Raw genomic sequence first — 69531 nt, 5'->3', positions numbered from 1 at the left:
TGGGGGGCAGGGCGCCCGCGTTCCTGGCTGAGCTGAATGTTGACTGGCTGCCTTCCTGGGCCTCAGCCTCCCGTCTGTCAAGTGGGGATCATCGGGGAGCCCGGCTGCCTACAGCGCCCCCTGCTGGTCTGCCCTGGGGAGGCCCAGGGTCAGATTCCGTGTCCAAGCCCATGTTTCTCCTCCGAGGCGCAGAAAGAGTCGTTTTTTATGCTCCGCCTGCCAGGCGGCTTCTGCTGGACTCACCCTCCCGCCTGGGTGTGCAGTCGGCCGGGGTCGCCAGCGTCATCACAGTCCCTGGGCCTGGCCTCGGCCCCCTGGTTTGGTCCGACGCCCTCAGAATCAGAGCTCAGCAGGTAAAGCATTGAAATGCTTAACTCTTCGTTTGTTTGGTTGGTTTTTAAATAAACTTTTTAGCCCGGCCGGTGTGGCTCGGTGGTTGAGCGACGACCCCCTGCACCAAGAGGTCGCCCTTTTGATTCCAGGTCAGGGCACATGCCCAGGTTGTGGGGCCCCATCCCCAGTGGGGGGCGTGCAGGAGGCGGCCAGTGCATGTTCTCTTTCATCGATGTTTCTCTCTCTAAAATTAATCAATCAATAAATGTTTTATTTTACAATCATTTTTATTTTTTAAATTTCTTTATTGTTGAATGACATGCTTAATTTTTAAATTTCTTGTAAGAGATTTGTGTTGAGAATTTCTTTAGAATTCAGTTGGTTTTACAATTATTAGTATAGAAAATAACAGACATTATATAAATCTTTGAGAAAAAGGGCTCACTTGCTCTGTCTAGGTAGCTCAGTGGGTTATAGCGTTGTCCTGATATGCCAAGGTTGTGGGTTCGATCCCCAGTCAGGCACATAGAAGAATCAACCAATGAATGCATAAGTAAGTAGAACAACAAACAGATGTTTCCCTTTCTCTCTCTCTAAAAATCAATAAAAAGAAAAATTTTTAAAGAAAAAAAGTTCACACTTTTATTGGAAAGCCACTTCTTGTTAGGGCTCAGAATTATTTCATCTGTTTATATATCCATGGAAGACTGTTTCTTTTTTGCTAAGCTTCAGCATCATTTGTCTTTTTACTTTTTAAATGTCTATAAGCATCGAGATACATTTTTCTTAGTAAACACTTACATAGGAGTGGAAGATTTGTAAGTCATTCAGTTAATAATCTGCCCCCCACCCCAGTCACATAGTGATCTAGCATCCAAACAGGCTTAAAGAATTTCTCGGCTGACTACTTGATGAGCTCCGTATCAATCCTGTGAGTGGGCCATTGGCTGGCCCCCAGAGGTTCATTACCCCTGGGAAAAGCACCACAGTGGGAGACCGGGGATTGTGGAGCAGAAAGGGGAGAAGGAACCCACCAGTACGATCCTTCCACCACCAGCAGCTCATGTTCAGGAAGAGTCCCCGAGGCTCTGGGCCTGCTGCCCTCTGGATAGTGTTCAGGTGCCCCACCTGCCTGCTTGTATTCCTTCTTGGCTTTGTACAGAGGGTCCAGTTCTGCCAGCTCACGGACCACGTAGGGGTGTCCCTGGGGCACAGCCCCATCGTTTCCTAGGCCAGACTGTCCCTTCCCCTGGGTGATTTCAGATTCTTTCTTCAGAGCTGTAAACTAATGCTTCCCAAACCTTCGACCCCACCCTCCAGCTGAAATACCCTCCAAAGCTCCAGACCCACTAGACTGCCTCCCCTGAGTGTTCTGTCTGTATCTGACACTCAGCCTGTCCTGGGCAAGTCTCATCCTCGCCACCAAACATGGGTCCTTACCTCAGTGAGTTGGTCCCTTGTTACTGAACTGCAGTTTCCTCATTCCCTGGTCACTAGTCCCTGTGGCTCTGCTTCCTTAATGCCTCTCATCCTTCTCTCCATCCTCATGGTCTCGACCTTTATTCGGGTCCCGAGCATGTCTCCCTGGTTACAGAACATCCTAACCAGCCTCCATCATGTTCGTCCCCTCCCGTGAGGACACGCCTGTTCCTGGAAGGCCCTTTCTCAGATGCGGGTGTGGCTGAGTCAAAGCCTTGTTTCAACCCCACCGTCCTCAGAATAAGGTCTACTCGTTAGCATGGCTGAAGACCCTTGGTGACCTGGCCCCTGCCCACTGCCAGCCAGCTTTCCTCTGGTCGTTGGGCTCTGGTTAATATTGAACATGCAGTCCCCCAGCTTCTGTTGTCTCCCCTGCCCCATCCCTCCATCAGTGCTTCCTCCTCAGCCTGGCAAAGCCCTACACACGCTACAACGTCTGCCCCACTGTAATCTCATCCCGGAGGCTCTCCAACCCACCCTGTGTTCCCGTCCGCCAGAGCACTTGCCACGCGGGATTGTGAGCGTCATGCACGGGGCTGTCTCCACTAAACTGTGAGCAAGTCAGAGGCACCTTCCCTCCCAATCTCCAGTGCCCAGGAAAGGGTGTTGCACACAAGGAATTCCTCAGAACAGGAAGGGATTTACTGCAAACACAACAGATGCAGCCTCTCTGACTTGCAGGTGTTTCCCCGACAGGAGTTGCAGGGGCCCCTGGCTTTCTCAATCCAGGCCAAACTTGGTGATGGTGCCTGTAGCCATTTCCACCCAGACATGAAGCCCTGGGAGAAAGGGGCTCCTGATTGCAAGGGTGGGGACCTTGCTGCACTTCCGCTTGTGAACACGAGGTGGCGCCCTGTGGACGCCTATGAAGTGGGCGCTGGGCGCTCAGCGTGCGCACGCAGCCCCGCAGCAGGAGCCTGGCTAATCCAGGCAATTCATTGCTACGGGATTTCTGATGGTGAACAGAGCTCACGGATGCTTGCATTTATTCATGCGTGTCCATAGGTGAATGTAGGGAACATTTATAACTTGCATTTTATGTATTTTGGGGTCAAATACTCCCAGCTTTCCTTCCTGGCTCTGCTACGTCTAGCGGTGGGACGTCAGGTTCTGGGTGTCGGATTCCTCCTGTGTGGAACAGAGTTCATCCTTCGGGGAGTTTAAATGAGATGAGGTTTTCCAGAGTTGCCAGCATCCTAGATGTCCAATAGATACTCACTTTTCCCTCTAAAATCCTTGTCTCAGCTTCTGTGTGTCCTTGACATCCCTTGCTCTCTATTCTGTTTTACAACAGCTTCTCATCTGTCTGGTTGCTCCTGACTCCAGGCTGGGGACTCGTCCGGTTTTCTCTGTATTCAGCACACAGCCTAGAGCTGGGTACACGCGGTGGCACTCGGTCAACTCCACTAGAGGATGATGACTGAGGACACCTCTACCCTCACCTCCACCCCAGACAGAAACCCAAGTTATTCAGATCAAAGTTCTCAGCTGTTTTGGTGTAAAACCCACTTGGAGAAATCTGGTCAAACCTGAACTGGTCTTGTGCCGTCAGGGACCCGAGGCTGGTCTGCCTGTGGGCCATCTGGAGGGGCTGGAAGGAGCCGGCCTGGCCGCAGTCCTGCCCTTAGAAAGGTGGCCTCCTGGGGCTGTGATGAGGGGGAGGGGGATCCTCAGGTCCACACAGGATCACCTGTGTCACAGGCAGGGTGGGACCTGCCACCCGGCTGGCAGGCAGGGAGGACGCAGAGACAGAAAAGGGCGGGTGCACTGGGATCACTCTGCCTCTATTTGGGGTTCTGTCTGCATCCCTGTCACCCTGCCAGCCCCTCTCTTCCTAGGGGAGGGGCAGGCATCTCCCCTGAGCGGCTCTCCCTAGGCCTGGGGAGTGCACACTCCTTCAGGCTTCCCAGGCCTTCCAGGCAGGAAAAGGGGAGTGACCCCAAGTCCCCTCTGGTTGAGGGGAGACCTGAGCCGGACCAGGCAGTACGACCAAGCTCATCAGTGGGGAACACCGGCGTTGAGGTCTTCACACGAGGTCTTCATCCTGCCCAGAGCGCCCCAGACACAATCCCCATAGTGACGCCGGCAGGGTCACCTCTGACCTTCCGCCCTGGGGGACCTTCTACCAGGTCCCCAGTGGAGACTCAGCTCCAGAGGGAGGGGCTCAGTGCCCACTGGGTCTCCCTAAAGCCCCCACTGGGCCAAGAGTGTGCATTTTTCCTGTCTGTGACTTTTTTCTTTACACATGTGATAGTTCAATTCAACGGGAAGTGGGAATAGAAGATTCTGGAAACCCCCCAGGTTTGCAACACGGGAGCAGAGAGGCTGCTGAAGCTCGGTCAGGAGAAAGGGCGACAGGAAGGGGGTTTCCTTTGGAAGGTACCTCAGTGGGAGGGCGATTTCCCAGGAAACACAGGGCACAATGATACTCAGTCAGTGGAGTTTCTGAAGAATCGTTTTATCGTGGAAATGTAACCGTCCACAGCAGTGAGCGGTGTGAAGAACCCACGTGCCCCGCCCCCACCTCCACACATTTCCAATGTTCCAACTGTCATTTTCCATCTCCCAAATTTCTTTGTTCTTTTTGTTAGAGTGGAAGCAGCTTGTTTTATTTTAGGAAGCTAACAAGCCCCCTAAAGGCCTGAGATGAGGATCGGAGAATGTACGGAGCTGGGAAGCTGGGAGGAATTCGGACAGGTTTTGGTCTCTCTCTTAGGTGATAGGTGGAGAAACTGAGGCCCAGCGAGGGAACAGGCCCAGGAAGCATGAGTTTGCACCTGGGCTCGAAGTCCCACGTCCACCCCGCCCAGCCCCAGGCAATGAGGAGCCCTGGGCTGGGGCAGAACCCGCTGAGAAGGAGGGGAAGTCCCTCAGAAGACCCCAACATCCTTGAGTGTGACGAGGCCGTGCACGCAGACACGGGCCCCCCAGTGTGTGGGACACCCTGGGCTAAGAGTGGCTTTGGTCCCACAGCGCTGTCCTCAGAAACCCGCAGGGGGTTCCAGGAGGCCGGCGTGCACGTGGGTGGCAGAGCAGCCCAGGCCGTCCTCTGCCGGTGGCCTCAGGCCCACCTGCAGCTGCTGCAGTGCACACAGGTACGGAGGGAGACACGGGGGCCCACGTCACGGAGCTGGAGAGGGCCGTGCTGGGCGTGGGGCTCAGTCCGGGTGGCTCTCCCCCTCCTGCCAGCTGACCCCAGAGTGCCGGCCGCAGTGCTGCCCCCAGGCTCAGGGCTGCCGTCTATCTGACCATCTCTCCGTCTGCTCTGACGACGCTGCCCTAGCCCCGCGGGCCTGCTCTGTGACTTTAGCCTGCAGCGTCGTGTGCGTTTCCATTGGGCAAGACTGGAGACTCCAGAGCCGGAAATGCTCTCAGGATGAGATCAGTGGGGGCTGCTGCCAGTTCTGCGGGGGCTCCCGGCAGCAGGGCGTCCGCAGACGTGCCATGAGCAGAGGTCTTAGCCGCGCTTCGTGCTTGTGTGTTTTTATACAATTTTATTTATTTATTCATTCATTCATTCACTCATTCATTTATTCATTCATTCATTTATTTATTATTTTAGAGTGAGGAAGGTTTGGGGGGGCGTCAGTCTGTTGTTCCACTTACTCATGCGTTCCCTGGTTGATTCTCGTGTGTGCCCTGATGGGGATCCAAGACGTAACCTTGGGGTATCAGGATGATGTTCCAACCAACTGACCTACCTGGCCAGGGCCTGCTTTGCACTTTCCTGGGGCCCCTTGTGCTTCTGCTATCAGCCAGGAGATTTCGCCCTGGGCGGCTGCTGGTCCGGGAACAAGGGCCTGTGGAGCTGACTGGAATCCGCTCACGGCCTGAAGCAACGCCACCCAACAAGCTAAGGAATGTTTCTGTGAGGCGCCGAGGTTCGGGAAGGGTTACTCAGCATCGCTCCACAGTGGCTGACTCAAGATGGACGCGGACAGCAAACAGAACTTTCTGGGCCGACGTAGCGGAAAAGTCGGATGCAGGCATGGCTGGATCCAGGGGCTCCGATGTTGTCGCCAAGATCTGGTTCTGTCACTCCCTATACTCAAACAGGCTCTTCCCACTCGTTCATGTGTTCACTCAACAAACACGGGTGGGGTGGCCACTGTGCTCCAGGTGCTGAGGTTACAGGATGAACAGAGAGGCCTCCGCCCGCGGGGAGCTTACATTCCACTGGGAGAGACAGATGATGGAAACAAGTAAGAAACGTAGTGCCAGGCAGTGCTGAGTGCCAAGGACAGACGGTGAGGAAAGCCGAGCGGGTATTCCGGGGGGCAGCAGGGACAGCGAGGTGACGGGTGGGGGTGAGCATCAGCAGGGAGGCAGGAGGGAGGCCCCTGCAGGCGAGGTAGAGACTTTGGAATCTCGTTCCCGCGTCGAAGGAAGCCTTGCCAAACAGGGGTGTCATAAAATATAATATACATACTTCTAAACCCTGACAGTACATGAAATGTGTGTAAAAATGCACCGTTTTTTAATACAAACTATGAAATAAGTTGACTTCAGGGTCTGTGCGGAAGGGAAGAGTTGGACCTCTTCCAGTTCAGGGTGGTTCCCTCTGCCTAATGGTCATCCAGCGTTTGACCTTTAGCTCGAGGGTCGAGTGAACTAGCTTAGGGGTCTCCCCACTCACAGCCGAGGTCGCTGGCAGCCCAGTGGCAGAGATGTCATCGGAAGTGAGGGGACCGTGAGGACACAGAGCTCAGGGAATGGGTCCGAGGGAGCACTGGCGTAGGAGGGAATGGGGACAGGACACAGCGAATGTTCTCGAGTGGAAACTGTAGCCGTGGGCGCTGGGCATCAAGATGAACGGACGTCCACGTGTTCGTGTTGCTGATGGGCAGACCCGGGGTGGGGGTGCTGTTCTAGGAGGTCGTGAAGATAATTGCGGGACGGGAGCCCGGGCCAGAAGGGGGAGGACTCAGTGCCTTCTCTGTCTGTCGGGAGCAGAGCAGAGGGAACAACAGGGGTCTGCCAGGGACAGTGCCCCAGACCAAGTGGCCCTGCTCCCCCAGGACCGCACAGGTCTGTTGACCAGAGGAACAGAGGTCACCTGCCTGCCGGGCAGGGAGGAGCCGAAACTCCGGTGGCGTTCTCAGGGCACTTGACCCAGCCCTCAGGAATCCGCTCTGCGGAGCCTGTTCCCGGCCGAGCACCCTGTGGGCAAGTGCATGCTTGGGCCCTGCGGGCCGAGGGCTGTGACAGCCCCAGCTCGAGAAAGAACTTACTGGAAGGTCCTTAGGGTGCGTCAGCCACCCAAATGCGGGCAGAGTAATTAATTTTGTTGTTGCTGTTGTTGTTGATCCTCACCTGAGGATATTTTTCCATTGATTTCTAGATAGAGTGGAAGGGGGGTGGGGTGGAGAGAGAGAAATGATGTGAGGGAGACACATCCACATTGATCGGTTGCCTCCCACATGACCCCAACCAGGGTCAGGGATCAAACCTGCAATCCAGGTACATGCCCCTGACCGGAATCAAACCCTCGACTCCTTGGTCTGAGGACTGCTGTTCTAACTGCTGAGCCACACCGGCCAGGGCGGGGCAGAGCCATTACAGCCAAGGACTCCATGGCCACCAGGACCCTGTCCCCATCCGCCACCCCCTCTCCTCTCTGCACCTGGGCTTGATTTACTTTCACCAACTTCCTTTGCAAAGTGAAAAACAGCCCCTGGAGCCCGTGGGCCCCGACTGTGTGTTCAGAGCGGGAGGGAGGCCTGGCCCTGGCTCAGGAGTTAGAGCGTCGTCCTGGTACCCCAGGTGTGGCTTCCATCCCTGGTCGGGGCACCTACGAGAAGCGACCAGGGAGGCGGAGGGACTCCGGCTCTTCCTTCCTCTCTCTCTCTCTCTCTCAAACAATCAGTAGGATGTGAAACCCGAGGGAGGCTCCGACTGCCGGGCCACACGCCTTCTCCTGGCCCGGCGAGGGCGGGGGGCTTGTAGCAAAGGCAGCAGCTCCAGGGGAGACGTCATGAGAGAGAGACATCAACATGGATCCGCGCCTCCTGCACGCCCCCCACTGGGCATCGGGCCCACAGCCCGGCCTGTGTCCTGACCGGGACTCGAACCAGGACCTCTGGGGCATGGGTCGATGCTCAGCCACTGAGCCGCACCAGCTGGACCAGTTCAAGTTTTTGTTTTGATCGGTACTCTTTTTATTCTGCACGGCTGCTGTACAAAATATCCCCACTTCCCTTGAAAACCAGTATCACACCTAAAACACACTTTGATGAACGCTGAGTAGTAAAATAGTACAGGACACCATATAAATGGGTTGAATAGACATGAACAGAAATACAGCCTTCAACCTCTCAATATTCTAAGAACATACCGCAGCATTGATAGTGTGAAGGAAAATGTGTGGAACCGTTTTTAACTCAAGTTCTTCTGGGGGTTCGGCGCTGAGGGGCCTTAGGGGTGAAAAGGTGGCCGGGTCACCACCAGAGAAACGTGTCCGGCGTGTTCGTGGTGCCTCCTGTCCACGGAGGGACGGGGTCACAGCGGCTCGGGCTTGTTGACGCAGGAAGAGGGCATTCAGACTTTTATTATCAAATAATACTGACTGGAGAGTTTAGGTCTCTTCCTGCGAGATGTTCTGTTGTGCTGGCATACTTTTTTCGGGTTGCTCATCAAAACGGCCTGAGTTGTACGTGAAGAAGTGAGTTCCATCCCCTCCGCAGCATCTGCCGTGTCTTCCTTTTCGTCAGCGTCACTCCGTGGGCAGGCGGAGGCAGACTCATTCCCGGTTCCTTCACGGGGTCAGCGATCCGTCTCCAAGGTCATCTTACATCCTGGTTGACGTCAACCAAACCCTGTGGTCCAGCACACCGAGCACCGTCTGCGCTGCTCCTGGTGTCAGAAATACTGGACGGCGAGGTCTCGGCGTCCCGTCGGGGCTCTGAGGTCAGGATCCCTGGCGCCCACAGACCTGGGTGTCCCGAGTCTTCGAGTTAGACGTTCGGAGAGAGAGAAAGTCCTGAGAGTGATGTAACGGGACTTGCAACTCTCAAAAAACCCAGCATCGAACACAATGCTATCGATTTCCTTTGGCCGCACGAGGCTGCTGCCCCGGCTCTTCTGCTGCCGTCTCTCCCGGGCATCTCCCAGGCAGCCGGGCGACCTCAGCCGCCATTCTGCCATCGCCTGTTTTGGTTACCCTGCCAAGCCTGAGTCAACTGCTCTCCGGAAGACTTTTTGCTTATCTCATTATTATTGCTTTGCCACCCAGATTCCTCAGTTTGGGTCAGACTGTTGAACTGCTTACATCCTCTCTGAAAACCAGCCGTACCCCAGAATCCATCCAGAGGTGCACAGGTGTCTCCTTCCACCTCGTTTATAGTCACGGTCACCCGCGGGTGCTCCAGACCGCGGGAACCTTCCCGTCTAAGGGGTCCGGTGTGACCACCTGCTGCGCGTGAGGCCGTCGGCACCGTCCGCAGTGTCCAGGTCGAGCTCCCGCCCCACTCGAGCGAGGCAGGGAGGGGTTGGTTCCTGTTTCTGCCGGGAGGCGTCTCTGAGATGCGAGGCATCGCGCTGTGGCCCAGACAGGCGACCTTCATTGATCTCAAGCGAAGGGGCTTCTTTCACCGGAAGGCCATTTGAGGTCCTAGCAGTAGTTGCCTTTTTACCTAAGGCGTTTTCTTTACTGCAAACTGTCAGGGAATCCAGGGAGTATCGTGATTTACTTGAATCCCGGTGTACTCTCTTGGCAGCGTCCATTTTACATTTTTGTGCCAAAATGTATCAACTTCTGTTTTAAAAGGGGTCCAGGCGTAACTGGGTGTCGAGAAAGCTTCGGCGCCCCTGGGAGCCAGAGGTGTAACTCCAGGTCTTCCTCACTGTCCGCTTGAAAAGAAATGACCTTGTCAGGTTTGGCCTCCCCCTTCCTGGCAGGTCTCCCTCGCCCTGCCGCCTTTCTCCTGCTCCGGCATCGTGAGCAGCTCGTCGCTGGCGTCCGTGCGGCGGACGAGGCTGCTTGGCCGCCAGTGCCCACCGAGGCCTCCTCGCCGGTTGGGCATTTCGGGCCGTTCGGCTTCTCCCCTCTGCTCAGCGCTTTCTTTTCAGAAGCTGGTCTCGGACCAGGTCGGGCCTCTTGAACGTCATCCCCATGAGCGATCTTCGCTCCATTGGGTCTTTGGCCTTGACCTTGTCACCCGTACGAGAGATGGGACAGCCTTTATTGGCTCGGCTTTCGTAGTGTTCTGGTCTGAAGACACAGATGAAGGCAGCTCAGGCCGATGAAGACCCACTCCGGATACCCGCTTGGCTGTCTCTCTCTGCTCCTTCAACTTCTGAGGTTGCTTTTCTCTGTCCCTGGAGCATTTGTCCCCGTTGCTCGTGTGGAAGAGCAGGCTGGGGCTCGACGCTGGCCTCGTCCGAGCACACTCCTGAGACGTCTCGTCGAATTCGAGACGGCTCTTGGCTTCCGAGGTTGGAATGCTGACTCTTTCAAGCCACATTGTCTGTTTCATTCATGTTCCTTACGTCTGTGGTCTTTCTGAGACAGTGACTTCCCGTGAGCAGTTTTAGGTCTAATCATATCGGTACAAATCCTTTCTGCGTCGACGGGCAAAGTGTGATGGAACCTCCTGAGGGAGCTTCCACCATGCAGCTCAACCCAACTGAGAATGCCGGAGCCCTCGGGCTGGGACCCCACTGCCTCTAAGCAGCACCGCCCTCAACCGAGCCTCTCGTGTTACTTTGAAAAAGTGTTCGTAGCAGCACTATTTACGATAGCTATGATCTGGAAACAGCCTAAGTGTCCATCAGTAGACGAATGGATTCAAAAGCTGTGGTAACCCTGGCTGGTTTGGCTCAGAGGATAGAGCACGGGCCCACAGACCAAAGAGTTGTGGATTCGATTCCAGTCAGGGGCAGGTACCTCGGTTGCCAATCATCCCCGGCCCTGGTTGGGCTTATGCAGGAGGCAACCAGTCAATGTCTCTCTCTCACATCAATGTTTCTCTCTCTCCCTCTCTCCCACTCTGTCTGAAGATAAATGGAAAAAATATCCTCAGGTGAGGATTAAAAAAAAAGTTGTGGTCTATTTACACAATGGAATACTACGAAGCTATAAAAAAGGAAGATCGTGTACCCTTTGAGATGGCATGAAGGGACCTGGAGAGTGTGATGCTGAGCAATGTGAGCCAGCGAGAGAAACAAGTAGCACGTGACGTCACTGAGATGTGGAGTCTAATGAACAGAATAAACTGGTGAATAAAATAGAACCAGAGGCATGGAAACATGGAACAGACCGACCGATCTCAGAGGGAAGCAGGGATGGGGTGGGATCAGATTAATCGAAGAACTTATAAGCACATATGCATTGCCCACGGGCACGGACAGGACGGTGGCAGAGGAGTGGGCAGGAGAGGGGAGGAGGGTGTCAGCCGGGTGGGGGAAGGAGGACATCTGTAATACAACAAGAAGATAATTTTTTTACTTGAACAAGACTTTAAGACATTTCACGAAAAGAAGACACACTGATGGCCGGGAAGCACACGGAAAAATGCTCGGCGTGTCGCCATGACCCCTGCTGAAACCAGGGCGCCCGGTCGCTGCTCCCGCCAGCAGGGCTCCGTCCAGCAGCTGACCGCACCAGGCATGTGGCGCTCAGGCCTCGTGTGTGTTGCCGAAAGCACAAAAGGGCAACAACATTTCTTTGAAACGCAGTCAGGCAGTTTCTGATGAAGCTGAGCTTATCTTTACAAAAACAAAAAACAAGCCACTTATCATCGGAGCCGAGATTGCAGCCCTAGGTATTTACCCGAGATAATGGAACATGTCCACACAGAGACTGGGCAGCTTTGCGGCTTCTTACAAACACACACTTGTGGGTGAGCCCGCGGCCCCACTCCCGGGTGAGCCCCCCGAGAATACCGGTGTGCATTTAAAAAGTCGACATGCAAATGTTTAAAGCAGCTTTGGTCATAATGGCCCCACACTGTCCGCATCACCGATGTCCACTGTCAGGAGAGCAGATGACGCAGTGCAGTGCCGTCAGCACAGACTTTCTCAGTGACAGAACAGACCACGGCTGCACTCAGCCACAGGGGAATCTCAGAACCCCCATTCCAGGTAAAGGAAGCCAGACGGAACCGAAGACATACTGCTCAACTTCATTTTTCTGCAGTTTCAGGAGGGAGAATAACCGATTGTGCTGTCTGGCAGACGGGGGTCGCCCTGGCCGGGAGCAGGACGAGGCGTGCTGGGGCAGTGGGGTGCCCTGTGCTGTGCTGGGATGTCTCTGTCCGTCAGCACTCACCAACGCGTCCACCTCGAGTGGACGGAGTTTATCTGCTGGACCCCAGTCCTGGGCCCTCTCCCCGCACACGCACAGGCCCCTACGCTGCACTTGTCTCTGGGACGCGCACAGTCTCCCCGCTGGGGAATTTACCCCATAGAGGCAGTGGGGAGCGTCCTCCCAGAAGCCCTCTCGAGTCGTTTCATACGGAGAGGGGCGGGAGAGAACAGTCGTAGCCATAGTTATGAGCAATGTTGAACATCCTTGCTCTGTTGACCGTGATTGCTTTGTTTTGAGTAAAGAAAGCCCCTTCTGACCTGGCTGGGAGCTGTGTGCCCTGGGCGCTCCCTGGGGCGTGCTGTCCATTCTCCTGACCGGGAGCTGCCCCATCATGGAAAGACTAACGCCCTGGCATCTCGCAGGGCACAGTGGACACAGCCCACACCCCCGGCTTCCAGGGCTTCCCCGCCCCCGTGACCGATGACCGGTTTGCCTCCTCCCCCACGTAGTGCCCGGTATAAGCCACCAGCCATCAAGGGAGGGGAGAGCAGATTTTTGCAGGGCGACCCATTGCTCCCCCACACTGCCGGCAACATTGGAACACGTGCTCATACACCATTCAACCTGGTCTCCGCTTAACTGGCTCAAGCATGACAGGCAGCCTGGACCCACCGTTGTCCGCTGTCAGTACTGGGGCACTGCAATGGGGCAGGTGGACTTCCTGGCGCCCTGTGTGGGATCCCATCCCAGCGCCGGTACTGTACCCTGCCCCCGGCCTGGAGCGAGGCAGGTGCTGCAGGACGGCGGCCGAGTGGGCGGCTGGGCCTCGCTCCCTGCCCTGTGGGGCCTGAGTTCCTGGCTCTCTGCGGAGGTGCCCTCGAGGGGCTGGGTTTCGTCTGCCATCAGTAAGGGCACACTTCTGCTTCCTCGCGGCGGCATCTGCTGCCGTGTGGTTCTAGCGCAGTGGAAAGTCCAGGGCCCTCTGCCCACATCACTTGAAGGTCCTATTCAAATAGGCTCTTCTTCTGCCCTTCTCCCAAGAGGGCATGTAAGAACACGCAAGAGGCTTTGCTCTCGCTTTGCGGAGTGGAACAGAAACACGCATCGGTGTGGCTGTGAGGCAGAGCACTGTGAAGCGTGTGACATCACTGGCAGTGGTCATCACAGAATCCCAGCCACGTCCGTCTCGGGCCAGCCCTGCGCTGGGCCTCGGAAGGGTCAGAGATGCGGGAAGCAGCCCTCCTCCTGGGAGCGGGGCCGGTCTGGACCCAGCGAGGCAGCGCCAGCACGCCCCCCTGAAATGTGCTGTCTGTATTGTTCTTGCAGGGACGCTTGCAGCGGGAGGCCCCGGCTGGGGGGAGTGGGCCTTGAAGGTGGGCATTTGGAGACAGCAGGAAGGGCCATTTCCTGGAGCCGGGAGAGCACCCAGGGTCAGGGCAGGGGCCTGGCGTGCTGAGGGGAGGTTGGCTAGGGGGTTGGGCCAGAGCAGGACATCCTTCAGGGAGTCTGGCCCCTCTGCACAGGCCACAGGGAGCCCCTGCAGGGTCCTGAGCGGGTGAGTGGATGAGCAGTGGGTGTTGAGTCAGTCAGAGGGGGAGGGACCCGGGTGTGGGCACAGGACGGGGTTGGAGACAGGTCAGCACCTCACTGCACGGTGCGCCCAGCTCTTCTGTCTTATGAGGGATGTTGGTGGTTTGTATCTCCCCCTGGCGTTTCCCCTCTGCTCTTTGCCCCCACCCCCTGTGGCCTCTCCAGCCTTAGTCTGAAAGCCCTGCCCTGTGCCTCGCCCCACACCTCGCTCCTCTCCCTGCCCACGTGAGCCGTGCTCCCGTCAGAACCGGAGAACGGGGGATGCCACGTGCTCCTTGGCTCCTGGGATGTCCTGGAGATGGTCTCCTCGGGTAGAAACCAAGCTCCCAGCGGGAGCCTCACCACCCTCGGTTTTCTTGGTGGGGAGCAAACTCGCCCCCACTGTGTGTCCTCACCGTCCGGGCTTGATGCCACTGGACTGAGGGAGACGAGGGGCACGCAGGTAGCTTCCTGTGCACTGGGTGGTGCTACTGTGGAAGGCCTCGGTTCTCTGCAGAAAACTGGCCCTGGCCGGGGCCTTGGACATGGGACGTTCTCGTGATAAGCTCAGAGGAGCTGAGGAGGAAACCAGGGCTGGGAGTTCCCCTGATACCTCATTCGTAACTGCCAAAAGCCCAGCGAGTTTCCGCCCAAGTTCCACTTTGGGGGAAAGGAGAAGTTGACTCAGCGGTGTCTCCCTGAGGTTATGTTCGCAGGACCCTTATCTGGGAGCCTGGAGTCCTCTGACTGCTCTCAGGGCAGGGAGCGGCGGGCTCTTCCCTCATCCTCTCCATCCCCACGGACCCTCAGTCAGTCACTGCTGTCTGCTCCCTGGTCAGAGCAGGAGGTGGACGGAAGACAGAGAGATCCCTGTGATCCAGGAGATCGACTGAGATCTTCCCGTGTTGCTGCAGCCCACGTAGTAGACGTCTGTCCTCAGAGGGTTCAGTCCAGGGGCCTGTGGGTACCAGGAGGAAGGAGGGGTGGGTGAGCTGGACTCACTGTACTGCCTGGGTTACTCCGAGACTGGAGTGCCTCCCGGCCTTACCCCCTGAGGGATGGTTCGAGGACGGCGTTTATACTTCGCATGCGTGTCTACTCGCATGCGTGTCTACGTGGCCTTGCGTGCGAGCTGCACACGGTGGCAGTTAAGACACGGCTGCAAATCCTCGGACACTCTTATCAGGAAAGGTTTCCAGGCTCCCATTGCCTGACTCTGGGCAGGCGTGCAACTGCCTCTGCCCACAGACGGGCAGAACGTGCTGTGAGTGCTCAGCTGGGGTAGAAAAGGCCGTGCAGGCCCTGGCCGGGCACCTCAGATGATCAGAGCACGGCCCCATGTGCCAAGTTTGCAGGTCTGATCCCCAGTCAGGGCACATACAAGAACCAACTACTGAGCCTGGCCGGTGTGGTTCAGTGGATGGAGCGTCCTCCCGTGGCCTGAGGGGTCCCAGTTCGATTCCCAGCCAGGGCACATGCCCAGGCTGCAGGCTTGATCCCCAGTGGGCAGTGTGCAGGAGGCAGCCGGTCGATGTTTCTCGCTCTCCCTCCCTCCCTCCCTCTCTCTAAAATCAATAACATATCCTCAAGTGAAGATTTAAAAAAAGAAAAAAAGGGCCATTCAGCTTCTCCTTCGTCCCTGGAACACTTGCTCTTGGGACGGGGAGCCACCGTGGGAGCAGGTGTGGCCAGTGCGAGGTGGCTGTGCCAGAGACCACCCGGGAAGATCCAGAACCCTGCCGATCCCCGCTGTGCCAGCCCAGCCGTTTGAGTCCTTCCAGCTGCACCCCAGACATTGTGGAGCAGAGACAAGCCGGCCCATGGGGGCCAGCCCACATCCCAGGAGGGTCCCCACGTGCAAGCTGTCCCGCAGCACCTGCCTTGGACTACCTGTGAAAGGCATGGCTTCCCCTGGACCGAGCAGTCGTTGGGGGCAGAAACGTCAGCCTCCCACGACGCATAGTGCCTGGCGCTCAGCTGCAGCCTCGTGTGTGCCTACGGAATAGCCCAATATACATAATAGTTTCCAGAACCCACCCGTTCTGCTTGGCTCCTTCAGAGTGACTTGGGCGGACCCCTAATTCCATACAAAATCCCAGGTGTGGACCCTAGTGATGGGGAATTGTGCTGGTCTGTTTGGCCTGCAGACCCGGCTTATAGATTATACTGAGAAAGGAGACATTTGTCCTCACCCTGGTTCAGTCAGCGACCTGTCTCTGTCCTACACTCCCCTCCTGCCCGCCCCTCCCCTCTCCTGTCGTTTTGGGAAAGGTGTTGTCTTTCTTTCACCTGTGCTTGAAAAGTGATTTTTTCTCCAAGTCTCCAAAATAAACCGAAGCAGGCCAGACTATTTAAAGATGTTTTTAAGCAGTGCGTTCTCGGATCCAGCTCAGGAATACAGAACCCTAAACGTCGGTGGCCCTAGATGCGATCTGAGTACATGTCATTTATCTGCGGATGCAACTCCCGGACGCTCCATTGCAGCTTTTTTTTTTTTATCACCCACAGAGGACATTTTTGCATTTATCTTCAGACAGAGCGGGAGGGAGAGAGAGACACACACATCGACTGGTTGCCACCCACACGACCCCAACAGAGGCCGGGGACAAACTGTAACCTATGTACATGCCCTTAGCGGGAACCGAACCCGGGTCTCTGTGGACGGTGGGCCGATGCTCTAACTGCTGAGCCCAACTGGCCAGGGTCCACGGCAGCTTTTAAACTGCATACTTTTACCGTTTTGTTTATCTGTTCGTTTGTTTGTTTTTTAAGAAATCCTTGTCCCTGTGGGAACGTCACGGGGGACAAGATAAATCTCCCATTCTTTTGGTGGTTTTTAGGATGCGCGGTGATGATTTGGAGAGAAAGCTGCCTGCTCTTGGCTCCGTGCCCCTGTGCCAATGGGCACACTGAGTTAGTCCTGTGCCTCAGAGTCCAGTGCTCTGTCTGGTACCACAGTTCATTCTGTTCCTTCTGGTCTTAGAGAGAGAGGAAAGGAGAGAAACACTGATTTGTTGTTCTACTTATTTATATATTCATTGGTTGATTCTTGTATGTGCCCTGACCAGGGATCGAACCTGCAACCTTGGCATATCAGGACAATGCTCTAACCCACTGAGCTGCCCAGCCATGGCTAAAATGACCCATTTTACAGTAAACGGTTCAGTGGTGTTTAGGATACTCACTATGTTGTGACCCATCACTTCTATGTATTCCCCAAACATTTTCGTCACAGAACAAAACCTGTACCTAGTAAATAGTTACCACCCTCCTCTGGTCCCTGCAGTTCTCTCTGTGGATTTACTCATGGCTTGTTCATGTATTGGCTTCTTTGGGTGGCATAATGTTTTGTAGGGTTTTATGGCTGACTCATGTTCTGTCATTTGTTAATCCATTCATCTGTCCGTGAGCATTTGAGCAGCTCACACCTCCTGGCATAATGCTGCTGTGAGTATCCGTGTCTAAGCATAAATTTGCGCCCTGGCTGGTATGGCTCTGTGGTCAGACCGTGGCCTGTGCATTGAAGGGTCTTGGGTTCGATCCCCAGCCCTGGTCCTGGTGGGGCATGTTCAGGAGACAATGCATTGATGTGATGTTTCTCTCTCTCTCCCCCTCCGTCCCATCTTTCTAAAAATCAATGGAGCCCTGGAGGGTGTGGTTCAGTGGTTGGAGCATTGGCCTGCAGACCAAGGGGTCTGGGGTTTGATTCCTGGTCAGGGGCACTACCTGGGTTGCAGGCTGGATTGCAACCTGGGGTGCCTACAGGAGGCAACCAATCAATGTATCTCTCTCTCTCTCCCCTCTCCCTTCCACTCTCTCTCAAAAAAAAAAAAAATCAATGAAGTCTGAGAAAAGGGGTAGTCCCAGAGATGTGGAAGTGGGGCACAGACTGACAATCCCCAGAAGAGGGGGTGGGGGGAGAGAGAAACCACAGAACTTATATGCATGTGTGCATGAACAACAGACATGGACAGCAAAGCTGGGGACAGGGCGGGGAGGACCGGGGAGGGTGGTATCAGTAGGGGAAAAGGAGAAACATCTATAACTAAAGTAAATAACTTAATTAAATAAAAATAAATAAAAAATCAATGGAAAAATGTATCTTCAGGTGAAGATCAACCACAACCAAAAGTATATGTCTGCGTCCGTTTTCAGTTCCTTGGGGCACAGACAGCAGAAGTGGCCCTGCGGCCTCAGGCGGTTCTGCAGTGGGCTTTGGGGGAGCTGCCGGATTTCCGCAGGGGCGGCGCCGCCGTCCCGCCCCCGCCCCCGGCGCGGCGGAGTTTCCAGGGTTCTGCGCCCTAGACCCAAAGTCGAAATGACCCGGCCAGGATGGGGAAGTGGCCTCTCGCTGGGAAACAGCGTGCTCTTTACTCTACACCGCGGCCTCCACGTCACCGCCGGAGGACGGACCCCAGGGGTGATGCAAGCAGAAATTCCGCGGCCCGCATGTCACCTGTCACATCGCCGCGCGCCGCGCTCGGGCTCCAGTTCGGCCCGCGCCGCCGGGAACAGATCGGCCGCCGCCCGGGACAGCTCGGCCACCGCCGGGAACCGCTCGCCCGCCGCCGGGAACCGCTCGCCCGCCGCCGCCGCAGGATGAGCGACTGCGAGCCCGGGTACGTGCAGGGGCTGGCGCGGGACTACCTGCGCTACGTGCTGCAGGCCCCGGCGCCCGCGCCCGGCCGGGCCTCCCGGCTGCTGCAGGAGGTGGCCTTCGCCGTGCAGACGGAGATCGAGGCGACGCTGAAGCCCGTGCTGGACTTCGACGTGCCGTCGGTGGAGCGCGCCAGGGCCATCTTCAACGAGGTGATGGAGAAGGAGTTCGAGGACGGCGTGGTGAACTGGGGCCGCATCGTGACGGTGTTCGCCTTCGAGGGGATCCTGGCCAAGAAGCTGCTGGGGGAGCGCGCCCCGGACGCGGACACTGCGCAGGAGGTCTCCCGCTTCGTGGCCGAGTTCCTCACGAGGACCGCGGGGGAGTGGATCCGGCAGCACGGCGGCTGGGTACGTGGTCCTCGCTTCCCCGCGCCCGGGCGCTCCAGGTTCCCCGCTAGCGAGCTGCGGGCCCCGGAGATGTCGCACAGCTTTGACCGAGCAGTGTAGGAGGGTCTGCGGACACCCCTTCACACACACACACTCCTACAGGGCGCAGAGTGGTGTGTGTATTGGGGCAAAAGCAGGTTTACAGCTGTTCGTATGGAAAATAATACGATAATTAATAAATTATAATCCAAGAATGAACTTTTGCATACCCACAACTGCAAGCCTACTTTTGCCCCACCCTGTGTGTGTATAAAGATTATATTTTAAAGATCTCTCTAACCCATCTTTATTTTTTTAATAAAGTAGTTTTAAGAAACATATTTTCATTGATTTTTTAGCGAGGAAAGGAAAGAGAAACATCCATGTGAGAGAGAAACACGGACGGGCCGCCTCCTGCACGCCTCCTACTGGGGATCCAGCCCGCAACCTGGGCGGTGCCCTGACCGGGAGGCAGCGGGTCCTTCAGTCCATGGGTGGGCGCCCAGTCACTGAGCCACACCAGTGGGGCTCTCTAACCCATTTTTAGAACCAACAGTGCAAAGCCTAGTCTAGGACTTACTGTTTGCTGGGGTTGTCATGACAACATAGACTTCCCGGCAAGAGAGTTGATAATAGATGCTGTTATTTAGGTATTTACGACGTTGAAACAAGCAGGTGTAACTTTCTGCAAGTTCATTGCTTACAGATAGATTCCTACGCCCCTCAATCTTCTATATAACAAATTCTGGCTGTTAAAGCTTGATGATAAAAGTAATGTACTGCACCACCAGCAAGAAACTTTATCCTACAATTTCCAAATAAAAATTCACTTTATTATGAATGCTTCAGAAAACCAGAACCACGAGGGGGCCTGTGTTGGAACTCGTGTTGATGAGGGGCCTTCCACAGCACGCTGTGTGTGCTTTTCTCCACACCCCAATACCTGATACTTACCCCTTGAAAGCCCCCAGGGACCCTCTCCCCCACCTCCAATCCTATCCCTTCCCTCTCCCCGGAGGTAATCACTGTTATCAATTATTTTACATGCAAAACATAGGCATTGATTATAGCCATAGAAAACATACATAGTACTTCTTTGTAAAAAAGTTTTTTTATATGTATAAATAGAACATATTCTGCTTTTTCTTCACCCAAGGGTATTTAAAACAGTATTTTTAAAAGAGTGCTACATGTGTGCTGTGTGCGGGTCTATAGAATGTCATTTCTAGCTGATGGATATTTAGGTTATTTCCACAGTTCGCAGTCATGAAGATGACGCGTCACTGAATACCTTGTTCGTGCCTTCCCTGTGTTTCTCTAGGGTGGCTGCTGGGCTGTGGTGTAGGCACATTTTTTCATTTACTAAATTCCTGTTTTCACTGTTACTCCCATCCCAGGCGCTGGCCCCGCCCAGCCGACTAACACTAGGTTATGGCAGTCTCTGTTTCCCCGCTCTGTTGAGTTAAACATATATCCCTAAATTACCTGGTTTAATTCTTGTTTCCTTAGTTACTACTGGGGCTAAGCATCTTTTCATAGGTTTATTGACCACTGGCAAGTCTTTTTTAGGGAACTGCCTACTTATATTCTTGGCCCATTTTCCTATTATTTTGTCTGTTTCTTATTGACTTGTAGGAATTCTTCAAATAATCTGGATACAAAATAGTTTTATAGGTGTGGCAGGCAGCTCCCAGTTTGCTAGCTGGCTTTTGAAGCCAGAGGTGTGTGCAGTCTCAAATGTCTGAGAACTTGAAGCGATCCTGTCCTAGTCTTCTGCATCGTGCCGGGGCCTCCTGCAGAATGACCCGACCTCTGCGAGCGCCGCCCTTTCTGCCCCTTGTCTTCCTGCAGCTCTTCTCTGAGCCTGACCTGGGGCTGGGGGATCTCGGCTGTGCTGTGGAGCTTTCAAGGGAGGGCGAACATCCTCCTGCACGGAGGCCCATGCGTGAGCCTGGCAGGGACTGTGCTCTGTGCCTGCAGTATTTGGAACTGAGGCAGTGAGGAATGTTATTTGAAAATTTAACCTCTTAACATAAGTGTTGTGAGCTCCTGGAACTCATAACCTGTGGGGGTAGGGAGCTGTCTCTGAGAATTCCTAGAAGTGTAGTTATCTTCGGGGAGGCACAGGTGTAAGTGTGAGCATGGCAGGGTGAGCCTGTCTTGGGTGGAGGCACAAAGACAGAGCGTGCCCGCACACCACACTCAGCCTCCACCAAGTCCTTAGGTAGGGTTCAAGCTCTCAACCGACACCTGATAACTCAGATCTGAGATGTGTGGAAACACTGGGCATTTCAGAGCAGCCTCACCCTCCCTTCCCAGCTCACACGCGCTGCTGTTCTGTTCATGGGGGGCGGGCTCTTCCGACTGACACCTGAGCACCTCAGATCTGAGATGTGGGAAACACTGGGCATTTCAGAGCAGCCTCAACCTCCCTTCCCAGCTCACACGCGCTGCTGTTCTGTTCATGGGGGGCGGGCTCTTCCGACTGACACCTGATAACTCAGATCTGAGATGTGGGAAACACTGGGCATTTCAGAGCAGCCTCAACCTCCCTTCCCAGCTCACACGCGCTGCTGTTCTGTTCATGGGGGGCGGGCTCTTCCGAGCCGCCCACTCCAGCAGGGCAAGGTGCCTTCTCACAGCGACTGGGACAAGTCTGTGCAAATGAATGAACTGACTCTCGAATGATGCACTTCAGGGGAAATGGACAGTTATTTCCTGTACTAGCACATGTGCCTGTACTAGTGGGGTCACCAGGAAGAGGGGAGAACAGCACAGCTTGGAAGCAGACAGACCTGGGTGTGTTTCCAGCTCCTCTGTGATGTCAACAAGTTACTGAACTTCCCTAAGCTTCAGTCCCTCTGTATGACAGGGGGACCTGCCTCCTCTCTCCCGGGACTGCACGAGGGTGAGGTCAGTGACTGCTGTACGGGGAGCACCTAGAACAGTGTCTGCAAATAAGTGCTCAGTACTTGCTGTTGTTATTAGTAGGAGTAGTAGTGTTGCCTAACTTCCCTGAATAAATATATTCAATCTCCATTAATTATATAATCAATTACAGTTAGATGTTCATCACCATCTAAAACAGATGCCCTAAATTGGGGCTGGGGGGAGACCCAAGTATCCATAATGGGATTTATAAGCTCCGAATCTATTCTTTCTCATTTTTATCAGAATGAGTTCTTTCTCCCTCCCTGCGCTCCTCCCTTCCCTCCGGCTGCTCTCATCTCTGCTGTCACCCCTGTCCAGCTACCAGCACTCCCATGTGAAGAGCTGAGAAGGGCTGGCTCTCGCGAGCTCTGGCAGGAGGCAGGTGCTCCTCCCTGCTGACCTCAGCGTTCCTGAGGCAGCCCCGGTCTCAGAAACCACCCGCGTGTGCCCGAGATGAGCCTCCTCGCCCCTTGGAACTGGGGGGCTCTTCTACTTCCGTCCTCATCAGGAGAGCGCTCTCCCGGGCCTGTGCTGGGCCAGGGAGTGGGAAGGGCGTTCACACCAACCCTCAGCTCCACGCAGGAGGGCAGGGATCCTGCTCACAACACTACCTGGCAAGTGCCAAACGCTCAATGAATGTTTTCTGAATGAAATGATCGCTAGCCAGGTGGGGACAACATCAGGGCATTTCCCTGTATCTTGAGTAAAATCCTGAGGGTCTGATTTTCTCTGGATTATTGATATAGGGCATTATCTTATGCTTTAGGCTTTCTTGAAACCAAGGTAGCTGAACTTAATAAACTATTCCCAGAAATGACCAGATCTAGATATCCTTATGTAATATTATGTGACTGATAGGATATCAAATCCTCATTTGTATATTTATTTTTACATAGTATTTTAATAGACAAATAGCATCATTAAAAAATATTTTTCAGCCCGGCCGGTGTGGCTCAGTGGATTGAGCGTCATCCCATGGACTGAGAGGTCCCGGTTCAATTCCCTGTCAGGGCACATGCCTGGGTTGCAGGCTCGATCCCCATTGGGGAGGTGTGGGAGGTAGCGAACTGATGTTTCTCTCTCTCATTGATATTTCTATTTCTCCCTTCCTCTCTCTCAAAAAAAAGGAAAAAATCACCCCTACCCTAACCTATCTGCATGCAGATACAATTACAATGAAGGTATATAGAAGAGTTTTTTCATGTGACATTAAGTTAAAAACATTTTCAGTGTCTCCTCACATATTCTCTGTTAACATTTCTAATGTCTGCAGAATATTCCACCAACTTTAAGTGTCATAATTTACTTAATTGACTCCCAATGGTTAGACATTTGAGTTCCCTACCCCCCATTTTCCCTTTTTAGAAATAATGTTTTAATACTGACCATGGGTGTGGTCTCCACCCATATTTTATTATATTTTTACTTTTTTTGATAGAGTGGACAGAGAAACATCGATTGGTTGCCTCCCACGCCTCCCAGACGAGGGCTGGGGATGGAACCTGCTACCCAGGTACATACCCTTGACCAGGAATCGACCCCTCAACCTTCTGGTGCACGGGGCAGTGCTACAGCCAACTGAGCCACCCAGCCAGGGCCAGATACCTGAGAGAGAAAGGGGAGAAGAGGAGACTTCCTACCCTCTAGAACTGCTGTCCACTTGTGACAGTTGAGCAGCTGAAATGTGGCTGGTCTGAATTAAGATAAGCTGTAAGTGCAAAATACATATTATTTTATTTATTTTTAAAACTATGTTTTTATTGATTTTTTAGAGAGAGAGGAAGGGAGATAGAAATAGAAACATCGATGAAAGAGAGAAACATTGATGGTTGCCTCCTACACGCCCCCACCAGGGATCAAGCCTACAACCCAGGCTTGTGCCCTGACTGGGAATTGAACTGGGACCCCTCAGTCCATGGGATGACACTCGATCCACTGAGGCACACTGGCTAAGCCAAAATACATGTTATTTAAACTTTTTTTTTTTCTTTATTGATTTTAGAGAGAGGAAGGGAGAGGGAGAGAGAGATAGAAACATTGATGAGCGAGAAGACTGATTGGCCACCTCCTGCATGCCCCCACTGGGAATTTGGCCCACACCTGGGCATGTGCCCTGACCGGGACTGGTGACCTCTTGGTGCAGGGGATGACGCTCAACCACTGAGCCTCACTGGCTGGGCAAAATACATGTTATTTTAAAGATGTGATACAAAAGATTGTCAGACACGTCATTAATAATTTTCATATTGAATACATATTGAAACCATAATATTTTAGATGAATAAATTTCAAAAATCAATTCTGCCTATTTCTTTTTTCCTTTTAAATCTGTGGATGCTAGCCCTGGTCGGTTTGGCTCAGCGGTGAGAACTCTGGCCTGAGGACTGAGGGTCTGATTCCTGGTCAAGGGCACAGAACTGGGATACAGGTTCGATTCCCGGCCTCAGTGGCTGGGATCACGAGGAAGGCAACCAGTCCATGTGTCTCTCTCACATCGATGTTTCTCTTTCTCACCCTCCCTCCCTCCCATTCTATCTGAAAATCAATGGAAAGATATCCTTGGGTGAGGATTAACAAAAAATAATAAAATAGGAATAGAACGTGGCTGCTCAATACTAGCATCACACACAGTTCCGCTCCACTTCTCGCGCAGTGCTGCTCTGCGGTTGGAGAAGAAAAGGATGGGGAGAGCGAACGGAGTAAAATGCGTGAGGCCACAGGAAGAATAACCATCCACTTTCTTTGCTTTTTAGTCCAGCAAAGTTTGTCTCCACTGATTTTTAAAAATGTTAAATCTGTTCTCTCATAGGAAAATGGCTTTGTGAAGAAGTTTGAACCCAAATCTTGTTGGCTGACTTTCCTGGAAGTTACAGGAAAGATCTGCGGAGTGTTATTTCTCCTGCAGCAGTACTGCTGATGGAAAAGGACAGCCATTGCGAAACTGGCTGAACTTTCTGGACTCTTGCAAGAGGTACTGACCACACTTGCTTCTTCTACTTTCAAACACATAACACTCATGATACATCCTGACAGTGCACAATTATGGAAGTTTTGTCCTTATTTTAATGAATAAATAAAATATTTGTATCACTCTGTATTTTGTGTCCTGCCTGGGAGTCCGACTGCGGGCTGACGCTCAGTACGGGCAGGTATTGGATTCAGGGGAGGAGTAAGAGGAAGGTCCTGTCTTCTGCCCCAGCACATTTTCTTAAGGGTGTGTCCGTGACCTACTGCTCCAGATTGCACAGTTGTGTGAGTCAGCTTCCCACTTCTCTCTGACCCTGTCTTTTGTTGGCCCCAGTACCCCTGGAGGCTTAGAGTTTCCCCTCCCCCAGCCTCCACTCCTTGACCTGCCCTTTGGAGTGGGTGGACATAGCAGCCACTCAGGACACAGTGGGACGGTCTGAACCAAGGCAGGGCAACGATTCTGTGTCACTGGAGACATGTCACAGGTCAGAAAATTGTCCTTTGTTGGGCCGCATTCGGACTGTGAGGTCAGCAAACCTGATAGGTCCTCAAGCACCTGCCCTCCCCCTCTCCCCCTCTCCCCAAACGATCTCTTCGCCTTGGGGCTGGGACCTTGCCGAGGAAGCTGCAGATGCACCCCCATTCTACTCTTGAGGAAAAAGCCTTAAAAAGCAGGAAGAACCTTGTCCAAGGTCCAGGGTGGGTCACATGGGCCCTCAAGCCCACACTGGTCCTCACTGTCCTGAACCCCCTCACTGCAGCACCTCCTTCTCATCACCCAGTGCCACCCAGACCCTCGGCTTCCTTCCCACTCCTTTTAGGAGCTGACACTGCGTGTCGAGGTCAGCTGGGGGAAACTGGGTCTTCAGCGGCCAGGTGAGTGTCATGTGTCCTCCTTGAGGTATCACCCAACTTAAAACTGGTCACTATTATTTTGGATGTGGAAACTTTTTAAAAAAACAGTCACCTGAAAACATTTTTGTATTTATCCTCAGTTAGAGTGGAAGGGAGAAAGGGAGGAAGAAAGAGAGAGACACATCGACGTGAGAGAGACACACTGAATGGCTGCCACCCACACGACCCCAACCGGGGCCGAGGACAAACTGCAACTGAGGTACATGCCCCTAGCGGAACGGAACCTGGGTCTCTCTGGTCCGCGGGCCAACACTCTAACCGGCCGGGGCTGGATGTGGAAGTTGCTAACAGGGAAAGGTTGCTTTGTCTAACCCTGTATGAGAATAAAACAAACCCTTTCTTTATAAATGGCAGCTCTGGGTGGCTACTTTCTGATGGAAGATGGTATTAGGGCACCGCATGGGGGTGGCGCATGGCTAAGTCATTTTCCCAGTGTTGGTGTGTTCACTGACTCATCTGCTTCATGACCTAAGGCAGGATCTTCAAGACAGCTGACTGAGCCTAGGGCGATGGGTTCTTGTCTTCCTAGTAAATCTAACTGGCTCACAGGAGAACCAAACCCATGATCAACGTTCTCTGAAATTGTCCTCAAGGTGAAGGCTGATGTCTGTACAGGAAGATTTTATTGTGGACACTTGCAACACAATTTACGTAAGCCATTCATTTCTCACCGACCTTGCCTGCTATTTCGTCACATGTCCTCCCCACCATGTTTACCTACCCTGCATCTAGACTGTTTTTCTTCCCTCCCATTATGATGAGTCAGTTGTTCTGAGACAGGCCAGTTGCCAGGACAAGTGGACCAGGGAAACCAAGACGGAGCTGAACAAAATGGCAGACAATTCACCAGGTGCAGAAGGTCACCTCCCTGGAGATAACACGTGGGCCTCAGTTGTATTTCAGCTCCAGACCCAGAAAAGCAGCAAAGCCAGGTGGACGACACCAAGACCAGCTGCAAAGACTAGAGACCCCCTGCCCTCACACTGACCAATCAGTGAAGACCAGGACCCTGAAGGAGCACACCTAGAAAACGGATGCATATTCCGCTGAAGCCCTCCCCTAAGATTCCCACCTGCAAGAAAGAGACAAAAGCCTCAACACAAAGGACCCAGCCCCCCTCCCTAAGGCAAGCATTTCCCAGGAGGCTTGCAACCAGGGCAGCAGTGGGCAGAGGCAGTTCCTCCCCAGCAAACCCCCTCAACCTGTTCCCAAGGCCCCTTTTCTCTGACCTCTCAGTGAGCCGAAGCAGCCCAGCCTGGGCTCATTTCCCAGCCCTTCCTTGTTTCACTGTCCCCAGCTTTAACTAACATCCTCAGAAATTCACCTGGACTTACGTTGTGAAACTTTTCCTGCGTGAAGTCAAGAACCCACATACTACTGCCGGCCCGAGGCAGACTGCCCAGGGCCAGGCCCCCTTTCCCAGAACAGTTCCAAGGCCGAGGGCTCACAGCTGTGCGCTAGACCTCGCTCCTCACTGCCTCCCTAGGAACGTCTCTTCAGCCTTCCTCTTCGGCCCAGTTTCCCTCCCCTGCTGGACCAGTCCCGTTCGCACAGAAACCGGCTGGCATGTTTCCTGTGTGAGCAAGGTTTGGTGATGGTGTGACCAGCAGCAGACATCCGTGGCTGGGAGCCAGTTAGGAGCCTGCTGCAGAGAGGTTAGTAAATACAGGTTGACTTACACTTGAGTCAACTAAGATTTCTGTATCTAGCCATTTGTAGAAGTACATTTAAAACCATGAGTGTAGCCCCGGCTGGTGTGGCTCAGTTGAGAGATGATTCAAGCACCAAGACGTCTAAGGTTTGATTCCCGGTCTGGGCACATTGAGGGCTCAGTCCCCAGCAGAGAGCGTGCAGTAGGCAGCTGATTGATGTTTCTCTCTCCTTCTCCCTCTAAAGAATCAATAAAACATATTACAAACAAACAAAACATGAGTTCACGCTGACACTTTCAATTCCAATGCACCACAGAGTTCAGTCCAAACTTCCTCTTTCCTTGTTTGTAACTTATTTTTCCAAAAGGGAGAAACCTGACTCTCATTATCCACAATATAGGTGCACATCTTTTCAACTCCAGAATATAAAGTCGTTTGACAGTGGCTATGAAAAACAAATGCACGAATTAGAGCGTAATATTTGTAGAAAGCTATTTTTGTCTTTAGCCTTATGGCATTTTGTCAAAAATACTGTTTTACAAAGTTACTTAAGTTCTTCTCCACCCATCTGGTTGTGGTTATGTTAATCGTCTACAATACAGTTCACTTTGTCTCTGCTTGTTTGCTACTTTGGCTTCCCCCTACCCTCTGGTTGCATGTACATATGTATGTAAAACATTGCCATGGTTCTAAGAGTCAGAGCTATCCAAAGAAGTACCATGGGAGAACTATCACTTTCTCCTCACTACTGCTCCATTTCCATGTTCCCATTCTTTCTACCCCTTTCTCACCCATTCCTACAGGTACCCAAACTCAGGTCCTGGTTTACATGTACTGCGTTTTCTTCAGGAAATGGGCAGAAAAGCTTCTATTTTCGTTTATCCCTTACTTTCATATATGAAGATATAATTCGCATTGAATTCACCCTTTTAAAATATACAATTCAATGGTTTTTAGTATATTCAGCATTGTACAACTATCAGCACAACTGAATTTTAGGACATTTTCATCATCCCCAAAAGAAATCCTTTACGCTATTCCCTTTGTCCCCAGCCCAGGGCAATCACTGATCTACGGTCTGTGTCTATGGATTTGCCTGTTCTGGACCTTCCCTATAGATGGGGTCATAAACACATGGTCCTTTGTATCTAGCTTCTTTCACCTGGCGTGCAATTTTCAGGGTCCATCCATGTCATGGCATTTTAATTCCACAGATATGAGAGGGTTTCAGTTTCTCCACATCCTCACCAACCCCTGTCTGTTTATTTTCTATTTTTATTTTGTAATGACAGCCATCCTAGTGGATGTGAAGTGGCATCTCTTTTCGGTTTTGTTTTGCATTTCCCTAATGACTAATAATGTTGAAATATTTTCTTTTATTATTTTTTTTAATGTTTTTATTGCTTTTTTTAGAGAGAGTGGAAGGGAGAGAGATAGAAACATTGATGTGAGAGAGAAATATTGATCTGCTGCCTCCTGCACACCCCCCATGGGGGATTGAGTCCACTAGCCGGGCACGTGCCCTGACAGGGAATCGAACTGGGACCTCTCAGTCCATGGGACGATGCTCTATCCACTGAGCCACACCAGCCGGGCTAATGTTGAAATCATTGAATATGCTTATCTGCCTTTGTATATCTTATATGGGAACTGTCTATTGAAGACCTCTGCCCATTACCTGTTTTTTTCACTGCTGAGTTGTAAGGAATCGTTATATGTATATGCTATTCTGGACATGAGCCCCTTGTCAAATATGATTTGTAAATATCTTCTCCCATTCTCTAGGTAATCTTTTCATTTTCCCGATGGCGTCCTTTGATGCCCATGTTTTGAACTCTGATGAACTTTGTTTTGCTGCTTGTGTTTTTGTTGTTATCACTAAGAAACCGTTGCCTAATTCAAGGTGGTAAAATGTATGCCTCTATTTTAGCTCTATTGTGTTAGTTCTTCTATGCAGGCCCCTTCGGTCTATTTGCAGTTCAAGTTATTTAAAAAGCCCCAGTGCCTTGAGATGCCACCTTTATCCTACACTGAATTTCCACGTGGCTTCGGGTCTGTTTCTGCGCTTTTGGTCTGGTCTACTGCCCACCTGTGTATCCGAGTCAATCACAGTCTTCACAGTTCTGTTTCAATGTCCGGAAGGACTAGCTCCCCCTGCGACCTTCAGGTCTGAGTGTTCCCCCAGCTATTCTTGAATTGCCCCCTTTCCGCACGAACTTTAGGAAGGGTGATTTACTCGCGTAAAGCCTAGTTTTCTCTAAGCCTGCAGTTATCTTGGGAGTCTTACTTCCTGACCCACTGACCCCCGCCCGCTCTTGGACGTGGGAGGGGTCATGCACCGCAGGCGTCCGGCTCCACACCTGGTGGCCCCAGGCGGGCCCCTCCCCCTCCTCCCGGCCCAGGTAAAGCCCTGCGGGGAGGGAAACGGGTGCGCCCGCTGGATCCCAGGACGCACACTTCTGCAGGGGGCGCGAGTACCGGTTACTGCACCTGACTCAGCGGAGGGCTGGAGGTGGGCGTGGCGGGGGCGTGGCGGGGGCGTGGCGCCCGCGATCCGGAAGCCGCAGACCTTCCCGGGCCTGCGGACCAGCGGCCTGACAGGCCCGTACCCAGGACATGGCGGCGGCGGCGGTGAGCGCTGCCAAGCGGAGCCTGCGGACCGAGCTGAAGCAGCGCCTGCGGGCCATCAGCGCCGAGGAGCGGCTGCGCCAGTCCCGCCTGCTGACCCAGAAGGTGCGCGACCGCAGGAGCGGCCACCGCGACCGGCCCGATCGACGTGCCCATGGCCGCGGGTTTGCGGATCTGCGCAGGCGCAGGCCTCGGGGCGTGCGCACATGGCCCGCGCGCGCGCAGCGCCGTCAGCCTCCGCGCACACGTCCCGCCCCCCCCCCTTCCACGCTGAACTTCCCTTGACCCCAGCGTGCATTCGCTTCCCATTCTCACGTGCTCACGTCCTTCCGGGCACGCGCACGTCCTTGAGAGCGTGGCTGGGCGCTCAGGCGCGAGGCCCGCGGGACAGCTCCTGGAGGCCGGGTGGCCACGCGAGCGCGGTGGGGCCAATGCAGGTGCTGAGGCAGGAGCAGTGCGAACTGAGACCCCAGGTGGAGGCGCCGCGAGCGAAGACCCCTCTGCCCGCCCTGCCCCAGAGGGGAAGACCGCCCGCCTAGGGCCGCGTGCTCCTGCCGGGCAGGGTGACGTCACGGTGACGTGCTTCCGGAGGGAAAGGCCGCGCTCTGATCTCAGACTCCCGCTGGGCGAAGATGAGACCCGGGTTCGGTTCCCGCTGGGGGCACGTGCCTCGGTTGGGGTCGATGTTTCTCTCGCTCTTCCTCCCCCTCCCGCTCTATCTGAGCAAAAAATGGAAATGTGGCCTCGAGTGAGGATTAAAAAAAAAAAAATGCTGATGGTGACCCACCATTGATTAGCGACCAACTATGGCTCACACCCGAAGCATCAGTGGTACGGTGACCAACGTGCTTTGTCCCAGTGCGTGCTCAGTAAAGGTGTCGCCTGATGCTTTTCTCCCCAACCAAAAACAGCGCATGGATTCTTATCCACACAACCTTTTTTTTTTTTATCCTCACCTGAGGACATTTTTCCATTTTTTTGTACAGATAGAGTGGGAGGGAGAGAGAGGAAGGGAGAGAGAGAGAGAAACATCGATGTGAAAGGGACACATCGAGTGGCTGCCACCCGCACGACCAACCAGGGCCGGGGACAAACTGCAACCGAGGTACGTGCCCTTAGCGGGAACCGAACCTGGGTCAACACTCTAACCGCTGAGCCAAACTGGCCAGGGCCACACAACCTTTTAATAAGGTAGACATGTATCAGCCAGGTAAAGAGATTCGACTTTGTGCCATATCTTGACTCCCCAACCAAATAAGATGAGGGAATCATGCCCCTTCTGCTCCCTTTGTCTTCTCCTTCATCTGCCACGTTCTGCCACCCTGCATCGTCATGTTTAAATTGTCAAGCGTTGTGACAGTCATACTCTGCTCCCTGGAATGATTCTGCTGAGCATTTCCTGGGGCAGATTTCCGACGTGGAAATTGGAGAACGTCGTATTTGCTCTACGTTGGTTATATAGGTAGATTCAGTGTGGAAGCGAGTTGGGTGATGGAATATCTAAGACGAGGAGTTGTCATTGTATATGCCACTAGATGTGTGTTGTTGTTTCAGTGTGTCAATACCAAATATTTTCTCTTAGGCTCTGCAATTGCTCAAACTCGTACCGTGTTTCAGTTTGTTGAAACAACAACACACATCTAGTGGCATATACAATGACAACTCCTCGTCTTAGATATTCCATCACACAACTCGCTTCTACACTGAATCTATCTATATAACCAACGTAGAGCAAATACGACGTTCTCCAATTTCCACGTCGGAAATCTGCCCCAGGAAATGCTCGCCGTGTTTCAGTTTGTTCCTGTTTGCAGTCTACATTGCTGAGCTAGCTGTGTGTTTTCCCAGGAGTTTCTGATCACCTTTATTTTTCATTTTTTGGCAAAAAGCATGCCAGCTTCCTGCTTCCTCTGGTCTGGTTGCCTTCTAGCCCATTGGACAGCCACTGCTCTGGGGTTCCTCTTACCCCACTCCTTATTAGGGCTGTTTGTTGAAGCCAATGTCTTTTTGTTGTTGTTGTTGTTACTGATTGATTTTAGAGAGAGAGGAAGGGAGAAGGGAGATAGAAACATCGACGAGAGAGAACATGCATGGATTGGCTGCCTCCTGTATGCCCCCCACTGGGGATTTGGCCTACAACCTGGGCATGTGCCCTGACTGGGAATCAAACCAGTGACCTCTTGGTGCATGGGTTGACACTCCACCAGTGAGTCACACTGGCTGGGCGGCACTTGCTTTTAGAGGGGCTTTGCCTCCCTAAGAAGCCCCATGTCCCATCTTTGTGAACATTTTAATGTTGATTTGAACAGAAGAGGTTTAGGAAACAGGATGGAGGTAAGCAGAGCTAAGAGAATTGTGAGGGTGTTCTCTGCCTCCTGGGAGCTTGCAGACTGGTTAGAATACTGGAGTCAGGACACATAAGACAGCCAGTAATCAACTCCTGACAGCACACGCACACGCTAAGCTATATATTAGCTGTAAATGCAAGGGTTTGGCAGAAGTCAGGAAATGTTAGGGCTTGAGTTGGGCTTAAGTAGGGAGCTTTTTAGGAAAGAAACCTCACAATCCAAAGAGTGAAGAAGCTTGGGGAGTGAAGGTTAAAATAGCGTAAAGAATCTAGGCCCTAGAGTCTCAACCTGTGGGTCGCAACCCCTTTGGGGGTCACCTAAGATATAACAGTAGCAAAACCACAGTTATGAAGTAGCAACGAAAATAATTTTATGGTTGGGGGTCACCACAACTTGAGGAACTGTATTAAAGGGTCGCGGCGTTAGGAGGGTTGAGAACCACTGCTCTAGGGGAATTGGGTGAGAAGGGTAGGTAGATCGAAGTAGACCACAGGGCCCCACAGCGACTTTACAGTGAGTGTTCATACCTACAAAAGTAGGTGTGCCAGCCCTGGCCGGTTTGCTCAGGGGTTAGAGCATCGGTCTGCAGACCAGAGAATCCCAGGTTCAGTTCCCACTAAGGGCATGCACCTCGGTTGCAATTTGTCCCCGCCCCAGTTGGGGTCGTTGTGTGGGTGGCAACCAGTAGATGTGCTCTCTCATGTTGATGTTTCTCCTCCCTCCCACCCCCTGCTCTATCTGAAGATAAATGCAAAAATGTCCTCTGGTGAGGATAAAAAAAAAAAAAAGGTGTGCCAGAGAGGTGTAAAGGGATCAGAGAATTAGTGTTGGATTGAGAACCAAAAGTTAGGGTTCAGGATGCAACATCGTCTGACCCTGTAGCACTCTGCTGTTTCTGTGTTTGGACAGTTGAAGAAGTTGAAGAAGATTGACAAAGAAGGGAGAAAATGTTAAAGCTGTTAAGGGGAGGCAGTGGTTTTTAAAAGTATAATCTTGGAAAATATAATTGCCATCATTTCCCATTTAGGTGATTGCCCACAGTCAGTATCAGAAGTCCAAAAGAATTTCCATCTTTCTGAGCATGCAAGATGAAATTGAGACAGAAGAGATCATCAAAGACATCTTCCAACAAGGCAAAACCTGCTTTGTCCCGCGATACCGGTCCCAGAGCAACCACATGGATATGGTGAGATTGGCGTCCCCCGAGGAGATTTCTTCACTTCCCAAGACCTCCTGGAATATTCATCAGCCCAGTGAGGATGAGGTTCGGGAGGAAGCCTTGTCCACAGGTGAGCATGTGGTATCAGAATTGACATCTGAGGATGCAGTCAGACTGTGATGAGTTGTTAGACCTCTGACCTACTTGTTATGTTTGGGTCGGGGGGAGACGCTTTCCCTGTAGGGATGAATTGGTATTTCACTGTTTTCTGACACCCACACGACCTGGCTTAGGATGGGTGCCTCCGTGAGCCGAGAAATGTCAGCTGTAACAGTGAGGCATTAGGTGTTAGGACTCTTGCCCCAACCTTGTGGGTTGAATTATACATTTTCCCTGAATAATTTTTTCATCTCCCACAGTTTCAGTTATGGTCTGTATGTTCACGAGCACATTATTATTCACGCGAATACGCTTTTATATCTCCAGTTCAGACCTGTCAGTTCCCTTCTGGACATCTCTGCTTGGATCTCAGACACATGTTCAAAAAAGAATCACGTTCCCCTCAACCCCTGCTGTCATGTATCTCTCTTCGTGCCTGGTACCATCAGCTGCCCCCTGGACCATGCTAGAAATCTCGGGATCATCCCCGACTCCTCTCTTTCTCGCATGCCCTGCATGTGGTCATTGCTAAGTCCTGATGATCTACGGAGTATTAATTGAATCTGCCCACTTCTGTCCAGACCTACTGCTGCTGCTGCAGTCTGAGCCCCCACCTTCTCTTGCCTGGTCACGGTGACAGCTTCTTTGCTGTCCTTGCTTTCCTCTCAGCCCACGATCTGCACCGGGCTTGAAGCAGGACTTCTAAGACACAGACCCGACCTCTCTCCCTGGTTTAAGTCTTCCCGCGACTTCCTGCTGCCTTAGGTTGAAGTGAACAGTCCTCAACCAGGCTTTTCCTGACCTGGTCCTGCTTATTTGTCCATTTTCACACCTTTCTCTTCCCCCACTTCCTCATCTAAGTTCCAGCCGCTCAGAATGTCTCTCAGTTTCCCACCCCCACTTTGCTTTCTGTACGGCTGGACCTGTACACTGCCATCCCCGGGCCAGCAGCCACTCGGCAGATTTAATCCTCAAGCAGTCCAGGAGCGGAAAGCGAAAGCAGCCAAGATTACCGTTTCAGAATACAGCACCTCAAACCTGGCTCAGAGGTGTATATTTTTGGCTAAGATTTAAATGGTTGCAAAGAAACCCGGGTACAGTTTCATGCAGTCTTCTCCCAACTTGTATCCCCCTTCCAACATAACACCATAACCTGCAAAATCAATTGTATGTCAGAAGGGACAGGATCAAGGACTCACAGTAGTGGGGGTTATCTGCTTCGCTGCATTAACTTCTGTTATCCATCCCGCACTTTGCTAGATGTCTAGGCCTCAGAGGTACACTCAGATCTACCGCCTCCACCTTGGGTCCTGCATCTGCAGACCAGATGCATGCCGGAGTTAGGCAACTCTTCCATGTTTTCAGGAAGCAAGAGTGCAGGCATTTTTTGTTTGTTGTTAATCCTCACCTGAGGATATTTTTCCATTGACATTTAGATAGAGATAGAGTGGAAGGGAGGGAGGGAGAAGGAGAGAGAGAGAGAAAGAGAAACATCGACATGAGAGGGACACATCGACTGGTTGCCTCCCACACAACCCCTACGGGGGCCAGGGATCGAACCTGCAACCCAGGTACATGCCCTTGACTGGAAACTGAACCCGAGACCCTTGGGTCCGCCGGCCGATGCTTTGACCGCAGAGCCAAACCAGCCAGGGAATTGCAGGCATTTTAAGAAAATGAGGCTCATAGATAAGGAAAGACAGGAATTGCAGGCTTTCACGTTGCTCACACTTGCTACAGCTGCTTCCCCAGACTCGCAGGCCGACAGTGGAGCTGAATTTATTAACAGCTCCTCCACAGCTTCCGCTTCATCTCTGTGATGTCCTAGCTGATGGACCTTCTACCTGGTGGCCTCCAACAACCAGTGCCTCTCTCGGTCCATTCTGCCCCTTCTAGAATGTCTTCCTTAGGGTGAGCTAAAATGCACCACCTTTAACCTCCACGTATTTGTCCTGTTTCTGCGGAAGCACAGCCGTGGGAAGAGGAAGAAAGCAGCATGATCTTTCCTCTCGGTTTGGTTGCACTTCCTGCTGAGGGTAGACTCGGTCGAACAGATGAGCTCAGTCCTCTGGGGATGGTTTTTAGCACATTATTTGGCACATCTAAGCTATTCAGTGATTGGTAACTATCATTAATTTTAAGTAAGGAAAGGAAAATGATTCATTACACAGTCAACTCCTTGCTTATTGAGTGTGTAACATTTTGATAATTTCCGACAGACACTTTTGGGTGTCTACTCTGTGTCACACACTGTGTTAGCTCTGGGAGAAGAAGGCCCAGGACTTCAGAGGCATCACACCACAGCTGACGAGACAGAAAACATGCGTAAATAGAACGAGTGTCTCAGCCTTCAACATATGTCAGATATAAGTGTCAGATTAAAATATACAGAATATTAATATAGCCCTGGCCGGTTTGGCTCAGCGGTTAGAGCGTCGGCCTGCGGTCCAGAGAGACCTGGGTTCGGTTCCCGCTAAGGGCATGTACCTTGGCTGCAGTTTGTCCCGGCCCTGGTTGGTTCGTGTGGGTGGCGGCCACTCGATGTGTCCCTTTCACGTCAATGTTTCTCTCTCTTCCTCTCTCTCCTTCCCGCTCTATCTGAGTAAAAAATGGAAAAATGTCCTCGGGTGAGGATAAAAAAAAAAAAAAAAAAGGAAAAATGTCCTCGGGTGAGGATAAAAAAAACAAAACAGAATATTAATATAGAAGCTCAGTGCATGGTGGTTCATTTTTTTCTCCTCCATAGCATTTATCCACACTAGATTTGCGGGACAGGTCTCCCCCTCCCCCCATGTTTTTCTTTGCATAGACTTGCAGTCTGGTTGCCAAGGGAAAGGGGACTGTACCTGTAGTTTCTTGAGACTGCGTTCTGGGAGTTGCCTCTCTGCTGTTTGAGAAGCAGCCTCCGCTCTTTATCTCCCAGCATCGCATTCTGTACGGTGGACGTGCACCTGCCTCAGCAGCTTGGAATGTGGTGGCTTCAGGGCCGAAGCAGGAATCTGGCTTTGCATGTCTGGGACAAGCTGATCAGAGCTGATTGTCACTAGGGTAGCGTATGTAGCCTGTTTATCTTCCTGAGTTGCCCCCATCATGGAGGCTGAGAAAGGAGTGAGCTGCAATAACGTCCTGAGCAAAACCTTCACATGTGGTATTTTAGTGTTACGATTTTTTAAAATTGATTTTAGCCCTGGCTGGTTTGGCTCAGTGGTTAGAGCGGACCAGAGAGGCCCGCGTTCGGTTCCCACTAGGGACACGTACCTCGGTTGCAATTTGTCCCCGGCCCCAGTTGGGGTCGTTGGGGTGGCAGCCAGTCAATGTGTCTCTCTCCCATCGATGTTTCTCTCTCTCCCTCCCTCTCTATCTGAAGATAAATGTAAAAAAAAAAATAGTCCTTGGATGAGGATAAAAAAAAATAAAGTAAAAATTGATTTGAGAGAGAGGAAATAGGGGAGAGAGAGAGAGAGACATTGATTTGTTGTTACGCTTATTTATGCATGCACTGGTCATTTCTCGTATGTGCCCTAACTAGGGATGGAACCCACAGCCTTGGCATATGGGGACAACACTACTCATCCCCGGCACTATTTTTGTGTTATGTATACAAATTGTATATCAGATTGGTAACTGAAGTAGAGGGGCTGCCTCTTTGCTGATTTGATCCTCAAAATGAGGGCTGCTTGGACAATTAGATTAGCCAGGAACCTTTCCACTCAAAGTAAACAATCTGATTCAGTCTGGGTTTAGCCAAATGGGACTTCATTGGCCCAGAGACTTAAAAATCCACAGAAGGCCAAGCTTTAGATGTGCTTGGAGCCGGGTCACGGGAGTCCACTCCCTCTCTGACTGGGACCCAGCTTTCGTCCGTGGTGGCTGCACAGCAGCGTGGGGCTGGGCTCAGGGAGAGATGAGGTGCTGCGAGCACGCGGGCACCACTGCGACGAGAGTCTTGGACCTCTGAGTCAGTGCCGGCCTGCAGAAGCCCACAGACCCTCATAGACATTTCAGCGCCTTCATTAGCGGTAACGAAGTAAAAACTGAGCTGGAAAAGGAGTGTAAATATCTGAAGTGCTGTATGTAGGGACTGTTAAGTCACCTGGGTTAATTCTTTTAATGACACTTAAGGGTCCCTGCCATGTTCTCAACACAGTTTGTGGGTATTCTCTAATAACGTTCTGTGGAGACCAACACCACTGTCCCGAAAATGACAGTCAGTGTGTTACAAGAAGTTTTGTTTAATTTTTTTTTTTTATCCTCACCAGAGGATATTTTTCCATTTATCTTCAGACAGATTGGGAGGGAAGGAGGAGGGGAGAGAGAGGTGGGAGAGAGAAAGAGAGAGAGAGAGAGAGAGAGAAACATGGAAGCAAGAGAGACACATCGATCGGCCACCTCCCACACGACCTCGACCAGGGCCGGGGACAAACCACCGCCGAGGTACGTGACCCTGACTGGAATCGAACCCGCAGCTCATTGGACCGTGGGCTGACGCCGTAACCGCTGAGTCAAATGGGCCAGGGAGTGTTTAATTTTCACCAAGTCAAAACATAACCGGTAATTACAGGGCCCTGTCGGGCTTGGCACCTCAGTGTGGTTCACAGCAGCAGTTCATGCTCTTCCCGGAAGAGGTGCCTCCGAACCTTCAGCACGTGTCTCTCGCTTCACAGAAAAACGGCCCTGCCCCGGTTTTATCCGAACTCCCGAAATAAGTGCTCAAGATTAAAAATAAATCAGAGAGTCTAATTTTGGAAAGTGCTCTTGCACACCACGCCTGCCGCTGTGGAGCTGTGTATGACCTCTCACCGGGTCGTAGAGAGCCTCGCGCCCCGCGTTAGGTGCTGTTGGGGGAGAGCGAGCCCTCATGGCCTCATTTCATCCTCCGCGTCTTCAGAGGGTCTCATCGAAGCCCAGGGAGGTCGGGGGCTTTTCCAAGGACGCAGAGGCAATTCGTACTTCTGTTCCCCGCCCCAGTGCCTGTTGAAGCACCATTTCTCTTAACATCTCGTTCCTTAAGATCACGTCACCACCCGCACCTTCTTCTCGCTCCTGACAGCGTGTTGCAGGAGAGCCATTATTCACAGAACAGGTCCTCTTGGCGGTGGTAGTCGTGGGGACGTGGGGACACTTTCCCAGGGAACAGCGTGCGCCGAGTCAGGCACATCCAACAGTCCACTGGGCAGAGCCTTACGTTTCCTTGTGTTGTTTCCCCAGTTGTTTTATATTCAAGTAAATACACGGGAAGAAGAGCCAGGGCATCGGGCCTTCATCAGAAGTATAAGTGCACTCGTGACGGCTCTTTGGAGCCGCTCCAGAACTGTCTATCTGTCTTCTGCCGCAGCGCATTTAGAACACGTTCTCATTTCACAGAGTGGTAATTTACTTTTTGTTAACTTCCAGCCCATTAAGACGAAAAGACACGTCCTTAGGGGTTACATCCTGTTATTCTTGCCAAGATGGGCCAGGCTGCTAAGTGTTCTCTTCGAGAAAAACGATTCACGGAGTGGACTATGGAACACTTAAGTGTCATTAAAGAACCAGCCCAGGTGACTCAAAGGTCCCAAGATAGAGCGTTTCAGATATTTAAACTCCTTTTCCAATTCAGCTTTTATTTCATTACCTTTGAGATGTTAAAATGTCTATTAGGTGCATGTATGTTTCTGTAGATGTTCAATTGAGAGAAGAGGCAGAATTTTTAATTTTAAGAGAAGTTTGAGATAGAAAAGAAAAGAAATTTCTTTTCGTTTGGTCTTCTGGCCCTTCCACCTCGAGTAGAGTGGTGAAACCCGTGTGTTAATAATTGCTGCCATGAGTTTATATAAATACGCCTTTTCTTTCCCACTCCTTCTCTCTTTTTTAATTTATTGAGTTTAATGGGGTGGCATTGGTTAATAAAATTATATGGGTTTCAGATGTGTAATTCTGTAATACATCATCTGTCGCTGTATTGTGTGCTTACCGCCCCAAGTCAGCTTCCTTCTGCCACATTTATCTCCTCTTCCCTCTTCGCCTTTCCCCCACCCCCTTCCCTTCTCTCCCTCTGTCCCCCGTACCGCCCTTCATCTCTGTGCCCCTCCACATCTCCCCCACCCTCAAGAATCAATGGCGTAGCCCTGTGGCAGACCTAGGGGACCTCTCACCCCCAGACTGGATATCGTCTCCCTCTTTTTGATGTGTTCTGTGGGCAAGAGCCAAGAGGATCTATTGCTTTGAATGCCTTCAACAGTGATGACACACCTTTAAAATTCTTCATTAAGCATTTTGAGAGGTCACAAGACAGGGATGTTTCTTTTTTTTTTTTAATCCTCACCTGAGACTTTTTTTTGTTCTCTATTTATCTTCAGATAGAGTGGGATGGAGAGAAAGGGGAGAGTTGCCTCCTGCATAACCCCTACCAGGGCTGAGACAAACCACCACCGAGGTACGTGCCCTGACTGGAACTGAACCCGTGACTCATCGGTCCGTGGGCTGACGCTCTAGCCACTGAGCCAAACCAGCCAGGGCATTTTTTTCTGATGAATCATAACATGTTCTTTCTTGAAAAGAGTAAAAAACAAACTGTGCTATCATTTTCATGTATCAAATTCCTGTCTTTCCATTGACCTTTTCCTCTTTTTCATTGACCTGTTTCCTGTTCTGGAAGTCGGGCCATGGCATGTGGATGGATGCAGCTGGGTGATGGCCCCGCAACACGCTGGACCGCTAGTACCGACGGCTGCTTAGTCGTAGAGCGAGTCCTGCCCCGTCATTCTTACGAAAGCAATTCAGCTGACTTCTTACGCATTCGGTTTTGAGATTAACTTTACCGTTATTTTGTCAGCTTCTCCCCCTAAACCCTCGAGAGACCTTGGCTGGAATTGTGTAGGATGTCTCGGTTAGTCTGGGGAAGGGTCTCTACCACAGGCAGCTTCTCCAGAAATACAGCCCTCTCCCCGTAGCTCCGTGCTCCCCATGTTTCTTCTGGTGATGTTTTCGCTTTTAGTCGTGTTGTTTCTGCACATTTTTTGTTACGTGTATTTCTAGTCAATGAGGATCTGTTACTATTGTGAATGGAGTTTTTTTCCGTTACATGTTTAAACTGGTATTTTTTTTTTTCCTTCATCCTCACCCGAGGACACTTTTTCGCATTTATCTTCAGATAGAGAGGGAGGGAGAGACAGAGGAAGAGAGAGAGAAACATCGATGTGAGAAGAGACACATCGAGTGGCTGCCACCCACACAACCCCAACCAGGGCCGGGGACAAAGCACAACCAAGATACATGACCTTAGCGGGAACCAAACCCGGGACTCTCTGGTCCGTGGGCTGACGCTCTAACCGCTGAGCCAAACCGGCCAGGGCTCACACTGGGTATTTTTGTCACATAGGAACGCACAGGAACCAGACATCTCTGAAGTAACTTGTTTCTTCAAAGTGTTCGTTAAGGTCTATGGAATCAAACATTAGAAAACCCAATTTTGTGATCAATTTTCTTTTTTTATTTTATGTTTTTAATCTTTATTGTTCAAAGTGTCACCGATGTCCCTCCTTTCCCCCCACTGTTGGCCTCCAGAAACTCGTATCTTTGATAACGTTTTCGAACTGAGGTACCTGGACCAGGTTTTTAGAGGGGCTGTTTCTCTAACGGCGGAGTAGTTGTCCCCGTTTCCAGAGATGCCAGTGCTCCACACACACGTCATCTGCGCCTACAGATCCGGCAGTCACGTGGCCAGCGAGCTGGGGAGTGTCGGAACTGAAAGGAATTGGAGAGGTCGTCCCAGTCGGTCCTTCCGTTTTGCAGATGAGGAAATTGGCCTAGATGCGCAATGAGTGTCTGCGGTCAGACAGGCACAGCGAGGCCGGAACCCAGGTGTAGCTGCTGCTGGAGACTCTCTGAGGACCGGTAAGGGAGTCAGCAGAGTCCCAGGGAAGGAAGTGTCAGCAGATGCAGATGGTCCATTGCGGAGGACGGAGGTGCTGCTCCATGTGTTCGGGCAGATGCCTGTTCAAGCTCGCGTCGGGGCGGCTGGCTTTGCTACCTGGGTGTGCAGGTCCTGGACGCGCAGGAGCCCGCCCTGCTCCCCGTGCCCGCTGCGGCTCTGGCGTCAGGCCTGTGGCAGGAGGGGAGCAACTCCAGCCCCGCCTGCACCGCCTAACTGCTGATGGGGGAGGTGCAGATCCTTCCGTGCCACCCCTGTCAGAAGTACCGGGAAGCACCTGTAATCTTTTCCAACGTACACCAAGTGAGAAAGATGTTTCTGTTGTTGTTCTACATTGTGACACATCAGGGTGAAGAATCCAGGGGAACATTTAGGGGCCGCTTTAGACAAAGTTACAAAGTGGGGGAAAAAACAGTTTCAGAGAAATATCTTTCCTTTTTAAAAATATTTTTTCTTTATTGATTTTAGAGAGAGAGGAAAGGAGAGAAAGAGAATAGAATAGCGATGAGAGAGAGACCTGCGATCGGCTGCCCCTGCACGCCCCCTGCTGGGTATTGAGCCGGCAACCCAGGCATGCGCCCTGACTGGGAATCGGAACCCGGACCTCTCAGTCCATGGGACAGTGCTCAGTCCACTGAGCCACACCGGCCGGGCGCTACTTCCTTTTTTAAAACACACCGAGTTGAACAAAAGCCTTGAACTCAGAAACACTTAGGTTTTCAAGATATGCAGAGACTGTCTTATATTCTGAATGCCTATCAGCTGATTATTGGAGTGCCCTGTCACTCCTGGGGTGCTCCGTGGTACTGGGTTCTTGTCCCCAGTGCTCTTGTGACAGAGACAGCCCCTGTGCTTTGGGGGCAACGTCAGGACTTTTGTGAGAGAAAGGGTTTTATGATAATAGTGCGGAAGCGATCAATCAGACGATAGTGTGTCTTTAATAGAGGACTCTTACTACAGTGTGTTTGTTCTGCATGGAGAGTCCCCAAAGGCCAAGCGTGCATTGCGGCCACACACAGCAGGAGAGTGAAGGTGCGTGTGCAGCCCAGTGTGCAAGCAGGTCGCTGGTCTAGTTGAACCCTATTTATTTGAACACTATTTATTTATTTATTAATTTTTTATCCTCATCCAAGGGCATTTTTTGATATTTTGTTCAGATAGAGTGGGAGGGGGAGAGAGAGAGAGAAACATCGACATGAAAGGGACACATCGAGTGGTTGCCACCCACACGACCAACCAGGTCTGGGGACAAACTGCAACCGAGGTACATGCCCTTAGTGGGAACTGAACCCGGGTCTCTCTGGACCACAGGCCGACGCTCTAACCGCTGAGCCAAACCGGCCAGGGCATAGTTGAACACTCTTTAAAAGTGTTATGGGTTTGCAGGGAAATATGTATATTTTTTAAACTCAATTTTAAGAAAGAATCAGAAGTCGGATCTGTCTGATGCCTAATCACAGAGATGGTTTTGTGGATCACCTCATGTCCCGGTGCTGTCTTCACAGAGGTGGTTTTGGGGGTCACCTCATGTCCCGGTGCTGTCTTCACAGAGGTGGTTTTGGGGGTCACCTCATGTCCCAGTGCTTGCTGTCTTCACAGAGGTGGTTTTGGGGGTCATCTCATGTCCCGGTGCTGTCTTCACAGAGGTGGTTTTGGGGGTCACCTCATGTCCCAGTGCTGTCTTCACAGAGGTGGTTTTGGGGATCACCTCATGTCCCGGTGCTGTCTTCACAGAGGTGGTTTTGGGGGTCACCTCATGTCTCGGTGCTGTCTTCACAGAGGTGGTTTTGGGGTTTCGGTGCTGTCTTCACAGAGGTGGTTTTGGGGGTCACCTCGTGTCCTGGTGCTGCCTTCCCATGAAGAGCCCCTCAGAGTGGCTCCCGTCTGTCCCTTCCAAGGCCGCTGAGTCCAAGTGCGAGGCTTCGAGGGCTCTGGCACCAGATAGCCCGGCATCCTGCCTCTGCTTTCTCTCAGGGCCGGCGTCCCCGTCGGAGAAACCCGCCCCGAGCGCACGCCTGGGCCTGTGATCCGCCGGGGGGCTCGAGGAACGTCCTGCAGCCGCTGATTAGGTTGACCTGCGGCCCCGAGACGCTTCCCATCACAGGGTGCTTATCCACTTCAGCAGTGGTTCCCCACCCTCCTCACGCCGCGACCCTTTGATGCAGGTCCTCATGTTGTGGCGGCCCCCAGCCATAAAATTATTTTCGTTGCTACTTCATGACTGTAATTTTGCTACTGTTATGCCTTAGGCAACCCCTGTGAAAGGGTCGTTTGACCCCCAGAGGGATCGTGACCCACAGGTTGAGAACCGCTGCCCTTCAGGTTGTGGGCTGAGGGTAGTGCTGGGATGCAGACCCCAGCAGCCGGCAGGAAGCCTGCACACCCCTCCCCCCTCTCCGCTGCTTCTGACACGTTTCCCCCGTCCTTTGCCTGACCCCACGTGCACCTGTCAGCAGTAGGAGTGGCCTGTTGAGTTGGGGTCCACCCGGGCAGCAAGCCCTTGGCTTACCCTTAGGAGCTGGATGCCCTCGAGGAGTCACTTGGCCTCTCTGAGCTCTGAGCATCAGTTTCCTCACCTGTGAGATGGGGTGAGAACCCCGCGGTCCAGCCTCACCAGGTGGGTGTGCTGACCAGCTGATGTTACTCACCCCTCTGTCCCCAGGGTACTGAGGGCGCCTGGAGCAGTGTAGGCGCCCACAGATGTGCGTTTCTGTTCCCTCCCAGACTCTGGATAGGAGTCAGGTGTTGCAGGGGGTCTGAACAGGTAACTGTGTGGGTGTAGCCAGGGAATAAGATAAAATGGTCGAGGTTCATTTGGTTTTTAATCTCATTCTTTTTTCTAGTAAATAGACCTGAGCTCAGTACAGCTCTGTTCCCAGAAGGCAGGGAAAGGCCTCCTCTGTAATGGATGGTGGGTATTCTCGAGGTGTCTGAGAAGAGCCGTTCACACCAAATTGCAGGGGTAGGGAGGGTGAGGCGGACCCTGAGCTGACGTCTGGGGTTGTGACAGTCTGGAACTGAGAGGTTAGTGAGGATCAGAGGTAACTCGCAGGCATGGGGAGCAGCACAGCGGAGCAAGGACTGCAGCCGGGGTCCCGGGGTGTGTGTGGGGGACAGTGCATCTGACTGTCTCGCGGGGATTACCCGAGAGTGATGTGCGCGACGTTGGAGAGGTGATTGGGCTGGACTGCAGGGCCCGCACCCCAGGTGAAGACGTGGACGCTCTCTGTGAGAGTGTGACCGGCCTTGTGAAGTGATGTGCGCGACGTTGGAGAGGTGATTGGGCTAGACTGCAGGGCCCGCACCCCAGGTGAGGACGTGGACGCTCTCTGTAAGATTGTGACCGGCCTTGTGAAGTGGGCACTGCAGGAGCTGGGTCTTGCGAATGAGAAGGTGGAAGCAGGAAGGGGGGCTGGCACCTGGCTGCATCTCGGAAATAGCCCCAGGGCCCTGCCCAGCACACTGGACGGCCGCCAGAGGGCGCTGGTGCTCCAGAGCCAGCGCTGACGGAAAAGGCAAGGTGTTTGAGCTGACTGCGTGGGGCTGGGCGAGTTTTGGGGGAGCCTTGGCAGTTTGGGAATGCAGAATCACGTTGGAAAGCCAGCAGGGCCTGGGGAGAGCACCCGGCACACCATGACTCTGCAGAACAGCCTGGGCCTTGTGGAGAGCACACGGGAACTCGGGGTGCAGTCCTGCTGCAGCGGGGGCCCCTGGCCTGGGAAGCAGGTGCACACAGGCCTGACAGTGGGTGGGCTGCCCTTGCCTGTGCGAGTGTCCGCGTCCTCTCCTAGTGAGCCTTTGGTGATGAAAATTGAGCCACGCTGGCAACTTGTAAGAAGACGTGCGTGGCCCAGGGTTTTCTGTCCCCCAGCCGAGTTTTGACTTTGCAGTGCATTCAAAGGGTCTTGAGGCAGCCTCTGTCAGCAGGGATGGCCCAGGTGCGGCCAGCATGTGCACCGAGAGCTTGCTAAGCCTGCACGTGATTTTCAAGCCCCGTTGGCCCATCGCCTGTGGGTCGGGAAAGCACCCAGTGCCTTTACGAAAGGAAGCGGAGCCCCGGGTGTGTGTACGTGGGGAGGCGGTGGGACACCTGTGTGGTGATGGTGGGGGCACAGGGAGAACTGCAGGGTGACAGCAAGTTGACGGAGTCGGCAGGGAATGCCCACGTGTCTCAGGAGGTGTACGAAGTAGCAGCAGCAGCCACGAGAGGGTTCGAACCGAAGCCCGGGCAGCAGGTCCGCTGTGTGGAACAGCAGTCCTATGGGTTGGGGTCCAATAGCAACACCCCAAATAGGGTGTCAGGACCCCTGCCTACGAAGTGCCATTTCAGAGCCTTTTGCCGCCTGAGAATCCCAGAGTCATTCTCCTCTGTGCCTGACAATTGTCGAGCTCCCTTGGAGCTGGCAGCGGTACAGGTAACACCTCTGTCTCCATCATGTCCCGTAAGGTCGCCCACGTACTTCGGAGTTTTTAAAGTAGGGATGTCACGCTAGGATCGATCCGCTGCGCAGGTAATAGACTCGCCTTTCAGGGTTTCTTTGACGAGAGTGCTACTATAGTTCAAGCATGACGGATGACTTAGACATGCAGCGGTCGTCAAGGAAATTTCTGTCTGGAGCGGCAGACGGAGACAAACCGTCGGCTGCAGTGCAAGGCAGACTCGGGGCGGCTGTCGTCAAGGAGCAGGAGCAACGCGCAGAGGGAGCGAGACCGGCTTGAGGGATCGGAGGACCTGACTTCCGTGCTCTTCTGTTTCCTGCTCATCCTTCAGCTGCCTCCGCGGATGCTCTGGAATTCCACCTTCCCTTCCTTCTGTAGGGACTCTGGTCGAGATCCGGGCTGTTCTCCTGGCTTTCCTTTGGGTATCTTTGCCTTTAAAAAACAGTTGTGGTAAATAACTCGTCACGTGGATTTACCCTTTTAACAGATTTCTTAGTTCACAGTATAGTGTTGTCAACTACGCACAGTGCGGTCCAGCAGAACCCTGACACACTTTGCACCGTGCGCGAGGGAAACGTGTGCCCATGAACGGCAGCTTTCCCTCCCCCGCACCCAGCCCCGGCAGCCACCGCTCCGTTCTCCGTGCTTCAGACCCCTGCCAGTGGCGTCGTGCCATGTTTGTTCCCCTGCAGCTGGCTCATGTCACCTAACCCACGGGGCTCAGGATTCTTCCATGCTGTGGCATGTGACGGGATTGCCTTCTTTTTCATGGCTGAATAATATTCCATTGTGTGCCCCGGCAGCCACCGCTCCGTTCTCCGTGCTTCAGACCCCTGCCAGTGGAGCGCGCCATGTTCGTTCCCCTGCAGCTGGCTCATGTCACCTAACCCACGGGGCTCAGGATTCTTCCATGCTGTGGCATGTGACGGGATTGCCTTCTTTTTCATGGCTGAATAATATTCCATTGTGTGCACCACATCTTGTCCATCCATGTATCCCGTCGATGGACATTTAGGTTGTTTCCACCTCTTGGCTATCGTGAATACTGCTGCTATGAACATGGATGTGCGCACATCTCTTCAAAACTCCGATTTCAGTTCTTTTGGATAAATACCTGGAAGTGGGGTTGTTAGTAGTTCTATTTCTAATTTTGGGGGGAACCTCCATACTGTTTTCTGTAGCGGCTGCACCGTTTTATATCCCCCGCAAGAGTGTACAAGGTCCTAGTGTCTCCTTGTCCTTTTTCTTTTTAGTGGACCTCCTAACGGGTGAGGTGATGTCTCATCGGGGTGTTGACTTACATTTTCCTGATGATCACTGACATTGAGCACCCGTTGGACTTTTTTTTTTTGGTATTTTTTGGAGAAATGTGTGTTTAAGTCCTTTGTCCACTTTTTAAACTGGGTTAATTTGTTTTTTTGGTCTTGAGCTGTAGGGATCTTTTCGACGTGAACTCCCACATCTCCATGCCCCTGTCTGATGAGCTCATGTTTCCCACCCCTGCCCAGCCTGGTCCTCCTGCCCTCCTGTTCCCGTCTCACACTCTGCCCCTCCCACCTCTCCCGTGACGTCTGGAATATACTCAGGCCCAGTGTAGACACATCCTTAAAACCCAGGTCAAGTCGGTGTCCCCCCGAGTCCTGCCCCGACCACAGCCAGAGGCTCTCCCTCTGCTGAAAACTCAGCCCTTCCCGGCTCTCTGGCTTCTGAGCAGGAGGCAGGGCCGGCTGCCTTGCTCTGGGATGTGGCACGTGAATGTTCTACGTTAGCTGACCTTCAAACCTCCCCTCCCGGCACTTCACAAACCACCTGTCACACTCTCGGGAGGCCGGAGGGCGAGGAAAAGGTCAGCTGCACCTTGGGCCCGCGTGTGCTGTCCATCAGGAGAGGACGTGGAGGGGCAGGCTGAGCGCACAGGCTGCTGTTACTCCCGAGAGAGGAGCAGGGGGGCCTGGGAGGGGAGGGAAGGGCCAGAGACCAGGGCCTCTTAGCAGGCAGGGTTGGAATGAGGCGGCAGGCTCACGTGGAAGGTCATGACTGTGACCTGAGACATGCTCTGCTGGGGTTTGGCAGGTGGGGTGGACAGGTGTGTGCTGGGAGGTGAGTTCATCTCACTGTTCGGCAGGAATCAGAACCGCTGCTGAGAGTGGGGTCCACTTCTACTCAGAACACCCTCTCCCCGAGAACTCATGGCTTCCCACCCTGCATCCATGCCAGCAGCACTGCAGGAGTCCATCACCCAGAAGTCCCCAGCACGGCCTTCAGGAGGCCCAGGCCAGTACAGGAAGCCGTGGGGACCCCCCTGGGTTGGACACGTGACGTGGCTCTGAGTTCCATCAGCCTCCCTGCCAGAGGAGGGAGGACCACTTCCTGGGCCTCCGGTTTCATGGAGGTTCTCCACCTTGTGACCTTCATTGCTTCTTCATGGGGTGCCCACACCTCTCCCCGTGGTCGGGTTGTTACAGCTCTCAAGACCCTGCCCCACCCTGAGCCCCAGCCGTCTGCTCTGTCCTGATGACACCACGGTCGGTTCTGGTCCCTGTGCTCCCGGGGGGGTTGCAGCCTGAGGACCAGTTGGGGCCTCAATCTTGTACCTTTGGCATGTCCCCGAGGGGCCCAAACCTGCTGTCACGTGCGTCCGTGAGCCCGAAGCCTGCCAAGCTGGCCTGGCTCCTCCAGGGCAGGGGCTGGACAAGGTGGCTCAGTCCTCCCCACTGACCCCGGGACGCTCTCCCGTCTCGTTTCTGACCCCGTCCCTCACCTCCAGTCATGATCCTGGGGCCCTGGCTTCCCAACCTGGGAGGAGTGTGGCCTCACCTGATGCTGAAAAAGAAGAAAGGAAGGAAAACACGTTCTTGGGCCTGTCCCTGGAGAGTTCCTGAGCGGGGCTGGGGCTGGGCTCTGACATTTCGTGCAGGTACATGCAGAAGTGGAGAGGCAGCTGCGGGCTTACTCCGCTGCCAAGTCGTTTCCTTCTGTGTCCTACCCTGTGCTTCCTGGATTCTTCTGGAGAGGTCATGTGTTTCCTTAGACGTCAGAGAAAGAACAGATGTCGTTAAAACCAAAACCCAGGGTTCAAAGTAGTCCGTCTCTCAAAACCCATTCACCCTGGCCTCTGCTCCTCTCTTCCTCAGGGGGACTGGATCTCATCTTCGTGCCGGGCCTCGGGTTCGACAGCCACGGCCGCCGCTTGGGGCGGGGCGGGGGCTACTACGACGCCTACCTGGAGCGCTGTGCGCGCCACCAGCACGGGAAGCCCTACGCCCTGGCCCTGGCGTTCAAGGAGCAGATCTGCCCGCAGGTCCCAGTGGACGAACACGACGCGAAGGTGGACGAGGTCCTTTACGAAGACTCCCCGGCCCCTTGAGTGCCGCTGGCTGCGGCCAGGCAGTCCGGTTCCGTGTGGGATGGGTGCCTCTCGTCGGAAATCAGTGGGCATGGCGCACGAGCGGGAACGCGGGCGGCACTGTTCGTGGTATAATTGTAAAACGTGACATAAAACCACCTCGAAGATGAACCGAGTCGCACACTAATCGAAATGGAGCCGCCTCCAGGGGGTTCTGAGGGCCGTTTCCCAGTGTGAGCGTGGCAGGGCCCCCTCGGCTCCAGCCCGCTCGATGTGCGAGCGGCCGGGCTCCTCGGCGCACACGCGTCGCTGAGCCGTCACGGCCGGCCGTCTCTGGCAGGGATGGGAGACCCAGGATCGTGAACTGATCTGTCGGGGTTTGCTTTGTGGACAAGGTTCCTCGAGAATACTATTTCCCACACTTCAGTAGAATTTTTTGGATGAGTTAATTGAATACATTCAGGGCATTTTCATTCAAAACGTGGATTCATACTCTTTGGATACTAGCTCATGATCCGATGGTTTAGGCACAGAGTAAAAACACTGTAAGGATGTCATGGACCTGAGGTCGGCCTCCCAGTGTGGTGTGCTCAGTGAGCAGCGGGAGGGACGGTGTCGGAGCTGTGGGATCAGGCCTGTGCTGGTGAGTCTGGAGTGCACCCCACCCGTGAGGTCGGGCGGGTGCCGCTGCCGCCGGCCGACAGTCGGTCTGGACACTTCAGCACCATGGAACTGCCATCCTGCCGCAGGGGCGTTTGCAAACCTCCCCCGCTGCTCCCGGCAGGCAGCATGCAGCCCACTGGCTGGAGCCCCGGTGCTGGGATTCAGGGAGTGAGGGGCGTCGAGTCTCCCGGGAAGGGGCCGCTCCCGTGTCCTCTCATGGGCCTGGGCATTGTGCAGAGGGTGCTGGAAAGGGGAAAACAACTGGCGATGCAGATGACGACACCACCTGCGACCAGGGCACAGGCGAGGCTGAGGACGCCACCTGGAGTCCCGGAAACAAGGCCCCACGGCGAGCGTCCCAGGTTAGGGGCAGCCCAGCCCGGGCACCAGCAGCCAGGTCTGCACGGGAACCTGCTGGTGCTGGGCCAGCATGCACCCGCAGGGGCCAGCTCTAGTCCACCAGCACACTGTCCGAGCGGCGCCCGTCCAGCACAGCCCACCGAGGGACTGGGACGGGGCGGGTGGCTGCGCAGAGGAGCTCACGTCCTGGGCCCACCTTCTCTCCCCTCAGATCGTCGGGCGTCCCGTGAATCACGGCGCTTGGTCCGCGATGTTTTGACGCTGCTTTCTCCACCGGCCAGAGCTCCTCCGTGGCGAGTTCTCCGCCAGATTGATGTTTACCCCAGGCCCCACCGCAGCCCTCAGACAAAACACAGCCACGCGTTCCGGGGAAGGAGTGGGCCCGTGTGCATGTCGCCTTGGTATCTGACGTTTTCTCGGAGGAGGAAATGGAGCTGGCTGAGGCGGGAGCTTTCGGCAGAGCTGCCCCCTCGCCCGCTGCCCAGGAGCAGGACGGCCCCGGCCTCGGGGCAGGGCTGCCCGCTCACCCACTGCCCAAGAGCAGGACGGCCCCAGCCTCGGGGCAGGGCTGCCCGCTCACCCGCTGCCCAAGAGCAGGACGCCCCCGGCCTCGGGGCAGGGCTGCCCGCTCGCCCGCTGCCCAGGAGCAGGACGTCCCCCGGCCTCGGGGCAGGGCTGCCCGCTCACCCGCTGCCCAGGAGCAGGACGGCCCCGGCCTCGGGGCAGGGCTGCCCGCTCACCCGCTGCCCAGGAGCAGGACGGCCCCCGGCCTCGGGGCAGGGCTGCCCGCTCGCCCGCTGCCCAGGAGCAGGACGGCCCCCGGCCTCGGGGCAGGGCTGCCCGCTCACCCGCTGCTGAGGAGCAGGACGTCCCCGGCCTCGGGGCAGGGCTGCCCGGCTCACCCGCTGCCCAAGAGCAGGACGCCCCCGGCCTCGGGGCAGGGCTGCCCGCTCACCCGCTGCCCAAGAGCAGGACGGCCCCGGCCTCGGGGCAGGGCTGCCCGGCTCACCCGCTGCCCAAGAGCAGGACGCCCCCGGCCTCGGGGCAGGGCTGCCCGCTCACCCGCTGCCCAAGAGCAGGACGGCCCCTGCCTCGGGGCAGGGCTGCCCGGCTCACCCGCTGCCCAAGAGCAGGACGCCCCCGGCCTCGGGGCAGGGCTGCCCGGCTCACCCGCTGCCCAGGAGCAGGACGGCCGCGGCCTCGGGGCAGGGCTGGTTGGAATGACACCGCAGACCTTTCCCCAGGCCCACCCAGGTGCACACCCGAAAGGGAAGGCCGGTTTGCTGACCATTCTGTCCTCCAGGCAGTCGTGAGCACTCAGCCAGGCTCGCCTGCAGGCCTTCCGCGGGGCAGGGGCTCGGAGCCTGGCAGAGGGCACTGTATGGCGGAGGCAGATCCAGAGAGACCGAGAGGGCGGATCCGGCTCGCTCACTACTGCAGTAGGACTCACCAGTCAGTGAGGAAGAGGAAGGGGCCTCCTGGGGCCGGAGCCCCTGCTCAGGTGCCCGCAAAGCCAGGGCAGCAAACACACGGCAGCTGCTTCCCATGAGTCACGTGTGCGAGCTTAGACACCGTTCCCGGCTCCGTGAGGGTCGCTGCCCTTCCCGCACAAGAGGAGACAGGCCGAGGTCCTCACCCGAGCGAGCGATGGCTCAGGGTCGGACCCAGCTCTGTTTCACAGCCCTGTTCTGCCCACTGCCCTGCACGCCAGTCTTCATGGGGGAGTCCTCCTGGCTCTTCCTGAGTCTCCCGTGAGCTCGCCTGGGTCCTGGGGCCACCAGCGTGGTCTGGCTTGGCTGCTGGGGCCCCCTCGGGGCTGGGCCCAGAGGCTCCCACGGTGGGGGGCAGAGTCCCGGCCTCAGACGAGAAGCCGGGGAGAGGGCTGCTGGTTTCTCCTTGTTTCTCTTCTCTCGGATTTTTCTCCCGTCATTGTCTACAAATAACAACTTCTCAGCTTTTAGGTTTTTCTGAAGAATCAGCAAATTCTTCATGGCACATTGCTGTGACAAACAGCAGGTTTGCCTCTGGTTTCATCTCATGATCTCGGTGGCTTGATGACCTCACCGTGTGTGATAGCTCTCCTAGGTTTCTGAGCAGAATCTTAAAGAAGTTTTATGCTCATCGTTCCTGTGTGTTTGTAGTAGAAAGTTGACCTGTGTGAGTTTCCTGCTACAGGCGGAGCCGGGACTCCTCGGCGCTGATCCCCTGCTACAGGCGGAGCCGGGACTCCTCGGCGCTGACCCCCTGCTACAGGCGGAGCCGGGACTCCTCGGTACTGATCTGCTACAGGCGGAGCCGGGACTCCTCGGTGTTGATCCCCTGCTACAGGCGGAGCCTGGACTCCTCGGCGTTGATCCCCTGCTACAGGCGGAGCCGGGACTCCTCGGCGCTGACCCCCTGCTACAGGCGGAGCCGGGACTCCTCGGCGCTGATCCCCTGCTACAGGCGGAGCCGGGACTCCTCGGCGCTGATCCCCTGCTACAGGCGGAGCCGGGACTCCTCGGCGCTGACCCCCTGCTACAGACGGAGCCGGGACTCCTCGGCGCTGATCCCCTGCTACAGGCGGAGCCGGGACTCCTCGGCGCTGACCCCCTGCTACAGACGGAGCCGGGACTCCTCGGCGCTGATCCCCTGCTACAGGCGGAGCCGGGACTCCTCGGCGCTGATCCCCTGCTACAGGCGGAGCCGGGACTCCTCGGCGCTGATCCCCTGTTACAGGCGGAGCCGGGACTCCTCGGTACTGATCTGCTACAGGCGGAGCCGGGACTCCTCGGCGCTGACCCCCTGCTACAGGCGGAGCCGGGACTCCTCGGCGCTGATCCCCTGCTACAGGCGGAGCCGGGACTCCTCGGCGCTGATCCCCTGCTACAGGCGGAGCCGGACTCCTCGGCGCTGACCCCCTGCTACAGGCGGAGCCGGGACTCCTCGGCGCTGACCCCCTGCTACAGGCGGAGCCGGGACTCCTCGGCACTGATCCCCTGCTACAGGCGGAGCCGGGACTCCTCGGTACTGATCCCCTGCTACAGGCGGAGCCGGGACTCCTCGGCGCTGATCCCCTGCTACAGGCGGAGCCGGGACTCCTCGGTACTGATCCCCTGCTACAGGCGGAGCCTGGACTCCTCGGCGCTGATCCCCTGCTACAGGCGGAGCCGGGACTCCTCGGCGCTGATCCCCTGCTACAGGCGGAGCCGGGACTCCTCGGTACTGACCCCCTGCTACAGGCGGAGCCGGGACTCCTCGGTACTGATCCCCTGCTACAGGCGGAGCCGGGACTCCTCGGTACTGATCTGCTACAGGCGGAGCCTGGACTCCTCGGCGCTGATCCCCTGTTACAGGCGGAGCCTGGACTCCTCGGCGCTGATCCCCTGCTACAGGCGGAGCCGGGACTCCTCGGCGCTGATCCCCTGCTACAGGCGGAGCCGGGACTCCTCGGTACTGATCCCCTGCTACAGGCGGAGCCTGGACTCCTCGGCGCTGATCCCCTGCTACAGGCGGAGCCGGGACTCCTCGGCGCTGATCCCCTGTTACAGGCGGAGCCGGGACTCCTCGGCGCTGATCCCCTGCTACAGGCGGAGCCGGGACTCCTCGGCGTTGATCCCCTGCTACAGGCGGAGCCGGGACTCCTCGGCACTGATCCCCTGCTACAGGAGGAGCCGGGACTCCTCGGCGCTGACCCCCTGCTACAGGCGGAGCCGGGACTCCTCGGCGCTGACCCCCTGCTACAGGCGGAGCCTGGACTCCTCGGCGCTGACCCCCTGCTACAGGCGGAGCCGGGACTCCTCGGCGCTGATCCCCTGCTACAGGCGGAGCCGGACTCCTCGGCGCTGACCCCCTGCTACAGGCGGAGCCGGGACTCCTCGGCACTGATCCCCTGCTACAGGCGGAGCCGGGACTCCTCGGCGCTGACCCCCTGCTACAGGCGGAGCCGGGACTCCTCGGCACTGATCCCCTGCTACAGGCGGAGCCGGGACTCCTCGGTACTGATCCCCTGCTACAGGCGGAGCCGGGACTCCTCGGCGCTGACCCCCTGCTACAGGCGGAGCCAGGACTCCTCGGCGCTGATCCCCTGCTACAGGCGGAGCCGGGACTCCTCGGTACTGATCCCCTGCTACAGGCGGAGCCGGGACTCCTCGGCGCTGATCCCCTGCTATAGGCGGAGCCGGGACTCCTCGGTACTGATCTGCTACAGGCAGAGCCAGGACTCCTTGGTACTGATTTCCTGATCGTCTCGGCGATTAGGTGTGAGAGATACCAGTTCCTTGCCGGATTGACCGTGGGAACCACCAGAGACCCTCATTTAGAAGGGCCGGTTGTCTGGTTCGCTCCTTGGTATACAGACCACGGCCTCGAGGTCCTGATCGCATGCCAGTTGTGTTCCGGTGGCCTACGTATTCCATGCACCCCGGTGCCCACCTGCCCCGAGGACCTGTCTGTGCTGGTGGGAAGAGCCTGGCTGCTCTGCCCTGCAGGGAGGGCCGCGTGCCGTCCACCACCACCTCCCAGTCCGCTCTGCGTCCTGCAGCTCAGGAGCGGGGCTTCCTCTGCTGAGTTACCTCCCGTGTCCTCCTCAGACGGTTCAATCAGAGATGGAACATGGTTGGTCTTTGCCAGCATTTCAGACCAAGAGTATGTTGTTTGCCTCTTAAAGGCACATTAATTTGCAATGACTTTGGTGCAAAAGGCAGAGTGATGCTGGAGAAAGGGACGCAGATCTGGGGGCCAGGGGTGAGCCCAGGGTACTGAGTGGCCCAGGCCTTGTAGGAGGCACTTGCCACCTCCCCTCCTCCCTCCACTAATGCAAGGTCCCTTTGCCTGCTCGAGTCTGTCTGCTGCCATCCCCCAAAGTGCCAGTCGTAGGACTGCCCTGCAGATCCGCACTCTCCCACTGACACCCTCTGCCACCCCGGCTGGCTCCCCTGCCACCTCCCATGGGTCCCCCTGCCCTGCTGAAGCCCACAGGACCTCTCTGCACGGATCTGGCCCTGGTTTTCTCTCCCTGCCAACTACTCTCCTCCTCACCCCCTCCCCTCCCTGCTCCTGTTCAAGAGTCAGAACAGGGGCCGTAGCCTCCTCTTGCATCCCCTCCCTCTGAGGTTCCTTGCCCAGCTCTCTCCAGAACCACCTCCGCAGCCGTGGGCTCAGGCAGGAGCGCAGAGCTGTCAGATCCCCTTTCTCTGGCCACACAGAGCAAGACCAGCTTCCCTACATCTCTCTGGCTCGGGAGCACGGTCCCACTCTGGAGGTTTCTCAGATGCTGCTCACATCAATAACAAAACCATGAAATATGCCCAGTAGAAAGACAGAAAAGAACGTGAAGAGGTAATTTATAAGAGACACAAATTGGCATTTATATGTGAGAAACGTTTAGTTTCACGCATCACCAAAGAGATGTAAATTAATCCACGTGAGTGGTGAAGACTAATCGGAACAATAATAGTTGAGTTTGGACTATGATGCAGGAGCGTGTAAGTGCTTTAGTCTTTCTGGAGAGCGTCACAGAAACCTCCTAACTTTCCTGAGCCTACAGACCCTGCGTTTGCACTGGAGGAGCCTGTCCCGGTGAAGTAAGTATGAGGTATTTGCAAAGGGTTTCACCCGGGGTGTCAGGCATGGGCTGCCCTCCCGGCGATGCGTGTGGTGCTATCCAGTGAAATACTTCAGACGTGGTTGGGGCCGGTACACCAGGTGTCCACTGATAACATGTCGACAGATATTTAAAGAGGAGGAATGTTCAAGTCTCAAGATTTAGGGAAAAAAAAAAACAGGTTACAAAATTTATGCCACAGTAATTGCATTTGGGGGTGGGGGCGGGATCAATGAAACAATGTATACTGAAGTGTTAACACAGCTACATGTCATGTTTTATCAGGCACAAAGATCTAAGAAACATTGATTTAAAACAGAAAGCAAGCAGGAGCCTGATACGGAGCCGGAGGAAGAGGGCTGTGTCCTCGTCCTCAGTCTGCCTCTGCCGAGGCCAAGACGGTCACCTCGGTTCTTCCAGGGGCACTTTCCTCCTCTGTCCGACAGACTCGCCCTTCTCGTTGATGACACCCACCGCTGCGTAGGGCTTTGACAGCAGACCCCTTTTTTTTGATCCTCATTCGAGGACACTCTTCCATTTTTTGTACAGACAGAGTGGGAGGGAGAGAGAGAGAGAGAGAGAGAGAGAAACATCGATGTGAAAGGGACACATCGAGTGGCTGCCACCCGCACGACCAACCAGGGCCGGGGACAAACTGCAACCGAGGTACATGCCCTTAGTGGGAACCAAACCCGGGTCTCTCCGGACCGCAGGCGGACGCTCTAACTGCTGAACCAAACTGGCCAGGGCAGCAGACCCCTTTTTAAACCATTGTCTGTGGACCTCGCACTGGACCTTGCAGGACTGAGCTAGGAGATCAGCACTTAGGCTGTTGGCTCTTTACCATTCGCTGATGAGTAAGAAACTCATCCCACATGTCGTGTTGCAAAGCAATCCACACGGCTGGGGGTGTGGCCGGTGACTCGTCGAGGATGGAGGGGTTGGTAGCAAGCCCTGGCTGGGACTGGGGTATTGGAAAAGCCAGAAAGCACGACTGACAGAGCTGCTGGAGGCTCAGGGCTGTCCGTGGACTTGTCCAGCTGGAGGCCTCCTGCAGGGGCCTGGTGGTCAGGGACTGGGACTTGCAGGCCCCATTAAGAGGGTGGGGCCAACCCAGTGGGGTCCGACTGGGCCGAGGAGAGACTTGGATTTTGTTAAAGCTGGGAGCAGACAGGGCAGGCACTACTGGAGGGCCCGGAACTGAAGATTGGCTGGTGCGAGCTGCAGGTCCCGTTCATGCAGAGTAGGCCACCCTGGAGAGGGGGTGACAGAGGACAGAGCCATCCGGACATGACCTGGGAAGCCAGCTCACTTCCATGAGAATCGTGCGTTGACTTCCTGCTCACTAGTGGGTTCGACACCTAATCCTTGGAACTGATGCCCTGATCTCGAGGTGCATCGCATCCCTGACATGGTACAGCTTCTCCATAAATACGTTTCCCGTGAACAGGAGGGCACAGCCTCCCTGCCCCCAGGGCCCTCTTACAATCGTGAGCGTGCCTGGCACTGAGCTCCCCTGTGAGTGGGACGGGCTCACTGAAACTGCAGATCGACTCATCAGGATCCTTTTAGTTACTGCATGTACCTGATTTTATAGCCCACTTATGGGTAAGGTTCAAGTTCGCCAACCTTATGTGAAACTCCTTCATTTGGGTGAAACAAGCTTTTACGTGCAATCCCTTCATTTCCGGGAGATCGGAGAACTACTGAGGGACCGCGGGTTGCAGAGGAAACAGGCTGATGCATCGCTGACCTTCCTTACGCAGCAAAGCCGCGGGCCTTCCTCGCACAGGTGGTCTGTGTACGGAGCGTCTGTGCAGCTTTGCACCTCGGCCTTAGGGAAAATAGGCTCTGTCCCCGTGGAGTCATCATCCCACTGAGCGCGCTGTGCTCGCAGGTCCACCGCGCCCAGCCGTTGTGAGAGCAGACGGGTGAGGGCCCACGGTTTCATGAAACGGCTGTGGAGGGTTTGCGGGACGACCTGATCCGCTCTCTCCCAAACGCACCAGCTCCTTCCACCGGGGACGGGAAGTGCCCTGCAGAGCCTCTGTGCTGCCGGGCCCTCTGAGACATCACTCCCTCCCTCTGGGACCTTCCGTCCCGCAGGAGAGAGGGGCAGGCCTGGGCACCTGCTGGGTGGCAGAGCCCAGGTCCACAGCTGGTCGCTGCTGGGCCTGGATTAGTATTCGGGTCTGGCCGTCCGCAGGCTTATCCCTTTGCCTCCTATTTGAGCAGCTTGAGCCCATCTTCCCTCTGTCGAGCTCAAGGTGTCGCCTAACCCCCCCCCCCACCACCCGAGCACACCTTCCACGAGAGTATTAGCTACAAGTGAGTACGACGAAGCGTACCCTCCTGACCATTTTTCAGGGTGCAGCTCAGTGACGTCCAACACTTCCATGTTATGGTGCCACTGTCGCCACCGTCCACCTCCAGATGGATTTTACCTTCCCCCCCTGAGACTGTACCCGTCAATCGGTAACTCTCCACCCCACCCCCAGCCCCTGGCAACCGCCCTTCTGCTTCCTGTCTCTAAGCACAGCCGCTCGACGTACTCGTGTAGGTGGAAACAGACACTATCTGTTCCGCAATGTCAAGGTTCATCCGTGCTGCCGCCTGTGTCGAAATTCCCTCCCTTTTCCAGGCTGAATAATATTTCATCATGTGTGGACACCCCGTGTTGTTTGTTCATGGGTTGATGGACACTGGGGTGGCGTCTACCTTTGACCTTTGTGAATAACGCTGCTGTGAACATGGGGGTGCAGGCATCTGTTTGAGACCCTTCTGTCACTTCTTTTGAGTATATCCCCAGGAGTGGAATTGCTAGAGCCTGCGATGATTCTATTTGATAATTTGAGAAATTGCCGTGTTTCCACATCCCCCCCAGCAATGCACAGGAGCTCCGGTTTCTTCACACCCTCACCAACTTCTGTCATTTCCCTTTTTTTTTTCAATCATGGTCATCCTTGTGGATGTGAAGTGCTGTCTCATTGCAGTTTTGAGTTGCATGACCTGGAAGTTTAAGATTCGGACACGTTAGGTTTGAGACCTGAGGCAGCCCAGGGCTGGTGTCAGGCACACAGCAGACACGGGGGGGGGGGGGCTGGAGTGCAGAGGAGAGATGGGGTTAAAGGTCAATGTTTCGGAGTCACCCGCACCTGAGTGATTGCATCGCACGGGCCTGGAGGGGGTCCCCGCGGGACCAGAGAGGCCACCCAGACGGCTGGTCTCGTGGAAATCTACCCACTGGGGGGGGGGGGGTGGAGGAGCGAGGATTAGCGATGACCTGGAGAGGAAGAGGGGGCCTGATGAGGAAAGAAACCCGGAGAGGAGGGAGCGGTGTGGAGTGAGTGCAGGGGGTTTGGGTGGCGCAGACATTGTGCGGAAGGGTCCGGAGTAGCCTGGGGCTCCAGCAGGTGCGCTGTGGGCTTGAGCCATCGCGGGAGGGTTTCATGGTGCCCCGAGGTCATGTTCACAGGAATCACAGGATTCTCCCCTGCATTCCCAGCCGGCAGGTGGTGGAGCTGGCACAGGGGCCGTCATACCTTCCTGTTTTAGGACACAGGACACCCTGAGACCTTGCTGTGGCTCTTCCCAGAATGGAGAGTCGCCCAAGCTGGCCAGTCCAAGAGCGGGAGCCCTGGAGAATCGGGATGGTCTGGGTGGCGACGACATCACTTAGGGCTCGCGGTGTCTGCATGTAACAGAAAACCCATCTAACAGTGGCTTCAAACCCAGGAGCTGTTCTTCACATGTCATAAGAACCCCAAAGAAATCCGTTCAGGGCGGTGCAGCTGCGTAAGGGAGAATCCAAGTGTCCAGGCTCCTTGTGACTCTGCTTGTATTCTTGACATGTGGGTTGTGTCCTCCTGGTTGCAGGGGGCTGCTTGTCCTCCAGCCATCACGTCCACATCCCAGGTGGGAAGAAGAGAGAAGCGGAGGCACAGGCCTAGGCTGCTCAGACGGTTTGGTTTCCCCTCGGGTCCCACACCATGGCCTTCTGTTTATAGCTCCCTGGCCAGACAGGTTCCCTGGTTGCCTCCGGCTGCAGTGGAGAAGGGAGGGATTTTAAACCGGACACATGGCAGGTGGAACAAAACCGGCACCCTAGATGGGAGTAGAGTGCGGGAGGGGGGGCGGGTGTTGGCTGAGCCGCCTGCAGGTCTAGTGTGGGAAGGAGAGGCGATGGGGCGGGTGGGTGGGCGCAGGGGAAGAAACGGCCCCTGACGCCTCAGCTGCGCCACCACGGAGCCGGAACGTCACATCAGGAGCTTCTACACGCGCGCGAACTATTTTCATCTTCTAAATGGGCCTTTCTTGACTCAGCAACACCCCAAATGTTTCCTGCGACTCTCATTTGCACCCTCATTTGAATCTCCTGCTTGACAAATGCCCAACTCGTGAGACCGTAACATTTTCCTTTATTTATAAACAATTATTTCTGGCTGTTTAGGAAAAAGAAAAAAAAAAGGATAATTAAAAAATACATAATTACCCAAAGACTACATTAATTGTACTTCGAGGTCCCAGCAGGGACCTCCATCCTCGAGAACGCATGAATGCCTGGCCTGGAGAAGCTAATGAACCAATGTCACAGGAGACCAACCCTTTGAATTATTGATTAGAAGGGGGATATCCAGGCTCTTTGGGTCTAATTGCACGCTCTCGGAGAGACGGAGCCGGCAGGAAAGACAAGATGCAGAGATTTAATTTTTATTTTTGTTCATCGTCATCTGAGGATATTTTCTCCATTGATTTTTAGAGAGAGTGGAAGGGAGGCAGGGAGGGAGGAGGGGAGAGAGGGGAGGGGGAGAGGGAAAGAAACGTGGATGTGTGAGAGAGAGAGAGAGAGAGAGAGAGAGAGAGCGATGGGTTGCCTCCTGCACACACCCCAGCTGGGGCTGGGGATCAAACACCTGCCACCCAGGTACATGCCCCGACCAGGAATCAAACCCGAGACCCTCCAATGCACAGGCAGATGCTCTGACCACGGAGCCACCCCGGCCAGGGCACGGTGCAGAGATTTAAAGGAGCAGAGAGGTTGGACACTTAGCACTGCGCTCCCCGGTCTGTCGGGCTGTGGCGGGGGGCCGTGGGCACAGACTCCCAGCAACGGGAACATAGACTTCCTGCTGGTGCTCCGACAAGGAGGCTGCTCTCTGGAAGCGCCGTCCATCCTGTCGAGGCAGCAGCCTGGGCGCCCAGCAGGTGGCTGCCCAGTTCCCCTTATCTGCACACCTGCCCTGGGACTCCCCGGATCTTAGCCGGGCTTCCGAGCCTGTTGTCCTGAGAATCTCTAGGCTTCCCAGGAGGAACGGAGGCCCTTGGGACGGAGGCCGGGTGCTGTGGGCAAGGGGATCAAGGTTTTTCAACCAAGAGGCTGCCCCGTGCTCTCGGGGCCATGGGGGTGCCTGAGTAATGTCGAACCCATATTCAGGAAGATGGGCGGCCACGGGGTCGGGCCTTCTCTCAGTACCTCCAAAGTGCCAGCCCCCCCACACACGTGTCCTGCGCTTTCCCAGACCGCCCTCCGCCCCTCCCCACCCTCCGCCCTCTTCCGCTCAGTCACCCTTTCCCCCCCCGAGGGCGGGCACCCCCACTCCTGCAGAGGGCGAGGCCTCCCGCGTGTGTGCCCTCCAGGACCCGTGGGCAGGCTGGTCTCCCTTTCACATCCCCTTTCGATCTGTTGAAAGCACCACCTAACACCCCACCCGGAGCGCTCCCTGAGAGACAGGAAGAAAGCAAACTCCCAGCACCCCTTTCCCCAGCCAGGCTGGCCTTCGGGGTGCTGTGCCAGCCTCCTCACCTTGTCCTGCCTGGATTCTTACCACCCCCATGTCACCTGGATTCAGGACACACCCCGTGCCAGCCAGAGGCCGCCTCTCGTTGCTAGGTGACAGTGTGTGACGTCATCCGGGGGACTCAGCAGCTGGGACGGTGTCCCTGACCCCAGACCATCCTGTCGGCTTCTGCCCACCCACCATGGGTCCCGGTCCCGGGGTGGCCCGTGCAGATGGAGCGGGAGGGGATGTGGGCATCCAGGGCAGGGAGAGAGGAGTGTGGGACACAGGGGCTGGGCATTTTTTTTGTTTTTCAGATAGAGCAGGAGGGAGAGGGGGAGGAAAAGAGAGAAAAAAACATCCATGTGAGCCCTGGCCGGTTTGGCTCAGCGGTTAGAGCGTCAGCCTGCGGTACAGAGAGACCCGGGTTCGGTTCCCGCTAAGGGCACGTACCTCGGTTGCAGTTTGTCCCCGGCCCTGGTTGGTCGTGCGGGTGGCAGCCACTCGATGTGTCCCTTCACATCGATGTTTCTCTCTCTCTCTCCCTTACTCTCTCCCTCCCACTGTATCTGTACAAAAAATGGAAAAATATCCTCGGGTGAGGATAAAAAAAAAAAAAAAAAAAAAAAAAAAAAAAACATCCATGTGAGAGAGACACATTGAGTGGCTGTCACCCGCACGACCCAACCAGGGCCGGGGACAAACTGCAACCGAGGTACATGCCCTTAGCGGGAACTGAACCTGGGACGCTCTGGTCTGCAGGCCGATGCTCTAACCACTGAGCCAAACCGGCCAGGGCGGGACTGAGTATTATTTGGAGACGCTGTCACTGGGATGTACCGGGTGCATCCTACGAGCTCAGCAGTGACCACAGGGGCCCGTGTGTCCTGCTTCAGGAGGAGGAGCTGGGGGGAGCAGCCTGGAGGTGATGGAGGAGAGCCAGTGACAGCGTCTGGTCTGGCCTGTCTCCCTCAGCAGCCCCTCCTCCAGCCCCTTCCCTATTTCAAACCACTTTTCGTAAGCAGGAGCAGCTGACACTCCGGAGCGCAGGCTGTGCTTTGGACCAGGTGCTCAGCCCTGCTGCAGCGCAATCCCAGTGTGGGGGGGGATGCCCCGGAGAGGGGGCGCGCCGTCTGCCAGACCGTGTGGCCTCTCACCGTGACGTAGGGCGAGGGGACTGTCCGAGCTCCCAGCAGACCCAGGGCAGCGCCTGGAGGAGCAGGAGCTGCAGAGCAGTGTGCAAGGCCCTGCTGCAGGAGGTGGACCGAGATGGGAGGGACTCGGGAAGGTCTGGGTGGTGCAGGGAGAGGTGCAGGGGTCGTGTGAGGGGCTCAGCTTTCTGACTGCGGCAGGGGTGGGTGGGGAAGGGTGGAAGAGATGCAGTCAGAGAGCTTGGAATCCGGCTCTGAAGATCCATCCCCAACGCGGCAGCAACGTGCTGTCTCGGCTCAGGAAAGAAGTCAGCCCTTCAGCCTGTGTTCTGCCCGCAGCGTACACGGAGGAAGGGCCAGTTCCTCCGGAATCTCACAAGGCCCCCAAAGCATCAGAAAACCGAAAAGGATGTGGCACAGGCGGAGCAGGTCCAGGCCCCGCGGTGTCCCCGGTGACATGCATGATCACTGCCATCGTGACCGCTCACATTTTAAAACACGTTTTTATTGATTTCATGTTTATTATTACATTTTGTTAGTCCTCATCTAAGGATATTTCTTCCATTGATTTTTAAAGAGAGTGGAAGGGAGGGAGGGAGGGGAAGAGAGAGGGAAACATTGATGTGAGAGAGACACATCGATGGGTTGCCTCCTGCATGTGCCCCAACTGGGCCCAGGGATCGAACCTGCAACCCAAGTACATGCCCCTGGCTGGAAATTGAACCCCAAACCCTTCTGTGCTCGGGCTGGTGCTCTAACCACTGAGCAACACTGGCCAAGGCTGATTTATTTTAGGGAGTGAGGAAGGGAGGGGGGGAGAGAGAGAGAGAGAGAGAGACATCAATCGGTTGCCTCTCATATGCACCTTGACTGGGGATTGAACCTGCAACCTGGGCATGTGCCCTGACCAGAAATTGAACTGGTGACCTTTTGGTGCACAGGACGATGCTGAACCCACTGCGCCGTACCAGCCAGAGCACTAATATTTTAAAAAATCACACACCAGCTACCCTGGCTGGGTGACCCAGTTGGTGGGAGCATCATCCCATACACCAAAAGGTTGCAGGTTCGATCCCTGTTGGGGCACCTACCTAGGTTGCAGGTTTGAGCTCCAGTTGGGATGCATGCAGGAGGCAACCATAAATCATTCTCTCTCTCTCTCTCTGAGAATTAATGAAAACCTGTCCTTGCATGAGGAGTTAAAAAGCATCATACAACAGCTTACAAAGCAGGATTTGTGTAAATTGCCTTATTCCGTTTACTTCCTTTCCTGGTTGTGGGCTCTCTGCATGACAGTGACCCTGTAGAGAAGCATCTGCAAGGCCAGCAGTGGGTTGTTGCTTTGCCTGATGATTATATACTGAATGTGCAAAGCAGAGGTCTGGTCCCCAAAGGACGAATCCACAAAGCGCGTTTAGTCCACGGTCGAACCTGGATTGCAGCGGTGCGCACCTTGTCAGAGCATCCACTTCCACTTCAACTTTATTCACAAAAAAGAAATTTCTGTAAAGCCAAGTTAGTTCATTCTGAGGACATAGCTCTAAGGCTGGTTTTCTACCTGATGCAGTTTGTTAACGCCCCGAAAGAGGCCTGAAGTCTATGAGAATATTTAAGATTAATCAGACCAGTCGTGGCCAGTGTGGCTCAGGTGGTTGGAGCATCGTCCTGTACACCAAGAGGTGGCGGGTTCGATCCCCAGTCGGGGCACGTGCGAGAGACAGCCAGTCACTGTTTCCTCTCACATCGACGTTTCTTTCTCTCTCTCTCCCTTTCTGTTTGTAAGAAAAAAATCAACAACAACAAAAAGATTGATCAGACGAAGGCATCCCTTCCATATTTTTTCTGGGAGAGGAAAAGATCCAAGTCTCATTATCATATGCAGATCTGGCCCATGTAACATGTATTCCTTGTCTGTGATCACTATGTACCATCAGAAGCCAGTTTTCCTTTTAAAAGAAGCCCCCAGCCCTGGCCGGTTTGGGTCAGCGGTTAGAGCGTCGGCCTGCGGTCCTGAAAGACCCGGGTTCGGTTCCCGCTAAGGGCACGTACTTCGGTTGCAGTTTGTCCCCGGCCCTGGTTGGTCGTGCGGGTGGCAGCCACTCGATGTGTCCCTTTCACGTGGATGTTTCTCGCTCTCTCTCTCTCTCTCTCTCCCTCCCACTCTACCTGAACAAAATATCAAAAAATGTCCTCGGGTGAGGATGAAAAATAAAGCCCCACAGCTGAGCCTCCCTTTTTGCCAGGCCTCTCTTGGCAACTATTATCAAACGAAGGAAAAAGCACTTTTTCTGTACATAATTGAGCTGATCCAGAAGTTTAAAGTCTCTGCAGGGGCAGATGGGAAGCCGTGTTGGTTGTGTGCTCACACGCGTGTGGACACGTGTGTGCAACAGGCAGCAAGCTCCCCGGATAACACTGAGCGAAGGTTTCGCAACCCCGGGAGTAGACCGGAAGCCCCTGGGTTGTGCTGCTGAGACTGGTGAGTTGTGTTACCTGTGAGTGACAGTCCCGCAAGGCCGCTCACCTAAGATGAGGGCCCTTTGCGGTTCCCTCCCCACAGCGTCCCTTGCTCAGAAACAGCACCGTGAACGGAGGCGTCTAGTGCGGTTCATGCAAATGCATGTCCCACGCCGTGGTTAAGAAGGCCCCACGCCCCCTTTGGGTGGAGAGACTTCCTTATTCACGGGGTCGCCGGAAGGGCACCCGGAGGGAGGCTACTCATCTGTGTTGTAACAAGGGACAGACTTGGCTTTAAATAACATTATTGACTTTTTGCCTTAAGGCGCGCCCCAGGGAGGGAAAAGGCCGAGAATGTACTAGGAGCACGTGTGATCTGAAGATGCGTCTTGTAACTGGCCAGGCTCAGAGCTGAGGTTCAGGAACTGGGGACGTTTTAGGGATGCTGAGCTGGTCCTAATTCTCACGTCTAGGCATGGCTCAGGGCCCCGGGCGGCGCGGATAGGGCCAGTCAGGCCAAGAGAGCCAGGGCTCATGGGGGGCAGATAACAGGGAAAGGGAACTGGGTAATGTCCCACGGTCGGGGGGGGGGGGCTCCATTTGTCTCAGGTGCGCATCTCAGGTGATAGCCTCCGAATGACCAGCACTGTCCTGAGGGGTGAGCAGGAGTCCACAGGTGGGAAAGGGGGGAAAGCCACCTCAGGTAGAATGCGCCACGCGCCCCAACAAGGTGAAGGTCTGGGCCCAGTGCGCCCATCCTCCCTGGAGCCTTCCCCCCAACACCTGAGCGTCAGGTGGCTCCCTCCCCCTCAGCACTCCATCCAGGGCCTGGAGAGCTGCCTCCTCTTCTCGTCTGCCTCTCTGTCTCACACCCGTCTGCCTCTCTGTCTCACACGGTAGTGCTTAGTAGGCGCTTGGTTCCCTCGTCGGTTGGTGATTCGTGATGACATGGTGTGTAGTGGTCTTTAGCCTTCCCAAGAAGACCACAGCTGGCGTCACCCCATGAAACATCAAAGAACACACAGGGCTGTGGTAGCGGGACTTGGTGCCTGTGCATCGGCCGAACACAAAGGCAAACCGTCTCGTGCCTCCTTTAAATCAGCACCTCTTGCTGCAGCACCTTGGAGAGCGTCAGGTGGGGCGCCGTTAGCTTAGCTAAAAGGCTCCGGTGAATTGTGGATGTGCCTCCTGACTGGTCGGAAGGTGTCAGAGGCACAGAGAAGGAAGGACAGGAATTTGGAGCCATTCAAAGGGACCTAAAGGAGGCTCCCGACCTGGGCTGACTCGGTAGGAGAAGTACAGGTGGGTGTCACCCTGGATGTCCTTCTGTACTGACGCCGCTGGTTTGGTTGCTCAGTTCGGAGCAGTTCCAAGGTAGGGGACTTTGACTTTAGGGGTCATGGGTCAGCGTGGTGAGTCAGACTGATCTGGGTTCAGAGTCTTCTTGGGGTTCAGAGGACAGTCCAGCCACAGTCGACAGGACTCTGTGCCGGATGCCACTGCAGCAAATAGTCGCGCTCAATCCCCGCTCCCGCTCCAGGGAGTGGTTTGGCAGATGTCTGGGATGAAGCCCGAGCACGTGTCCCTCGGCGTGGTTGGGGGGGGCGGGGGGGGGCTGGCGGGCCTCATTCATCTGCTGCTTGGCTCAGCCTAGAAACGGGAGCATTCCATCGTGAATACAAATGGAAGCGCGTCAGACCCCAGGACAAAGGACGTGATAAATAGGCTCATTTCATGCATCCAGTTTTTTTGAACCTCTCCATCTAATTTCAAATTATTTCTCGTGCGCACATTTTATTAATAAATCACTACTTTGGAAGTGACAGAAAATGGAATTTAGCAAGGAGCTCATGCGTCCCGTGGATGGTCTGCCATGGCACGGAGTAGCAGATGTCAGGGCCCCCTCATCTTTGTCACCCTCCCCCCGCAGGCTCCCCGTGTGATGCCACAGTCACTGTTAGAAGGAGAAAGCCCCAGAGCACCAGAATCCCTGTGCTGCCGAGCACAAGCAGCTAACTGCATGCTTACCCAGTCACCTAGCGCGGTCCAAGTCCTACGACACATGGACATCTGTTACAGGGTATTGAATTTTTATTTCTGTTAAGCATTACTAGGCTGGGACTAGGGAGGCCCTGTGTTCGCATGACCTTGGGGGTGAGTGCTTCCTTAAACTTGGCTCTGGGCACCTCGATTGCATCATGCCCATCCTGACCCTGGGTGTTACACACGCCTCATGAATGAATGAACTTCCCTTGAGGAGACCATGGGAGACAGAATCAAGAGGGATTGCATTCACCTCGGGGCCTGAAAGAGGTGTGAGCCCGTTTCTTCTCAGTCTCCAAGGGCAGGGTAATTTGAAAACGAGGTTATGTGTGCAGGGGGAGTTCTTTATGAACAGCAGGCTCCTGATAATGCGAATGCCCCTTCTCCTCTGGCTCCTCGGGGGAGGCCTTAAGTTGCAGCACGATGACACCCCACTCTTCATCCAGCTTCCTGTCCCCACCAGAAACACACAGAGAGAGGACGGGCTGTCTGGCTTGTCCTGGGGTCTCGGACCCTTCTGGGAATCGGACAGGAATATACATCAAACAGCTAACCAGCGCACCAACCTCCACTGGGCTATTCAGTATTTTAAATCCTCATCCTTGAACAAATCGGTGCCTGCTGTGCGTTGGACACTTATTTGCTATCTTTGTTTTTCGTCTGGATTTCTGTCGGCCTTTTTCCCTGACCGGTTCAAGCGCAGAGGAATAGGGCAGTTTGGCAGTCCGTGGGCCGTCTGTGTGGGTCCCTAGGCGCCCAGACTCGGGGCCCATTTCGGAGCTCAGAGCCAACGTGGGCAAGTCCTTCCCCCGAGGGAGGCCCCAGACCTCATTCACATGGACCTTGGAAAAGAGGAAGGGTGAGGTGTGGTGAAGACTCGCTGTTGACTCTTTGCAAGTCAGACTCGCCAGCATCTTGGGGATGTGACTCCAGACGGGCTCGTTAAGTCCTGGCTGCATGTCAGAGCCACGCGTGCCACCGAACTCCTTTCCAGGGCTCGATGGACTCAGGTACCGGGTTTAATTAAAGACACGTAGCCCAGCCTCAGACGCCGTGTCTGGTGCTCTTCCCCTTCACCAGCCTGGCCAGGTCCCCATGCAGACTTGGCCGGTCTAGAGCGGTGGAGCTCCAGCAGGGGCGATGACGCCTCCTGGGGGACATGGACAGGGTCTGCAGCCACTCTGGGTAGGACAGCTCCGGGAGGGCACTGGCATCTGGCGGGCGGAGTCCAGGGAAGCTGCCCGACAGCCTGAGTGCACTGGACACCCCATCGCGGAGATCGGAGATCGTCCAGCCCCAAATACCCACAGTGCCGCATCAAGGAACCCTCCTCCAGGCCTTGGGGTGGGGGGAAGGCGAGCCCAAGGCCAGGGTCTTGGTAGCTGGATTCCTAGGGCTTCTACCCGAGAAAGCCGGTGGCTCCAGTAAACACCAGCTTTGCAATGAGACAGATGACGAGATTAAAGGATATTAAAGAGGGAGTATGAACTGCTCCGGTCAACACGAAGGAATGTTCTAGTCTTTGTTGCGAGCCAGACGTGAAAACTATGAAAGTCATCCCTGAAGGGCTTCGGGCAAGTCCCCCCAGAAACGCAAAACCAATACCGTGGTCTGGCCGTCCCATCCCCCACCGCCCTTCTAAGCCGGGAATCCCTTTGTTATCTGTGCAGCTACTTCTCCCACAGCGTGGAGCATCGTGGTTCTGAAGTGACGATGCTTAATTACTCTCCGGGCTCTCTGCTCATCTCGGAGTGAGGTGTGGTGAAGACTCGCTGTTGACTCTTTGCAAGTCAGACTCGCCAGCATCTTGGGGATGTGACTTCAGACGGGCTCGTTAAGTCCTGGCTGCATGTCAGAGCCACGCGTGCCACCGAACTCCTTTCCAGGGCTCGGTGGACTCAGGTACCGGGTTTAATTAAAGACACGTAGCCCAGCCTCAGACGCCGTGTCTGGTGCTCTCTCCCTTCACCAGCCTGGCCAGGTCCCAGGTGTGGCGATGGTGGGCGGCAAAGGTACCTACGGCGTTAGCATTGGAGCCCGGATGCCCGTCCAGCCCAGGGACGGCGTCCACGTCCATTCGTGCCCTTCGCTTGGACGTGTGAGGGTGGAGGGCGAGGGGAGAATAGATGGCAGCTGGCCTGCCTGCCCCCGTCACACCTGCGACTCCCCACCTCCACTGGCCTCGCCCCCTTCTTCTTGGGTGTTGGATGACCGCCTCGGTAGACCACCTGTGTCCTGTCCCCTGTGTCTGCAAAGAAAGAGCAGGACCAGGAACACTCTGCCGATGGAATTCGTCTCCGTCGTCCGCTGCTCCCTTCCCCCAGGCCTTCCCAGAAATCAGCAGTGCCCCAGGCGCACACCTGTGCAGGCTCCCCGCCGCTCTGGCG

General features: G+C 54.7%; 2 protein-coding genes across 3 annotated transcripts; both read left to right on the top strand.

Moving 5' to 3' along the window:
• Positions 1-18226: 18226 nt before the first annotated feature.
• On the top strand, positions 18227-24671 carry BCL2A1 (BCL2 related protein A1). The gene is made up of 2 exons (XM_036278115.1): positions 18227-18634; positions 24393-24671. The coding sequence occupies exons 1-2, from the start codon at positions 18227-18229 to the stop codon at positions 24498-24500; spliced, it is 516 nt and encodes a 171-aa protein (XP_036134008.1). The 3' UTR covers positions 24501-24671.
• A 4957-nt stretch (positions 24672-29628) lies between these two features.
• Positions 29629-49252, top strand: LOC118640925 (5-formyltetrahydrofolate cyclo-ligase-like). 2 transcript variants are annotated; one of them, XM_036278003.1, is made up of 3 exons: positions 29629-29850; positions 33121-33382; positions 48898-49252. In XM_036278003.1, the coding sequence occupies exons 1-3, from the start codon at positions 29734-29736 to the stop codon at positions 49128-49130; spliced, it is 612 nt and encodes a 203-aa protein (XP_036133896.1). In that variant the 5' UTR covers positions 29629-29733; the 3' UTR covers positions 49131-49252. The 2 variants fall into 2 exon arrangements, with proteins under 2 accessions (XP_036133896.1, XP_036133897.1); XM_036278004.1 differs by lacking the exon at positions 48898-49252 and adding an exon at positions 38620-38798.
• The last annotated feature ends 20279 nt before the right edge of the window (positions 49253-69531 follow it).

This window comes from Molossus molossus, unplaced genomic scaffold, assembly GCF_014108415.1.
Source record: "Molossus molossus isolate mMolMol1 unplaced genomic scaffold, mMolMol1.p scaffold_m16_p_24, whole genome shotgun sequence".
NCBI lineage: Eukaryota > Metazoa > Chordata > Mammalia > Chiroptera > Molossidae > Molossus > Molossus molossus.
This window is presented reverse-complemented; position numbering and strand designations above follow the sequence as displayed.

Excerpts from the sequence above, each read along its gene's own strand:
- BCL2A1 (XM_036278115.1), top strand. The coding sequence starts at position 18,227 with ATGAGCGACTGCGAGCCCGGGTACGTGCAGGGGCTGGCGCGGGACTAC. Across the intron at positions 18,635-24,392 it reads TCCGGCAGCACGGCGGCTGG|GAAAATGGCTTTGTGAAGAA; the intron begins GTACGTGGTCCT and ends GTTCTCTCATAG.
- LOC118640925 (XM_036278003.1), top strand. The coding sequence starts at position 29,734 with ATGGCGGCGGCGGCGGTGAGCGCTGCCAAGCGGAGCCTGCGGACCGAG. Across the intron at positions 29,851-33,120 it reads CCCGCCTGCTGACCCAGAAG|GTGATTGCCCACAGTCAGTA; the intron begins GTGCGCGACCGC and ends TTTCCCATTTAG. Across the intron at positions 33,383-48,897 it reads GGAGGAAGCCTTGTCCACAG|GGGGACTGGATCTCATCTTC; the intron begins GTGAGCATGTGG and ends TCTCTTCCTCAG.